We start from the raw sequence: 59615 nt of genomic DNA, 5'->3' as shown, positions 1-59615 counted from the left end.
ATACATTTTATGTCATTCTTTGAAATATTTAGAAACACTTACATACTAGACATCTTGATGTTAATATCGAAGTATCTCCTAAATAAAAACGTGATATTTATTGCCTAATAACTGATGAAAGGATATGTCAGAGTTTGTAAATGCTAATGTAAATATACATACACTCATATACAAAATTTTATCACAATAAATGAAAATTAAATAAGAAATACAAGGGTCCATGATGACTTTGGCTGTGGTTTTTGACACAAGGACATATATGCAAAGTATACCGTCGTAAGTATCAGAACTGTGACATAATTTCCAATACTTGAAACCATCCATCAAGGTGGTAGTATAGGATAATATGTCGATCACTAGAAACAAAATATCACGGACCTAGCACTAATATATACAGCACTGTTTATAAGCTTCAGTGACCAATCAGCCTCTACCTTCAAGATAAACAGTGACAGTTTCAATTCAGTTCCAGCCATCAGAACCACTGTCCGATGTTCATGGGATACCAAAGTCTTCTCACACAGGAAGCAAGAGAAACAATCAGTGAGAATCTCATTGATTAACCTATGTACTGGTACAACATAATGCACTGAATAAATAAAGAGTGTCTGAGTCGGCCATGTTGGTGTACTGACCAGTTGAAGTATCAGGTATCAACAGTGGGTATCTACTGCAAGGATATACAGCAGGTATCTTAAGTTTGATGTGTTTCGGGATGACTGAGGTTGTCTCTCTTGAACATGGTATACAGTATATGGCTGACTTTAATGTCAACATTGATCCTTTAGTGATCCTGTTTCCTTGAAGGCTGGGGTAATCTGATATCCTCATTTGCTGTCCACCTTCACCCATCGCTGGATAGAACGCTTCATTGATTCCACCCACCTGAATACCACCAAACATTAAAGGATGAACCCAGATAAAATGGTGAAATGTATTATCCAAACATTTGTAAAAATGAAAATAGGAAGTGTTTTGATTAATTATATATGCTTAAGATGAAGACTTTTTTCAATTTTGCCAAAGTTCTATTTTACATAATAAGTTCAAATCAACAATACTAGGTTTTTCAACACCTGAATTGCTTCTTCATGTTAAGTGTGCAACCCATGGAGTGAGTCTTAATCCAAACAGTGAATAGATAAACACACCAGGTTACATTTGCCCAGCTATTGCAGAGGGCCTAGAAAATAACTGGAGTTTTGTAAGGCAAACTAGTGGTCGACAGTATGAGCAACAGTTTAGTATGTCTACAGAACAGAACATAACAAATACCCACCGTGCCTTGTCTGTTTCATTCTCAGCACAGAAATAAAATGTCCTCATTCCTTGTTCTGGTGGTTTGAGCACAAAGCTGTATCGCCTTCCAGGAAGGCCATTCACGTCTACTGTGTAACCATGGAGATGAGCCACGCCTGAAAAAATATATAGAAATATCTTTTTGATTCATGCAATTACTAAATATATCCAGAAATGTCATCAAACTCATGTTAATCTCACTGATTACCTTGTCAAAGGTTATCTCCCTTGGTACACAATATGCTCTTGCACATGGCCAAACTGGCTTCCAGACTTTTTAGATTACACTTGGTTTATTTGGACCTGCATCAATTTAACTTGAGAAGATGCATTCCAACTCTCCAACATTTATAGTACAGATGAAGACAATATGCATCTTAGAGACAACTCACCCTGTGCCTATGGGACTGGCTTTATAGTAGCAGATGAAGACTGCTGGTCATTGGCACTGATCTAAGAAGCAGATGAAGACACACTCAGGTTTATTTGGACCTGCATCAATTTAACTTGAGAAGATGCATACAGTCTAACTCACCCTGTGCAAAATGGGACAGTCTACTCACCCTGTGCACAACTTATAGTAGCAGATGAAGACAGTCTACTCACCTTATAGTAGCAGATGAAGACAGTCTACTCACTCACCCTGTCTACTCACCCTGTGCACTATGGGACGACATAAGCTTATAGTAGCAGATGAAGACAGTCTACTCACCCTGTGCACTATGGGACGACATTAGCTTATAGTAGTAGATGCAGGCATCCTTCAGCACACAGTAACGCTTCTTCCACACCTTCCTCTGTCGCCCCATCTTGGTCAGGTAGCCAGTAGACTCTGGGCGACGGATCTCCAGGGCCGGCAGACCAACGTTGTGGCTACTCACATCAAGCCACGAGTCCTTCTGTACACAAAGATAAGTGGATTAGAGAGTTAACAATGTTTTCAAAATAGTCAAGTGGTCAAATGATCAAGGCTTTAATCCCTACTTCGACAGAACTACAAGTTAGAACAAGGCTGCTCCTGACAGCACTGTTGAGAACATCTTACAGGGTTTGAAACTTGCTGTCACAATGTAAAGCTAGGCCTCTTGCACTTCTTAGTTTACCTTATTAGCCATACTAACTGCCATGATCCACTAAGTGCCCCATGACCAACTACCAGACCAATCTGGAAGTGGTCATCATAAGCGTTCCGAAGACCAAACATTAACATAACAATCCAGATGTTCAAGCTGGTGACTAAATAATTCTCATGACCCATTTTGCTTAAACCAAAACTTTTTAAAATAATAATAATCCATAATCTTTCCCTTATTATACTATGGTTAATATGGTTATAAGGACCTCTTACCCTCTTCTTTGACCTAGCAGACGCTTCAGTCATCTTGCCCACCCACCTGAAATAAAGAGAACATTGATATTGAGTTTTCTCCTTTAACAATAGAACAATTTGAATCTTCCTCTCGTTTTAACTTTCTTCGAGACACATAAAGTGTTCCTTATACAATTGTCTTATGCATCAGTATATCATCACATACTGTGTCATCTCATCCCTGCTGTCGGTCATGAAGTAGTACGACCGCGCACCATACTTGTCCGCTTTGAAGCAGAAGTCCTTGTTGGTGTCAATGTAGCGAGAGATGCTGTAGCCTGCCATGGGGACAGCTCCAAGGGGAATCTGCTCCTAGAACGACAAGCAGATCGGCTGAGTTGGTACACATCAAGAAGCAGATGACTCTGTACAGAAACTATGCATCCAACGGTACAGTTTGTTTGCTTGTCAAGTTGTGTGTTGTTGAATGTTGAGATAATCAAGCTATGTGACTGTGGTCTGTAAATAATTGGGACCGGACCAGACAATCCCGTTTTACATTATGAGTGAGTGTATTTTTACAAAACACCCAGCAGTATTCCAGCTATATGGCAGTGGTCTGTTAAATAATCAAGTCTTAACCAGACAATCCAGTGATCAACAGGATGATTATCAATCTACGAATTTGGGATAACAATGACATGTGCCAACCAAGTCAGCGAGCCTGACCACCCGATCCCGTTAGTCGCCTCTCATGACAAGCATGGGTTGCTGAAGACCAATTCTAACCCAGATGTTTGGGTGATATTATGAGGTGAGGTGAAATTGGGTTTAACATCGTGCTCGAGAATATTTCACTCATATGACGACGTGCATGCGTGTGTATGTGTATGTGCGGCTGCTTGTACTAGCCCAGATTTATGCTGGTGTTATAGTGCTAGCCCACTGAGATATCATGCCTGGAAACGTTTGTTTTGTTGTTTGAGATAGACTTATGTTTTGATCCATATAATGTGAATCACAGTGAACAATTCTCATCATTTGGTTGTAGTCACTTTCCAAAGCCACAGGTGTCATCATCCAAACCATACTACACAATCCTTTGTATCTAACCCTGGACCATAACTATTCAAGACATTAGTTAACGAATGACGCATTTTCCCGTTACTGGCAGTGATATGATCCCTATTAAATGTAGCCATTACTACTTTCAACATCTACATCACAGGTACAAGTGGCTAGATTGTATCAAAGCCAAGGAGCCCGACATCGCTGCTATATTTTAACGTCTTTTGGTATGACGCGGTCGGGGATCGAACCCGCGACCTTCTGCTCTCCTGGTGGACGCTCTAACCACTACACCACGGAGGCGGTCTGATATTACAAGAACCAATCCACAAAACTGGAATGATGACACAGTAACCGAGACAGTTAGCCTGACCACCCAATCCACTTAGTTACCTATTATGACCAGCACACGAAGGTAAGGGGTCAGTACTAAAACTCAGGACAATTTATAACTGTTATTAATGTGGCTGTATGATCCATGAGACATAACTATTGTTTTTTTTGTCATATGATATAATCCAGAAACTTGTAAATCTATTAGGCCCTATTTGTCAGGTTGGATGGAAGGTTACTTATTTTCAGCCCCAGGCAAAGTTCAGGTCAGTAAGTTGACCAAACATGTGAATTAAACATTTTAATCACAAATATTTTAATATTCATGAAGAAGGCAAGGGCAAATAGCAGGAGTATGGACGGAAGGCAAAAACGAAACAAATGAGCTGAGTTACCTCCCCTTGTAATAATCAACCATCTTTAGAAGTTTCTATGATATGTTTAGGGTATTTAGGGTTAGGTATTATAACAGTAACTGAGCTTTGTATTTTAACAGATATGTGGTTGGCAGAATTAATTAACCAAACCTCCCCCTTTTTTTTCCCTTCTGATTTCAATTTTTCTGAGTTGGCAGCTTCATAAACCAACTAAAGAACTGCCTACAAAGTGTTGCCTAGCCAGGTGATTATGGCTTAACAGCACCAGTGACCTGACTTTTTAAAAGTGTGGTCTCTTTATTGATGTACAATAAATACTAGTCATACACTGATTTCCTCCTCAAATGTTTCTTTTTCATTGCACAGACAACATTAACAATATAGCTACCATATTTTATGTTACATTTAAGAATTCCATGTAAATCTGTATTTGAAACTAACCTGCTCATTTTTATAATAGTAAAGACAGTTGTCTTGACGTAGGACAAAAAAACGCTTCTTCCACGTCTTCATGAGAGCGGAATTGCCCAGCTTGTACATACAGCCGACATGACACTGGCCTGTAGGTCTCTGACAGGCTGGAAGTCACTGTAGGCCACCTCCAGCTTGATGATGGCCGGGTCTGGGACAGAAACAGATACTTCATTTTGGACTGGTCAAACCAACAATCTTCAAAAAATCAGTGAGGCTTTGTGTTTTTGTCAGAACGAGAGGATGAGTGAGTATGGCTTTCACATCTGGCATTGTTCAAGCAATATAACACCAGAAATGGGCTTAACACATTGTACCCATTTTGAGAGTCAAAAACAGGTTTTTGGCACAGTGAGTGAGCACTCTAGCCACTAGGCTAACACTCTGCCTCGTCAGGATGAAACAGTGTTCAACTGTTCATTCAGTTGTTAGACATTCATTGGGACAGTATTTGAGAACTTGAGGACAGTATTTGTGGAATGAAAGCCCAAAGTGATTGCTGAAGCCCACAACAGGGATTCATCTGACGCAACCTTCAATAAAGGGCTTGTCAGATCTTGCCACAGATGACATTGAATCAGAGTGAACAATTTGATCTAAAAGTGACAATGGGATCTATACAACGCATGACCAACTTGGTACATCAATAATGATAATGCTGGTTTCTACCTACTTTGTTGCATGAGTTTGACGATCTCATCATGCGAGGCCTCAAGGACGTTGACGCCATTGACCGAGATAAGAATCTGACCCTCTTTAACCCCTGACCTTTCTGCTGGGCTTCCTGTATGAAACATGTCAGTGTGTTATTACAAATGAAGAACCACTCTTCTACACCCAGTAACCACCAGGATCAATACTCATTTGGAGTATCTGCAACTCGTTCACAAACGAAAATAAATAATTAATAGAATAGATATATCATTAACACAGCAACCAAGTGTGTCTGAGTTGGGTTTGTTTACTTGACTTAAGTGAGTGAGTGAGTGAGTTTAGTTTTACGCCGCACTCAGCAATATGCTAGCTATATGTCGGCAGTCTGTAAATAATCGAGTCTGGACCAGACAATCCAGTGATCAACAGCATGAGCATCGATCTTACTTGACTTAAGAAAATCTCGATCAAACATCAGACTGATGTTGGCTCACTGATAAAAAAGATGGCATTCTAGCTCTTCTGATAAATTAATATTACTAAATTAATACCAGTGTTAAATTATAAATCTAAACCTTACTTCTTTTGGCCTGACTCAGTTTATTTGATTGTTTTCAAATATTTGCTAAAAAACCACATTATAAATATGAGTTGGTCAGTCCTTTATGAATAAACGAACGAACGAGCAAACAAACAAATAGTGTTTATATTGCAGAATGTTTATCATTTTTTCAATGACAAACTTAAAATGTATTGTACATTATAAATGATGTATCATTTACCCATATTACACAAATATACAGATACAGCCTCAAAATTCATGCAAAAATCATTAAGTCAATATTTTATACATACAAACATAACACAAGGTGACATTTAGAAGTATATTGTTTACAAAATAGTTCACTTTAAACTTTGGATCAATTTTGTAGTTGCATACCTATATTCTTATAATCCACTGAAGGCAAATGAAAAAGAAATTCATGTTTTTCTATCTTGACAGTGTCTTTGCTCTCAATTCCATTGACCCAAAACTAATGAAACAGTGTTGACTTGGGGAAAAGTAAAATATTTACTTCCTTATACACTAGTGTTGGGAATTGGTTAAAATCTCATAATTGATGATTAGTTCATTACCACCGATCAATCATAGAAAATAATTGGTTAGCGTCATTTATGAAATTTGTTAATGCACAAATTAATAAGGAAAAACCATTAAGTTATTTTTGGGTGTTTTGGCTAAATATCACATCTTTAAAGGATGACTAGTATGTTAGGAACATAAATTTCTTGGTGTCTTTAAGACCACCACTATTATACACAGCTCTTGACTCTCTTAAACCACTCAAAAACCTCCCAGAACATTGTTGACAAACTGACTGACTGAGTTTGGTTTTACGCTGCTTTTAGCAATATTCCAGCAACATCACGGCGGGGGACACCAGAAATGGGCTTCACACATTGTGCCCATGTGGGGATTCGAACCCGGGTATTCGGCGTGACGAGCCAACGCTTTAACCATTAGGTTACCCCACCGCCCCTTGTTGACAAACTGGTGCAGAGTCATTATGATAAAACGTCCCTCACAAGTGTACACTTGACACTTAAAGTATCATATACTTTAGGCAGGTGAGATTGCTGGGTAGCAGGTAATGACACTGGTGGTTGCATTACCTCCTTTATAAAGAATTTGGGGTTGGCACATTGCATTACGTTACAGTGAACAACTAGGTCACATTCATTAGACAAAAGATTCAGAGCTAGGTATAAAGTGACTGGATCTTTATATACTTTCCTTATACTGCGCTACTTCTGATGGTGGTACATGTCTAGGTGCAGACAGACTGGGGCTCACAGCTTGCTGATGCATAAACATCTCCATTCAGTCACTCACTCTTTACAAAATACTGGACCACACACAGTGGAAATGTTCCTGCTGTCTGAGTGATACAGGTCATAATATGACTAACATATTATCCTGTACACCTCTGACCAGTCTGCCCGTGAGCATGCTATGCACATATTTGGAACCTCTTGTGCTTCCCTGAATCTGCCTGTGAGTACGCTGTGCACATATTATACACCCCCTGTGCACCTCTGATATCTGCCTGTGAGTATGCTGTGCACATATTATACACCCCCTGTGCACCTCTGATATCTGCCTGTGAGTATGCTGTGCACATATTATACACCCCCTGTGCACCTCTGATATCTGCCTGTGAGTATGCTGTGCACATATTATACACCCCCTGTGCACCTCTGATATCTGCCTGTGAGTATGCTGTGCACATATTATACACCCCCTGTGCACCTCTGATATCTGCATGTGAGTATGCTGTGCACATACTATACACCCCCTGTGCACCTCTGATATCTGCCTGTGAGTATGCTGTGCACATATTTGCACCTCCAGTGCACCTCTGATATCTGCATGTGAGTATGCTGTGCACATATTATACACCCCCTGTGCACCTCTGATATCTGCATGTGAGCAAGCTGTGCACATATTATACACCCCCTGTGCACCTCTGATATCTGCCTGTGAGCATGCTGTGCACATATTATACACCCCTGTGCACCTCTGATATCTGCATGTGAGCAAGCTGTGCACATATTATGCACCTCCTGTGCACCTCTGATATCTGCCTGTGAGTATGCTGTGCACATATTATACACCCCCTGTGCACCTCTGATATCTGCCTGTGAGTATGCTGTGCACATATTATACACCCCCTGTGCACCTCTGATATCTGCATGTGAGTATGCTGTGCACATATTATACACCCCCTGTGCACCTCTGATATCTGCCTGTGAGCATGCTGTGCACATATTATACCCTCCTGTGCACCTCTGATATCTGCCTGTGAGTATGCTGTGCACATATTATGCACCCCTGTGCACCTCTGATATCTGCCTGTGATATGCTGTGCACATATTATACACCCCTGTGCACCTCTGATATCTGCCTGTGAGCACATGTGTGCATATTATACACCCCTGTGCACCTCTGATATCTGCCTGTGAGTATGCTGTGCACATTTTATACACCCCCTGTGCACCTCTGATATCTGCCTGTGAGCATGCTGTGCACATATTATACACCCCCTGTGCACCTCTGATATCTGCCTGTGAGTATGCTGTGCACATATTTGCACCTCCAGTGCACCTCTGATATCTGCCTGTGAGTATGCTGTGCACATATAATACACCCCCTGTGCACCTCTGATATCTGCATGTGAGCAAGCTGTGCACATATTATACACCCCCTGTGCACCTCTGATATCTGCCTGTGAGTATGCTGTGCACATATAATACACCCCCTGTGCACCTCTGATATCTGCATGTGAGCAAGCTGTGCACATTTTATACACCCCCTGTGCACCTCTGATCTCTGCCTGTGAGTATGAGACATGTGCTGTAGACAATACACAACACTGGTAAACAGGTTTGCAAGTAATGACAGAAGGTAACATGAGATGGGAAAGACAAGGAAACCAACCTGGGTCGATGGACGTGATGTAGGCTGGCTGACAGTCCAGGATGTGAAGACCAAAATCTTGTCCGCTCTCAGAATCCTGTTTTTCAATAATGACCACTTTCTCTTGATCTGGAATGACAACCATGTACTTGTTTCAGTGTGAAAACTTAAAGGTCACATGCAACCAAAAAATCAAACATAATTAAAACACAATTATCACTTATTCATGACATATAATATACATTGCTGGTTACGAAAAAATATATAAACAAAATTATAAGCGTACAATCGCAAATCAAAAGTGCAAAATTGTGTACTTCGGTTTACTTCCCAAGAAACGAAGCAGCCGGGATACCGAACCCAGTCAGAGAGGGTGAGTGTGCACTCAAGTGTAACGGCTGTTTCATTTGCAGATGCCTTAATTGTGTGTATATATATATAGAGATGTTGGGTTTTGTAAATACATGCTCATTTTTGGTGTATAACATTTTGCAATCAACAGACATCATAACATGTCATGTGTTCAAGTATCACACCTGCCTGTCTGTGTAATTACATAATGTGACAGAGACCGAACTCGGGCCATAAATCAATGCATTTTGTTTATGGTGTATAGCCTGATTGGTGTTAAGTTCAAATTGCATGTGGTCAGTGATAGCAGTTGTGTATTGAATGTTGTCATTAGCAGACAGGCAGGCAGACACACAGGTGTCAATAAAACAAGACATTGGGTTTTGTCTGTGACAACGACATATCTATATCACAGTTAGAAATTGTGTCAACGCTAAATAATGACATTGCTTTTAAGTATCGAACTGAGAAAGTGTCTCGGTAAGAAGAACGTGTGGTGAAATAGACAAATGAAATTATATAAACAGTTAATTTACTGTCATAACATATAAAAAGCTCGCGCCTGTGAGATATCAACAAAACATTAGAAAAATAGCTCACACCAAAGCCTTCACCGAGTATTCACCCGACAACCCGCTTCCAAGCTGCGCGAACCTATTTACTTGCGCACGTGCTATGAGCGCAGCCCAGCTGTTGAAACCCATTTTCCCCAGAAAAGTCTGGGGAAAATTAGTGAAACGTTTAAACTCCGATTTCGCGCGTTTTTTTTCATCGCGTTATTTTTCAACTTTATAAGTTGAATTTGAATTTTTGACGATTTGTTTCGGTATGTCCATACCGAAAGGTATCAGAATCTGCAAAGTTGTGTTTTACGTTGCATGTGACCTTTAACTAAATGTGTACCGTATTGAATAATTATGAAGATGAATGAAACGTAACTGTTTGAGGTGACATCATTGCTATGGGAAACCTTGTTATCAAGCAAAAAAAAAAGTCTAAAAGGTAATTACTCCTACTTCAGAGAATGAGCAAGCTGGATTAACAGGGCACTAAAATGGGTAAGTGCCCTTTAAACAGTATCCCTGTTATAACACTGTGTCACCTCTAGGTGGTGTGGAAATGCTAAAGTGATGCATGCCTTAGACCTTTATTACACTGGTGAAACACAGGAGAATGGTATGGTTCTGACAAACCCAGAAACACGCTCATGGCTATCCTGGATTCAAACCCAGGATCTGAACAGCAGCACAGTGTGTCAGCATAATGTTGAAGGTAGGCCAACAGTGTTGATAGGTCATTAACTCAGACATATACCTCTCTGGAGAAACCCACAGACACCATGCTGATCATCATCACTTATAGTATGACCAGAAATTATTGAGAATGTTAGGAATATGTTTAATTTGATTTCTAGTATAAACAACCTTGACCAGCTATCAAGTGCTTGGTTTCATTCAAGAGAGACAACTCCGTTAATCCTTTTTCATTAGTTCGTGAAGAGTTATCCCCCTTTGTTTACTTGCTAGCAGACGACATTTTCAGTGATCCTCAGTATGGATGATTTAGAGAAGAGGAAGTTGATATTAGAGTATTATAACAAGGACATCAGAATAGCTAAAGTGATTTCAAGTAGAACAGGCATCCCTTTGTCCACTGTTTATCGTGTTTTGAAAAATATTGCAAATGGATATAGCATCCCAGATAGCAAATGTGTGTTGGGCCAATGTTGGTATATGGTTGGTTGGTTGGCCAACAGTTTGACAACATTGGCGCAACGTTATCTTAATGACTTAAAAGTAATGGTGGCTTTTGACACGTAGGTCCAACAGTGGGCCAACATTTGAAAAACTCTGCCTATGTTCCCTGATCTTACATCTATTTCACAAAGTTGGGCCACCGTTGGCCCAACATTGTGAATAAAAGAGTGAGCACACGGCCATTTTGAGCAATGTTTTCTTATAAAGATTTTGATGAAAGTTGAAATAATTACACAGACAAAAAAAAGAATCCATTTCCCTGTTTTTTAACTATGATGCAGTGAATATTACAGCGTTGTTTTCTCCAAATTGAATACCAAACTTGTCATCATTGATAGCTTTACCTGATATTCAAAGAGCAGACGACACTACATTTCTGGAGGCCTTCAACTGGTAAATATGCATTGTTATTTATGTGATGCTGAATTGCGAATATATGGTTAAATAATTAATTAAAATCATCATTTAGGCTAAAGAAACTGACACATACCGTATTGAAAGGCAATTGATTGAGTAGATAAAAGATTTAATTGACTCTTTTCTTTAGGTAGCCTGTTTTAACCACTTTGATAAATCTCATTTCATTTTAAATTATTTAAATTTATTGTGTTTACTTTATTAACATTATGTGTTTGTCAGTTACACTCCTGTTTCCATATACAACTCTCTCTATTATTCATCTTTACAAGCAATAATTGCTAAACATCATCATATCAGATATATGTGTCACAGTTATAGTAATTAAATAAAACATTGTTTGAACAGCATTCTAGAAGTTGGTGAGTCAAAAATGAAACATACAACTCTATGGATGACAACTTCTTGTTTATTGTATAGAGCGATGTTTCGATGTAGATTCTTACATCGTTATCAAGCTAAAAGTGACTACAACCAAATGATGAGAAGTATATATACATGTACATAGTATGTTTTGTCAAATAAACATAATTGGGAGCAGCCAGTTGGGGACTAAGAACAACAAATGGATCTAGTGATGAAACTAATTAACAAGGGAGGGGAAGGGGGGTGGGGTGTTAGGTTGTAACAACCTGATAGGGCGATTAGATAGAGTCTATAGTTTGATTAGTTCTTCATATCCCAATGGTATGTAGTATCCTTGGTCTCTATTGATCAAAGGTTTGTGGCAGCTGATTTTGATGGCTTCCAAAAGTTTTCTTTTTGTGAAGTCCTGATTCTTGGTGGATAAGATTTCGAATTTGTCAAACCAGCCCCCTAAAACTAAGTGTGGCGTCATCTCAACCCTGATCAAGCACGCTAAGAACATTGCTCCAGCAGCCATGACCTAGAACATGAGCGGAACCACCTAACCCACCAACTCATAGTCTGTTTGATTTCATTTGAGACCAATGAATTGCTCACTAACACAAAATCTAATAATTGCAACAAAACGAAATTTTGCAGTCACATGAAAACGACAGACCAATGAAGAACTAATCAAACTATAGACTCTATCAAAGCACCCTATCAGCTTGTTGTTACAACTGAATCCCCCCTTGTTTATTGGCTTCATCGGGGGCGGTGGGGTAGCCTAGTGGATAAAGCGTTGGCTCGTCCCGCCGAAGACCCGGGTTCGATTCCCCGCATGGGTGTCCCCCGCCGTGATATTGCTGGAATATTGCTAAAAGCGGTGTAAAACTAAACTCAGTCGGTATTGGCTTCATCACCATTCCATTTGTTGTTCTTAGTCCCCATCTGGCCTCTCCCAATAATGTACCAGTTGTTATTCAATTACATGTTGTTAATGTCAATCTGCTGATTGTCAAAACATACTACGCATACAGTGGAAACCTGATAAGTAAAATTTCAAGGGACTCGCCAAAATTGTTTACTTATCAGGTATTTTACTTATCCAAATTTATAAAAACCTGCAAATGACAACCATATGCATGTATATGCATACATATGTAACAATGAACAACTTATCAGGGCGGGCCTCCAGTTGTCAGTGTATTGTCAACTGCTTGACGCCAGCGAGCTGTAAGTAGGATGTTTGTTTGACTGGAGACTGACACGACTGCCCCTCATGTCGGATTATGTGGTGATCGCTAATTTAGTTATCCAGTCTCTTTGTTATGTAATTTACTTCCAGGGACCGTGAGAAGACGTTTAGTTAAGCGGTATTGTTTACTTATCCGAGTTTAGTTAACCAGACTCTAATAGTGATAATTAATGAAGAAATTTGCCGGGACCAAAGAAAAGTGTTTACTTATCAGGTCTGTTTAGTTAAGCGGTTTTTACTTAGGCGGTTTCCACCGTATATACTTCTCATCATCTCATCTACATCCGAACTTCACTCTGTGCAATAAACAAGAAGTTTTCAATCATTAAGTTGTATATGTATGTTTCAAATAAAACATAAGGTCAAATACTATGTCCTTTTACGTTAGATATCTGACAGTTTCATGAAAATTTTGGGTTGTTTTTTTCAGGAGCAGTTTGAAAAAAACTGTCAGCGACGACAGCCAAAAGACCTCAAAAAAGAATATTTTCAAGAAAAATACAATAATGTTCAAATAACAATGAAAGAAAGAATTAAATAGTTCACTTGATTAACTTGTTGTGTTGTTTAGATATGTTTCTGATTGCAGAGGTCAGGAAAGAGGTAAATGTTGAAATACAGTTGTGCCAACATAAGGCCAATTAAGTCACATCGTTGGGCCAAGTATGGGCCATGGTTTAGTACAAAGGTCAAGAAAGAGCTAAATGTTGTAACACGGTGGTGCCAACATAAGGCCAACAAAATCACTACGTTGGGCCAACTATGGGCCATGGTTTTGTGTGAATTTTCATTCGTTGGCCCAAAAATGAGCCAACATGATGGGCCACTGTGGAGCCGATGAGCATATCCAAGTGGGCCCATCGTCAGTTTGACAACAATGGGCCAACCAAACCGATGATTATGGGCCAACTATGGGCCAACATATCAATGCTATCTGGGATTGAGCACCAGGGAGGCGCAGGTAGGCCCAGAAAATTGACTGTCGGTGACAGGAGGCGGCTTGGTATTTTTGTTTCTAAAAACAAACGAAGGAGTTTAGAAAACTTAAGGCTGGATATGATTGATAGAGGAACTGTGGCTGTCTGTAAGGAGACAATTAGAACTGAGCTGCATGCAATGGGTTGGCAGAAAAGTCGAGGAATTCCATCACCGATCATGAAACCTGAACAAAAGGAGCGAAGGTTGAACTGGTCCTTATAGCATAGAAATTTTAACTGGGACAATGTGATTTTCGCAGATGAAAGTTCTGTGTGGCTGTTTCCTAATACACTGAAATTCTGGACCAAACAAACTGAAAAACCTTTGTATCAGCGCCCAAAGTACAGTTCGAAATTTAACGTGTGGGGTGGCATATCTGTGTTAGGGGCAAACGTCCCTCTGTGAATTTGAAGGGAATATGAACAGTGAGCGGTACACAGAAATTTTCGAGGAACTTTACTTCCATCTGCTCATGTGTTCTATGGAATTTTTTTTATTTACCAGCAGGACAACGACCCAAAACATCGTTCAAAGCATTCACAAGCCTGGTTTCGGACCCAAAATATGACATTATTAGATTGGCCAAGCTATAGCCCTGACCTAAATCCAACAGAAAATGTTTGGGGACATATGATGGAAAGTGTCAATAAGAAAAATCTGACAAAAATATTGCTGAAATGAAAGAAGAGGTAGTCTGATATTGGGACAGCATGGACCACGACTTTCTAACTTCTTTGATCAGTAGTATGCCCCGCCGCATTGCTGCCCATGGTGACTTGACAAAATACTAACTGTTCACCTGTCATTCTCAATAATTTCTGGTTGTACTGTACATCTGAGACTGAACTCATGAGCAGAAGATCCTGGCACAGCTAAGGGTCACAACTCTACTGTGTGCTTCTGAATAGGTCTGAATGGGTTTTATGCGAAACTACAACTCATGTGAACCTGTCACAAGAGTTTCTGATGCTGGACCAGTGAAATGTGTTTTCTGTTGCTATAAAATAAATCATTCAATCATCTTCAAAAAAATCATAATCCAGAAGGCATATTGAGAACAATGCAGATTGTGTTGAAATTTGATCTCAGACACTGCACATACATACAACTTCCTGCACTAACATTACAAGTGAAACTAGGACAAATCATGGAGTTACACAACAGTTATTACATATCAAACGAGCAATCTAATCGGCTTAACCTTCAGTAGGAGAAAAGATTTCTGGTGTACTTCAGTAGTCTAAATTAAAAACTAAATTTCCTTGTAATACAACATGTTTATCTCATCTGGTTGAAGGACAAAGCTGAAATGATATTTCCATTCTTGTCTATGTCACTCATGCATAGCTGCTGTGCCATGTTAACACGATATTTGACACAATTTCTAAAATATCCTATTCTCCTGAGAGGAAATTTAAACACACAGAGTCTAATCAAACACAATATAAAATAACAGGGACTGGAAACTCGACTTACCTACTTCATATCACTGAAGTGAATCGTACACAAATATAAAGTGAAACTAAAAATCTAATCCAAGAATATTATATCCATGTTGTTTTTGTACTACCGGATCTCTTTACTGTTATCAACTTTTTAATCTTGACCAAAAAGTAGTTCTCAAAGTCAGCTTTAGACACAAGGTCCCAGCTGGCAACAGACACCAATGTATTGGTTACTAAATGAAATATTGACTGCCAGGTAAGTCCAAAAATGGAGACTTTGTTTACCACTTGGTCGACACTCACAAACTTGGGGTACAGTGCTGACAGACCCAGAATCATCACAACAATCGGGAAATTCAAACCCATCAGCAACAGATATTATATTGAAAGGCAAAAGAAATAATAGTGGAAATGACATTTAAGTATCAATAGAGTATTTGAACCTATTTTTTTCAAATATACACTGGAAGTCAAGTTTGAGGAAAACATGAATCGTGGTCCTATAGCCTGTATTGCGCAGTGTTCACGAATAGCGTCTGACCCTCTGACAAATCCGGCAGATTCGCCAATTGTCCGATAGAAGTCTACAACCCACCGGCACCAGTGTCAGACTGTATGTTTCACAATGACTTTGACTGAAGTGGTTATATGTGACATGTGACACTTGTTTGCTGTTTATAAATAATTTCAATGCCAATCATAAGAAATGTTAAATCTGAAATGTGTGTTTAATTTTATTCTATGGGTCCTTTGAATTTTCAATGGGTCAGACATCTGAAACTTACAGGACCCAATGTCCTGTTACTTTGAAACACCATTCGTGAACACTGATTGCGCAATAAAGTATTGTTTGAGATTGAGCAGCTATGGCTAGGTTAACGAGAGATCAACGACAACAAGCCATTGGACGTCTAGACGCTGGTCAACGTGCTTTAGTCATTGCTAATGACTTCAATTGCAGCATACGAGTGATAGAACGTCTTAGACAGCGATACAACGCCACTAGCAGCACTGATGACCGTCCATGAAGTGGTCGACCCCGTGTAACAATGCGTTGCGGCCAGGACCGTCATATCGTCCATCAACACCTCTCGTTAACCCAGCCATAGTAGCTGCAGTTTTCAGAAAACAAGTGAACAATTTCCATTTAAGCCGGCAATTTATGCCTGAATGCATGCGTTATGCACATGCATCTCGATTTCAATGTTGTGTTTGTGAGAACTCTTCCCTTTCCACAAACAAAAATACTTCAAAACTCAATCTCAAACAATACTTTATTGGGCAAAACAGGCTATACGACCACGATTCATGTTTTCCTCAAACTTGACTTAAGGTGTATATTTAAAAAAAAATAGGTTCAAATATACTCCATTGATACTTAAATATCATTTCCAATATTACAACGTTTCTTTTGCCTTTCAGTACATTTCACAGTGATGCAGGTGGGAGAGAAATCTAATAATTAATTCATGATCAGCAGATACTATGAGGACACTGGGAATGAAAATCTGATTATTACTTCATGGCCTACTGTAGTGTTTTATACAGGAAAATGAAGAAAATACAGAACGTGTCATGCTGAAGAACAAAAGCATTCTTCTCTTAATGTGATAGTCCTTCACATCACTATACTATGATTCAGAACAAATGGATGCAATTATCATTTTCAGAAGAATTTACCACAAATTGAAATTTTGATTTCAAAGGTTGTAACAGATTGTTGACACGGTTTTCCTAATATCGAAATACCATTAACAAAGCAGCCCAGTACTACCCACCATAGAAGCGATGAGACAAGCGGTGATACTCCTGCTGGCTGTCATCGCGCTGGATCAGACACTTCCTCCGCGATGTATACTGACGCTTGAACTCCGACTCTGATAATGTGGTTGTGGAGGAGTCTGACCTCTTGTGTGACCTCACCAGTGGTGGAGACCCGTGGCCCTCAGTGAAGACATCATCTGAACAAACAAAAATGAAATTTTCAGCCATTGCTAGTACACCTTCAGAAAACACTACCAGCCTTCAGCAACATTGCTAGCTAGTACACCATCCATACAATCAACCTTTCAGTAATCAACCCTTTCCAGCCTTCAGCATTGCTAGCTAGTACATCCATACAATGTAATCAGAAGAACACTACCAGCCTTCAGCAACATTGCTAGCTAGTAACACCCATAATGAAAGGTTCTGTGAGCCATCCATACAATGTAATCAACCTTTCAGCCACATTGCTAGTACACCTTCAGAAAACACTACCAGCCTTCAGCAACATTGCTAGCTAGTACGCCATCCATACAATGCAATCAACCTTTCAGCCACATTGCTACTACGCCTTCAGAAGAACACTACCAGCCTTCAGCAACATTGCTAGCTAGTACGCCATCCATACAATGTAATCAACCTTTCAGCCACATTGCTAGTACACCTTCAGAAAACACTACCAGCCTTCAGCAACATTGCTAGCTAGTACACCATCCATACAACGTAATCAACCTTTCAGTCACATTGCTAGTACACCTTCAGAAGAACACTACCAGCCTTCAGCAACATTGCTAGCTAGTATGCCATCCATACAATGTAATCATCCCTACTTTCGCCTTCGCTGGCTGTACCTTTCAGCCACATTGCTAGTACACCTTCAGAAGAACACTACCAGCCTTCAGCAACATTGCTAGCTAGTAATGCCATCCATACAATGTAATCAACCTTTCAGCCACATTGCTAGTACACCTTCAGAAGAACACTACCAGTCTTCAGCAACATTGCTAGCTAGTACACCATCCATACAATGTAATCAACCTTTTCAGTCACATTGCTAGTACACCTTCAGAAGAACACTACCAGTCTTCAGCAACATTGCTAGCTAGTTCTAGCACCATCCATACAATGTAATCAACCTTTCAGTCACATTGCTAGTACACCTTCAGAAGAACACTACCAGCCTTCAGCAACATTACTAGCTAGTACATGCCATCCATACAATGTAATCAACCTTTTCAGCCACATTGCTAGTACACCTTCAGAAGAACACTACCAGCCTTCAGCAACATTGCTAGCTAGTACACCATCCATACAACGTAATCAACCTTTCAGTCACATTGCTAGTACACCTTCAGAAGAACACTACCAGCCTTCAGCAACATTGCTAGCTAGTACGCCATCCATACAATGTAATCAACCTTTCAGCCACATTGCTAGTACACCTTCAGAAGAACACTACCAGCCTTCAGCAACATTGCTAGCTAGTACGCCATCCATACAATGTAATCAACCTTTCAGCCACATTGCTAGTACACCTTCAGAAGAACACTACCAGCCTTCAGCAACATTGCTAGCTAGTACGCCATCCATACAATGTAATCAACCTTTCAGTCACATTGCTAGTACACCTTCAGATGAACACTACCAGCCTTCAGCAACATTGCTAGCTAGTACACCATCCATACAATGTAATCAACCTTTCAGCCACATTGCTAGTACACCTTCAGAAGAACACTACCAGCCTTCAGCAACATTGCTAGCTAGTATGCCATCCATACAATGTAATCAACCTTTCAGCCACATTGCTAGTACACCTTCAGAAGAACACTACCAGCCTTCAGCAACATTGCTAGCTAGTACACCATCCATACAATGTAATCAACCTTTCAGCCACATTGCTAGTACACCTTCAGAAGAACACTACCAGCCTTCAGCAACATTGCTAGCTAGTACACCATCCATACAATGTAATCAACCTTTCAGCCACATTGCTAGTACACCTTCAGAAGAACACTACCAGCCTTCAGCAACATTGCTAGCTAGTACGCCATCCATACAATGCAATCAACCTTTCAGCCACATTGCTAGTACACCTTCAGAAGAACACTACCAGCCTTCAGCAACATTGCTAGCTAGTACGCCATCCATACAATGCAATCAACCTTTCAGCCACATTGCTAGTACACCTTCAGAAGTACACTACCAGCCTTCAGCAACATTGCTAGCTATAGTACTGTCGGAAATAGAAAAAAACTGTATTTTCTCATTTATTTCAGCTAAGATAAGATAATCCTTTAGGGCAATTATACTGGGGTACACGGCACGTCATAACAATTTACAAATGGTCATGCCACCTATATACTATGATGCGTTTCTATGGTTTTCGGGTATCATACTCTCTTACATAGCTCAACATAAACTTTATGAAAGAAAGACACGTAAGATGTTAATCAGTAGATGAGACATAGTCAACACACATGAAAAAGCACAAAATATCTTTGAGATGACCCCTTGTGCCTGAAGGCAGCACGTGCATTTCATGCCAGGTGAGTCGACGGTCCGTCGTCATACCTGGCTGAGCGACCTAATTGCCATCTATAGTCTGATCTATTGTTTTCAGCAGCTATTCGTATTTTTTCTAAGTTTTGCCGAATTTTACGAGTAAACATGCTTTTCTGGATATCGTATTACGCATCCCACTGAACGCCCAGTTAGGCCGAAGTGGGTTATTTCGACATATGATATTTGCAATTGTGTCAATTTTAGGGATACAGAGTAACAGCCTAAAAGCAGTTTTTTTCTATTTCCGACAGTACTATAGTACGCCATCCATACAATGTAATCAACCTTTCAGCAACATTGCCAGTACACCTTCAGAAGAACACTACCAGCCTTCAGCAACATTGCTAGCTATCCATACAATGTAATCCATTTTCAGCACATTGCTAATACAAGAAGAACCTACCAGCCTTCAGCCACATTGCTAGCTAGTACCTCCATACAATGTAATCAACCTTTCACAAACATTGCTAGTACACCTTCAGAAGAACACTACCAGCCTTCAGCAACATTGCTAGCTAGTACGCCATCCATACAATGTAATCAACCTTTCAGCCACATTGCTAGTACACCTTCAGAAGAACACTACCAGCCTTCAGCAACATTGCTAGCTATAGTACTGTCGGAAATAGAAAAAAACTGTATTTTCTCATTTATTTCAGCTAAGATAAGATAATCCTTTAGGGCAATTATACTGGGGTACACGGCACGTCATAACAATTTACAAATGGTCATGCCACCTATATACTATGATGCGTTTCTATGGTTTTCGGGTATCATACTCTCTTACATAGCTCAACATAAACTTTATGAAAGAAAGACACGTAAGATGTTAATCAGTAGATGAGACATAGTCAACACACATGAAAAAGCACAAAATATCTTTGAGATGACCCCTTGTGCCTGAAGGCAGCACGTGCATTTCATGCCAGGTGAGTCGACGGTCCGTCGTCATACCTGGCTGAGCGACCTAATTGCCATCTATAGTCTGATCTATTGTTTTCAGCAGCTATTCGTATTTTTTCTAAGTTTTGCCGAATTTTACGAGTAAACATGCTTTTCTGGATATCGTATTACGCATCCCACTGAACGCCCAGTTAGGCCGAAGTGGGTTATTTCGACATATGATATTTGCAATTGTGTCAATTTTAGGGATACAGAGTAACAGCCTAAAAGCAGTTTTTTTCTATTTCCGACAGTACTATAGTACGCCATCCATACAATGTAATCAACCTTTCAGCAACATTGCTAGTACACCTTCAGAAGAACACTACCAGCCTTCAGCAACATTGCTGGCTAGAGTACACCATCCATACAATGTAATCAACCTTTCAGCAACATTGCTTGTACATCATCAGAACTACATATTTCAGCCTTCAGCAACATTGATTATATATTGATGGGCCATTGGTTAAAGTGTTTGCTTGTCATGCTGAGAACATGGGTTTGATTCCCCACATGGGTACAATGTGTGAAGACCATTTCTGGCGTCCCTGGCCACGATATTGCTGGTATATTGCTAAAAGCAGCTTTAAAAACTCACTCACTCAGATATTGTTTCTGCTGTATCATGAAGTGAAAGCTTGTACGTCATCTGAATAACACAATCAGCCTTCATCAACATTGACTGTACATTGATCATGCAGCAATGCGCCAGCCTTGTGGTTTAAGTGTTCCATGAAGACATGGGTTTGATTCTCCACATCTGTACAATGTGTGAAAACCATTGCTCGAGTCCCCCACTATGATATTGCACGAATATTGCTAAAAGCAGTGTAAAAATCTTACTCACTCACATATCATATGATAGGCCTTAGGTCATGATAGTGCATGCATTAATCGTGTGAAACCTTCCACTGACCTGAAGTACTGGCTGACCTTCCATCCACCACCCCCTTCACCAGCTTCTTCCGCGGTGCAGGTAATGTCGCAAACTTCATGTCACCCATCTCTTCATCTTCATCAATTCGTATCCACTTAGAGTTGCGGAAACTTTCAGCATAGATCCCTGGCAACAGACATAGAGTTTCTCATTATACTGCTTCTGCCAGGAAACCATGTCATGAGATCACACTCTCTCAGCAAAGTACAGATTCTAGTACTTTTGTTGGGTTGAGGCCCATCTGGGATTCAAACCCACACTCTCACAGTTAGGCACCTAATGCTGGTACCAACAAAAGTACTAGGATCTGCACTTTACTGAGGAAGTGTAATCATTACATGCATTACATTTGACCACTTTCTAAAAGATGTATTCAATAATACGATCTACTGTAGTGCAAAGTTTATGTGAACAACCAACTTGACCAGCAAGACTATATCTAATTCATATCTCCAGTTGCCAGGTGGGAGCCGTCTCTGACAATTTCCTCACTGACTACGAACTTGGCAACAACAAACAGGATACTAAAACCTGAATGAAACATGTGGAACCCTCAACTGAACCTTCACCATGTTTATACAACACAGGCAGCATGGAAAACACGGATGTTTGCATGCTTACAAGTAAATAGACATTCAGCACAAGCTACAAGGAACTACACCCTCTACTGAACCTTCACCATGTTTATACAACACAGGCAGCATGGAAGACACGGATGTTTGCATGCTTACAAATAAATAGACATTCAGCACAAGCTACAAGGAACTACAGATTATATGTCCAGAGTGGACAAATAGTGTTAATCCCAAGTCTTTGGAAAGGTACTAACAGAAGTCAGTCACGAGGAACAGATTGATGATTTGCAATCTTTTGTGTTGATTATTCTGTATATTAATCCATAACATTTTAAGGGAGAAAATTTCATAAAATTTCATAAAATGTCAACCCTAAAGTGAAATTTCACTGACGGCAGCCTACTGTTTAGATGAAGTTGATCAGATCGAGTTGTGATGTCACGAACAAAGGCTGATGTATCACATTCTACCTAAACAAAGAGGCACAGACCAATAGCCAGGCACAGAAAATCAGTAGAATGCACATATGCAAATAATGGAAGGATCATTCTACCCTCATGGGTAACATCTATTGATAAGCTATAGACTGACTGACTGACTGACTGAGTTTAGTTTTACGCCGCTTTTAGCAATATTCCAGCAATATCACAGCGGGGGACACCAGAAATGGGCTTAACACATTGTGCCCAAGCTATAGACTGGTTATTAACATTGCATTAACCATTTATTGTCACTCTCGCTAAGTACACTTACAGCTAGTGCTTGTTCTACATACAATCATGGATACAACATATGACTCCTACAATTTCTATATTTACAGAGTGTGGAAAAATAATTACAGATCTAACAACATACTGAATGAAACTGTCATTAGACTGGTTGCGCGCTGCCCTGTGTTCAGGGCACAGGCACAGATCTGGCAGAGTAGCAACGCTGGTCACTGGGAGTCCTCAGGTCATGACTAGATGGGTGATTGCGCTTGGCTCTTGAGAATCTCTTGGCCTTCGGTCCGATCCAACATTGAACTACATGTAGCACGATATGTGACTCCTTAGGCAAGTAACTTCATTTGAATTATGACTCTTTTCATCCAGCAATGAATGGGTACCTGGTAGGATTAGACAGGTTGCATACTCCACAAGGAGCTGAGAATGAACAATCAGGAGCAAACTGATCCACTGACTTTCAAGCATACATTGCGTACATAGTTATGAGCTTTACAAGCAGATAATCCTCCTCCTCGTCATCATAAAGAAGTTTATGTACAATCAGTATCTAGTGTTTAGTTTTGTCCAGAAGACACCGTAACTACTGATGATGCATTCATTCTTTGGATGAGAATAAGTCTCAACCCAGTCAACACTTCACCATGTGTACACATAATCGATATTGAAGAAAAACATGTTTTTCAGTTTTGTAGTTGTAACTGAGTACTTGATATTTGAAAGCTCCATTTCTAACCAGTTTACACTTCTGGATGCACAGGGGCTCAAAATGTTTAAAAAACACAGGCAACTGAAAAACGTATATTTTAGACACGTCAGACACAAGTCATTACTGGTAATTATTCTTAAGCCACTTATTTACAAACAGCAAAACTTTCATCAGCATTCTCCTACTCCAACACCCATGTAAAAGGAATGTCCGTGCAGAACCTTACATGAATTGACCAGGGCTGGCCAAAGAACACTTGATAATCAGAAATATTAATGGGAAGAATTATCAACGATTATCAATATGAAAATTTGATAAAGTGCGCTGACGAGATAAAAGCCACCATTCTATGAACTGGCACAAACAACCAAATTGAGAACTCATGACAACTGGGAACTTACCACTCTAGCAAGCCGACCATACAGACACAAACGGACACAACTCAGTCAACAAATAACGAAACGATCGAAGAAATATCCTGAAACATTCTGTCAAGAACCATGTTACAAAGGAATAATCCAATACATTGCAACTTCGCTAAGCACTTGGTCTGTGGAGGAAACAGCAGACAAACAAGAACATGACGCAATCTGATTTGTAGCTTTGTTATCGCTTAGGAAAGGATTGTGTTGCTAAATATTACTGTTCAGGAAAACTCTCTAAATACATGTTTCCATACCCTTTGTACTTTCAACCAGGAAACAGTGACATATATTATATCAACAGGTGTATAAATATCATGCACAACATGACTGAGTTCCCATTCCTAACACAATGTGATAGATCTATCACTGACGTGTCAAATCTTGTACTTTTGAAGTATACTTTTCAGAACTCATAAATGACAATTACAATAAGAACAAGCAGATCAAACTATCGATACTGATGACATCAATAACAATAACAATTATCATGCACCAATTCCAGACCCTGAATCATGCAGTGTGCACTTGATTTTCATTTTCAGCTTCCCAAGGAGTATACAACTCATGCTGCCTGCGAGATGCTGGAATGTTAACAGTTACTGTCTCATCCTACTGGGTACCCATTCATTGCAGGGTCAAGACAGGTCATTTGATTATCATTCTCAGCTCCCCGAGGAGTACACAACTCATGCTGCCTGAGAGATGCTGGAATGTTAACAGTTACTGTCTCATCCTACTGGGTACCCATTCATTGCAGGGTCAAGACAGGTCACTTGCCTGTGGAAATTATGTATGTGCTACAGCTGGTTCAGAGCGGGGCAAGAACCCTTGTTACCTTGAGGCTGGAGAATATGGCCTCCCATCCCTCTATACTCTGTGACCATGTTGCTTTATTTCACATCATCTGTGATCTGTGCACACGACCATGTTGCTTTATTTCACATCATCTGTGATCTTCTGCACACAACCATGTTGCTTTATTTCACATCATCTGTGATCTGTGCACACAACCATGTTGCTTTATTTCACATCATCTGTGATCTGTGCACACATCCATGTGATCTGTGCACACAACCATGTTGCTTTATTTCACATCATCTGTGATCTGTGCACACGAACCATGTTGCTTTATTTCACATCATCTGTGATCTGTGCACACGACCATGTTGCTTTATTTCACATCATCTGTGATCTGTGCACACAACCATGTTGCTTTATTTCACATCATCTGTGATCTGTGCACACAACCATGTTGCTTTATTTCACATCATCTGTGATTTGTGCACACAACCATGTTGCTTTATTTCACATCATCTGTGATCTGTGCACACAACCATGTTGCTTTATTTCACATCATCTGTGATCTGTGCACACGACCATGTTGCTTTACTTCACATCATCTGTGATCTGTGCACACAACCATGTTGCTATATTTCACATTATCAATGCTATCTCACTTAGATTACTAAATCTAAATATTCTAGCATCCAAAATGAACAACACTGTCCAAAGGAAAGGAAAAAATGATGTTTGAAGTTTGAAGGACATGATGGATTGGATATTTACAATTTTACAATAAGTGGTTAGGAAGCCTGGGTATTCAGTATATGCGGTCAATTGTGGTCAAAAAGAATGTTTATGTATTAAAGAAAGTTAAGTACATGAGTTTAAGTACATCAGTTCTCAGTTATATATAGGGGTACAACTTGTAGTCATTCATAATGAGAACTGAACATGTATAACTATTTCAATATTGTAAATGTCATGAATGGACACTGGATGTATGGTAACATTATATTATCCATACAACACTAATTATCATACGCAATTTAGAACAACAGTTTACTTCTGAAAAACAAATCAAATCAAAAACTCAACAAATGTCAGGAAAAGATGGAAATTGCTGCTTTGAGTACAAAAACTTATCTGGCATGTCTTTAGTTGACTTACTCTATGTATAGCCCTGCTAAGTGTGTAATACTATCCTTATCATACAATGATCTTCACCAGGGAATATGGTTGTCACGACAACTGTAATGCAACTACTTTCCCATAAGCTCCAGGACACACCCATGCTGTTCTTAGCACAAAGGGACAATCAGGATGCTATGGTATATGATCATGATAATGAGATCCTATTCTCAAGGGTTCTTAGTAAGGGTGTGTCTTTCATGGATACAATTAGATGTGTATTTAAATCGTCATGACCTGTTTAGTATAAAAGACTACCAAAAATCTAAAGAAGGAACCAGGAAGTTGTTGGCTTCTCTTCATTCAACTGGTCTTTGTAAGTGTGCGTAAGTAAGTGTATGGGACAGTGCATGCATGCATGCTTGTGTGAGTGCTTGCCTGAGTGAGTGAGTGGGTGAGTGAGCGAGTGAGAGGAATCATGCATGGGCTTTTCTTCATTCAGGTGGGCTTTGTAAGTGAGTAAATAAGTATATGCGACAAAGCATGCATGCATTATTATGTGAGTGGGTGAGTGAGTGAGTGAGTGAGTGAGTGAGTGAGTGCCCAAGTAAGTATGTGCATGCAAGAGTGAGTGAGTGAATGAGTAAGCGAGCATGCATGGGCTTTTCTTCATTCAGGTGGGCTTTGTAAGTGTATGTGAGAGTGCATGCATGAGTGCATGCGTGAGTGAGTGAGTGACCGAGTGATTGACTGTCAGCCTGAGTGTGTATGTGCATGCCAGAGTGAGTGAGTGTAAGCGAGTGTGCATGTGTGCATGGGCTGTTCTTCCTTCAGCTGTGCTTCATTTGTAAATGTGAGCATACATGTGTATGTGTTCATATATTTTAGTAATAGTTATAGCAAGTGGTATGGCTGTATAGAGCTGACGTATATTTCCTAACAACAGACCCAAGAATGAAGACTGAAAAGGCTTTAGTAGTCAGTCATACACCATTACATTGAATGCAATACGCTAACTGTACACCAAGGTGTATCTATGTAGATAGTGAATGTCTAACACCCTGCTACCATTGTACAGTGACAGTTTGTTCACAGATACAAATGTCGGATTCAGTTGTAATATTTTACCACTATTTTGCCTTTAGCGCCAAATGGAATCCATTTCTGAAGATAATCAAGATAGGATATTTCTGGTATTGGTGCTATATAAGTTTACAAGTGCCACATCAGGCATTCAAAATCATAGTTAGGTGTCCCAACAACAAAATACATTTCATAACTTCAAATAACAAAAATATTTACAACATTACAAGATATTTTAAAATATGATAGGATAATTCTTAGCATGAGACACAAGCTTGTCATTGTATAAAGCGTTGAGGTGATTGTAACTTTCATACCTATTGACTGTCTTAGTGCTAAGATTGTTGACGAACTCAGTTTAGAAAAATATGCTGTGAACATGATGACTGTGAACCAAGAAAAACATTTTTAAGTTTACTGACAATTGCATTTTTTCCCCTTACTATTAATCACATTAGTTTAATAAAATTCTACTGTTTGGGGGGCATTTGAACTGATGATTGAAAAGTGTCAGGTTTTTATCTTGCATACCATAGAATTGCAAAATTAGTAACTTAATGGTCATATGCAACCCAAAAATCAAACATAATCAAAACACAATTATCACTTCTTCATGACATATAATATACATTGCTGATTAAGGTATATCATGGCCTATGCCAACAGCTTTTACAAATTAGCTTCATTTATTGTCAATGTAAGAGTTGTTTTTGTCATGCTATGGCTGAAATACTGCCCACTAATCTTAACTCTCCCACTCACATATATCATGTCAGATAAAGGTAATGTTCACACAACAACAGCCCCACTGACAACACGATTTCCTTTTCGAAACTGAAAAACCAGCAATGAGGAAGCTCATTTCATCATTATGAACGTTGATAACCAAATATTTCATGAACAAATTTGTCGCTTTGTCCTCCAATGCAAATCGTAACACACTATCTCCATGGTAACATGACTGTAAAGGAAAAGGAAAACAATTCCTCAGTAGTCAAATTAGAATTTAAAAGGCGACTGTTTGGCCACAATGGGAACTGAGTATAGCCACATCATGCTGGAAGCACCTGGAATGACAGTTGCAGTTGCCATGGTTACACAAATCTTTGTGCCAAACTGATGTTATTTTTATGTTTTACAGATTATTCTGAGGTTGGGGGGGTAGCTCAGGCAACTGCTGTTTTTAGTGCGAAGAGACTAGTATTTTTACAGTTTATGAATTTACTTATGATGAGCTTTGATGTTATCGTAACAGGATTGTAGTAGGAAACCAAATGTATATAAAAAGTACACTGTAGAGCTTTCTATAGTTGACATTCCTTAGTTCCCCACTTACAGTCACGAAGTAAACAACATTACTGTTCACTAACTGGGACACAGTGTCTTACAATATCTTGTTAAGATTAAACCCTTGGCAAATCAAACAGTACTTATGTTATACAAATATTGCTCAAATACTTTACATATTTCAAAACCTTTTCCCAACCACGCCCTATCTGTCTTCCTTGCCTATGAATATATACTGTTCATAGAAAGACATCTAGATGTGCTAAAGATAAAACATTCCTAAACAACATGACATGGTCATGCATGAGGACATTTTATTACCTTAAGTTATTGCAGCTTATATTCACATTTGCTCTCAGGTTATAATGGGCTAAAACACAGTCATAGACATTGCTGCTTTGCAATTTTCATCTAAAAGAATATGCATGGTTGAAGAGGCACATACAGAGGTTCATGGATTGTATTTAATAATGATTACTCAGGAAATGTGAGGTAAATTTATCTAATCAACATTTAAGACATTTTTACATATTTTTAATCAATGTACCCAAATATTTCATACTACCCCCATCCACCCCTCCCAAAAAAAGAAAAAAGAAAGAAAGAAGAAATAGAACAGAAAACAAAACATTCCTCATCTTTTATTCTACGTGTTACGCTACTCTTTCAAGATCTGTACCATTTGAGAGGGGACAACAGAAGGAACTCATTGGTATGATTTATCAATTGTGACTTGAACCAGCAGACATTCAGAATATGCTATAGTACTGATGAGACCTTATGGCGATGGATAGTCTGTCATACAGACCCTGAAGCAAATATATCCAAGAAATCTGACGCAAGTCAAGAAAATGTGGCACGTAAATGAAGAAAGTCTCAGGGCTCCTTTCATTATATTTTATTTATTTCACTATGAGCTTTTTTCTGTAAAATATGTTCATTTCAGAGACTAGTTGTTAGTCTAGGCGATGGATATATATAATTTTTGGGATCGCTGCAAACTATCTGTTTCATATGAATCAACATTTTAGGATACATATTTCAACAACAGAGCATCTCCCCCCAGTGTCTTCTGATATATTTCATATCAAATATATCAACACAAGTTTATCACAGTTTGAAACCTCAAGGATTGCTCCAAAGATTTAAATCAAAGGTCCATGGATCCTCGCATCGATAAGGGACACAATCCTGCACAGCCATATTCACAATGTATTAAATGTACTGACTGTATTAATTCAAAGAAAACACATATCAATAAACTCAGTGAGCGAGTGAGTGTCTATGCATGGTTTTCTCCTATCCTTTCAGCAAGAACTTAAAGTTATGGTATGGTGACAGCTTGTAGTAACTTTGAATAAACATAAATAGGATTTACTTTCAAGAATTATGCTTTCAGGTTTAACTTTCAAGTAATTACTGGTTTGAAGTTGTTGTTTTTTCATGCAATACAAAACATTAAATACTGAACCATATATATGACCTGCTTTGTGATTTTACTTTTGATCTACATCAAATTATTTGAGTCTAATGGTGATTTTTGTCTAGCGAAAAAGTGAAAGAGAGAACTGAATGATTTTAATGGTGAGCTAACATTGCCCATACTACATGCAAAACATGATTCGAATACATCAGAGCTTGTCAGTTTAAGGGTTGCATGAAGGGATGCAGGTCTAATTTGCTTTATCATATTTGATGACATAGGCACATCCAGAGGTGTGTGAGTGTGTGTGTGTGTGTGTGTGTGTGAGCAGGGGTCCTTTTCTCAATAGTGTTATAGGGATTAATTCAGGACAGCCATTGCCCAAATATTTAAAACCTAAAAACTATATACTCAAGACATGTGCGACTTTATTGTAATTATTTATATGATGCTAATCTGTATTCTATGCAAACAATAGCACTTCCTTGACTAGATGTGAGCATACTAAATTATATATACAGTTTTTGACAACAATGGACAGGCGATGACTCAACAATGGACAGACAGAAAAACAATAGCACTTCCTTGACCAGTTGATGTGATGGCAGACACGGCCAAGGGGGACGACCAATAAAGGTTATAAATGTCATATACAGTAATTAATTGCCTGACAAGTCAATGTACAATACGGAAGTGATAATGATTGCATAGAATGCAGATTAGCATCATATAAATAATTACAATAAAGTTGCACATGTCTTGAGTATATAGTTTTTAGGTTTTAAATATTTGGACGATGGCTGTCCTGAATTAGTCCCTATAACAATAGTGTGCACCCCGCCCTTTCTCAAAAAGCTGTATCCGGCCCTGGATGACACTAAAAAGAACTGGAAAACTGAGCTGGGCTGTTGCAATTCACTGACAATAACAATGGTCATTGTACAGTTCATATTCACCAAATAACTGTTCATAACTGATACAACCAATCTGTTTGTGTTGGATAGAAACTCTTAAACTGTAACTGCCATCACAATGACATGGAAACAAGGGAGACAACTCTCAAGAAAACATGGTGAAGGGATAACTGTAATGAACTACCAAAGGCATATCAAATAGTGGAAAGTGAATGAGCCATCACAAGATTATCATTAAAATCATATCTTAGTGGTAGCTACCTCTACAAAATTATCAGAGGCCTTCTCATTATCTATGATGATAGGCCACACATTTTGCCTAACCAGTGAACTAAATAACAGGAAGTTCACACTGGCCAATCAGAAAGCAGCTTCCTCGAGGTGTATAAGAGCAGGGACCTGATCCACAAAGGGTTCAAAGCATTACCACCTGTTGTAACTCTATAGTTTATCATCGGCTAACGAATGTCGTAGCGCTACGAAAGCTTTGCTGGATCGGGACCCAGTTTCAAAATGGTGACTATGTCAGTTCAAAACTCCACTTTGAAAAACATTTTGACTAATTTTATTACTTACAATCTCAAAACTGAATGAAAGAACATCAGTAATGCAGGGCTCCAGATAAGGGCCATATCGGCGTATGTACGGATACAAAATTTGCACGATACGGTAGGAAAAAATTTATAAAATGTAGCAGATACGCACCACGGCAAAGGTGTACAGTCTTAGAATCATTTACAGACGTATTTATCTGAAAAACTAATTGTTTTATTGTATATTGACCTGTTTACACAAGTCTAGCAATGTTGTGCATATATGAAACGAAACACAAGATTACTGATACTCCATTAAATTCCATTCAGTACCCTAAATGTAGGCTTAAGGTTTTCGAGTACTCCTATATTGAAAAAATAAGGAGTACGGACTCCTGGTGTTCAAAAATTATCTGGAGCCCTGGTAATGTCTAATATATGGCTGAGATTAAATGACAGTAGTAATTACTCAACAGGCCATGGACAGTCTCTGAAATGCTGGATGACATACCTTCCCATGTAAGATAACTAGATAAATCACAAAGTACAATAAAGTCAAAGGCTTGGCCTATTTCACAATAAAACATTGTTCTGTTATGACATAATTTCAGGGAATAGCATTGAACTTTACGCCAAGGGGATGAACATTTTTTTGAGAGGGTGGTGAGTTGGTGTGATCCATGTAAGTGGCATCCTCGATGATCTCCAGGGTATACCTTACGATCACTCTCCACTATACCCTGGATGCATCCACGGCTTGGCCCGGTAATTATATTACCTCCCTTTGCTGGCTCCGCATTCTCACAGTAGCCAATCAGCTAAGCTGCCGCGAAGGTTTGTTCGCAGTACCACTCAGATTTTTGGAGAAATAATACAGACAAATTGAGAGATCTGAAACTTTCAAAAAAATATATAAAAGAACTCCTTCCATATCTTTCAGAGTACCCTCTGCATCAATTGTGTTGCCAAGTTTAAAGAAGCGGAAGTGAGTTGTGATTGGTACATTCAACTTCCCAGCATAGACACCTGATGGGATAAAAAGCCAACCAAGGGAGGTAATAAATATGTAGCGCTTTGAGCATGCTCTGGATGGACTATGGCGCATAAGAAATATCCATTTATTGTTATTATTATTATTATTATTAATAAAATCATCGGGCCAAGATGGGGATGCATCCAGGGTATAGTGGAGAGTGATCGTAACGATTACCCTGGAGATTATCGAGAATGTGTAAGTAGCTGAGGCAGATATACATGATGGCTGCATAGCAATTGGAATTGGAGAAAAGGTACAGGTAGTAGTCATTAATTGTTTTTATGTTTGTAAGAATATTCAGGAAACACAAGACTTCAACCTCACCCCCAGCCTGTTCTAAAATAGACGTGTCAAATATTGCAAAGATTGTATTCAGAGAGAAGCCATTTAAATACGGAGTAATTACTTAAAATACTTAAGATACTGTAACTAAAGTTGATTAAAAATCAACAAGGCATGATCCTCGACCCATCATGGTTCAGACTCGCTGAGAGTCTTAGTGTATGATAAATAATCATAATTTATGTCTTGAACACAGCCGGAGTAATCCTTCAAGCATGTATGACTCAGGTTGTCAAATGTCATGCAGTACTTGTGCAAGGTACATTTCAATTATCCAGGAAACACAAAAGACACACGAGAGACAGATGCTCTTCCTGGTATAAGTCAACAGGCCTTAGCAGGCTACTTCCTTGCACATTCAGGCTTTCAAACTTCTATGCTTATTTCTTATGTAAACATCCTAACAGACTGATGTTTTCCTGCTGAATAATGAATGGTCACTGTTAACACCAGCAGGTGAGAGAAACTCTGGGTAAACAGGCTGTGGTTGGTCATGCATTACTGTACTAACATGATGTGATGACTGTGTGTGCACCGTGATAGGAATCTGATATGGATAATACACAGATGATTCAAATTCAGTCGAAGTACTTCAATATGATGGGTTTAACAGGCGAAGTACTTCAATAAGATGGGTTTAACAGTAAACTCTTAACACTGACTGACTGACTGAGTTTAGTTTTACGCCGCTTTTAGCAATATTCCAGCAATATCACGGCGGGGGACACCAGAAATGGGCTTAACACATTGTGCCCATGTGGGGAATCGAACCCGGGCCTTCGGCGTGTCGAGCCAACGCTTTAACCACTAGGCTACCCCACAGCCCCAAACTCTTAACAAGCTAAAGGAGAACACTGTAGATATTTCGTAACTTTGTGGAAATTTATAATAGGGCTGGGACGGATCCAAATTTTCTACCCGGGTACCCCACCTCCTATTACCCTACCCGGATACCCGTTATGTTAATTCCTGACATCAAATTTGCAAGAAATGGCAATATATTCTTCAGCTCAGAGGCTAAAGTTTCAAGTTTTTCAATATCTTATCCATGTACTATATTCAAAAGAAGTGACTGTACATTATGTCTAAATCTTCAAATACAATCTTTTAATCATGAAAGAAAAACATATTACATTGTTTAATCTATTAGTCACATGATCATAACGGGTCCAGGTACTGAGATGGGTACCCGGGTCCAACTCATTACCCACCCATCCCGGGTATCCGGGTTACCTGTCCCAGCCCTAATTATGAATACACAATCCCTACAAAGTTTTCCTTAAGCAAAAGAGAAATTTATATCTTTCACTAGTAATTTCACATTTTGTATAGGTTAGTGCCCTGAAAGACCCATGGACAAGGGGGCCAATCAACTTATACCAAGTGACCCACAAACCCGATGTGTTCCACATGACAATGTAAACAGTAAAAAGTTAATTGACAAAGTTGTACTGGCGGGGTAACTATCAAGTATAACAACCTGTAGAAACAATGGACATAACGCCCCTTAGTGGTATTATACAGCATATCATCTTCCTGTTGGTCGGAAGTCCAAGATGAACATGGCTCAGGACATTTACACTAGGGGTGAAATGGTACACTCTTATCACGGTATGGTACGTATTGCGGTACAAGGCCTTCGGTATGGTCCGTTTCGGTTTGGTATATGAGATATGATCATAATGCAGAAAAGAACAGAAATTCAAAGGAATACATAGATTTTGACAAAATGTTTTGATTTCTAGACATTTAGGAAAGGTCAACAAGGAGACAAAGTCATCAATATCCCCCGCAATGGCAAAATGCTCTTCATGATTATGTCTGCGAGTTATGATTATGTCAAATATTTAGGTGTGTATACAGAAAAGTGGGAGGAGAGTATTGAAAGGTTTTTAAAGTACTGCTCCAGAAAGGAGCACTATCACCAATTTCAGTCTAAGTCAAACTTGTTGCCATGGAAATGCCAAACATATTTTATTCCGAAATCCAAAACTACCAAAAGGCACCAGTACACCGCCAGATCTATCTATGTGCCAAGTTTGGTGAAGAAATAGTGAACGGTTTTAGAGTTCTGCTCCGGAAAAGAGCACAACCACCAATTTCAGGCTAAGTCTAACTTGTTGCCATAGAAACGCCAAAAATATTTTATTCAGAATTCCAAAACTACCTAAAGGCACCAGTACACCGCCAGATCTATCTATGTGCCAAGTTTGGTGAAGAAATAGTGAAAGGTTTTAGAGTTCAGCTCCGGAAAAGAGCACTACCACTAATTTCAGTCTAAGTCGAACTTGTTGCCATGGAAACGCCAAAAATATTTTATTCAGAATTCCAAAACTACCAAAAGGCACCAGTATACCACCAGATCTATCTATGTGCCAAGTTTGGTGAAGAAATATTGAACGGTTTTAGAGTTCTGCTCCGGAAAAGAGCACTACCACTAATTTCAGTCTTAATCGAACTTGTTGCCATTGAAACGCCAAAAATATTTTATTCAGAACTCCAAAACTACCAAAAGGCACCAGGACACATCCAGATCTATGTAAGTGCCAAGTTTGGTGAAGAAATATTGAACGGCTTTAGAGTTCTGCACCGGAAAAGACAAATGTGCACGGATGGACGCACGCACGGACGGAGTCCATTTTAATACCCCCCTGCAAAACGCATTGCAGGGGATAATAAAATGATGGTACAAAAACTGAAAATACCGAATTTTGAGGTTGCATTAAGTATACCAAACCGAAGGCACAGTACCGCAGTTCTACGGTTCTACTAACACTGTAGTATACCGTTTCACCTTTGGGGGAACCCCTCAGTGGTTTATTTGGACAGAGAAAAACTGCACTTGTTCAGTAAAACAATGGGAAAATTGGGAAATTTGTAGTACAAATAGTACAATGCTTTGCCAAAATTTGTACCAGCCCAGGGCTAGCAGGCTTAAGTTCTAACTCTACCCAAAACCTGATGGTATGACTCTTGACACACCAAAGATCTTCATCCGAACGAAACTAGGATTCCAGCCCACAATCAAGGAATGCAACTCATAACCAATTGTAACACTACACAGCAAATTGTGGCAGCTGTATAAGACAATAGTGCTTTACTCACCTTTTGGTAACAAACCAAATAATCCTGAATCCAGGTAAAGTGAAGCAAAACTGATGTCTGTCAGTGAGAATTGTTGAAAATAACTTCTCCAATATCAGTGCACTAGCATTTGTTTGTAATAGAGCTGATTGTTGTTTGTTGTAATAGTTCTTTAATTCAGATGGGCACTTAATCTTTTTTTAAATAATAATTCTTATGGATTACTTATGACCTCTTGCATTTCATATTGAACTTTGGACCCACCTACGAGTAAAACAATCTGACCACTCACCTGTATCTTCATCTGATGAATCATCTGAGTGATAATCTCCCTCAGACTTTTTACTAGACTGGCGTCTTCGTAAAACAACATCCTCGCTACTGCCTGTAGCCACCTTGTCAGTCCGAGCTACATCCTTTGAACCACCAGTGCTTGTCTCTGCATCAGTCCTTGCAACTGTGTCACTAACACTAGAATCATCAAATACATTCACCTCGATATCTTCACAAGTATTCCGATTCTCTTCCTGGACAACCTCATTTAGGTGGTCACAACCATTTTCTCTCACATCTGTTTTGTCTTTAAATATTTTGGTCACAGTTTGGGAATCGCTGCCATTGGGTTCTGCCTTTCCCTGACAATCTACTTCTGAAGATAAAACATTTTCATCGGTCACCTTTTTCCTATTGTCAACACTCACACTTGTATTGTCCCTATCGACATGAATGTTTGCTTCATCACTATTTGACTTTTCTGCATCATTTGCACTTGTGATGTCTGATGGCTTCACTTCATCACTTTCAAAATATGCACTGTCAGCAGTTTCTACTGATGCATTTTTCACCATATCTTCATTCTTCACCATTTCACTCAACTTTGCAATGTGATCTTGTACACGTGAGCTTTCATCACTTGTATCTGTGTCAGTGCGGAGAAAACTAAACATATCAGACACTACTTGTGTATTCGTTCGACCTTGTTCCTGTGACACCAACTTTGGTCTCATTGATACTTCCTCTTCTTCTGAAACGTCATGTATCCCATTCACAATGTTACCATGACAACCAGCATCAGAAAAATCCATTTTCTGTTTGTCGACACTGACATCTTCTATCCCTGATGTGGAAGTTACCTCCCCCTGCTCACCAGATCGGACTGTGGGTGTCGCCACATCACTTTTACAGGCATCAGTGGTGTCACTCTTCCCTCCTTTAATACTGACAGTTTCTGTTTCATGGTTATTCATGGTTCCATTTCCTACTGTAGGATTTGGGGAAACAGTGTTACCTTTCACTGCAAAAGTATTTTCTTGCTTCAGATGACAGATACATTTCCTTACAATCTGAGGCTGGTTTTGTGCTTGAGATTGAAGCAACTTGGTGTCACTAACCGACTTTTTGATGAACTGTGGTGTTGAGACAATGCCTTCATTTTGACCTCTGAGTTCTGAACACCTATTTGGATCACAATTTTCACAATGCTCAACATCCTTGAGAAAGCCAAACAGTTCACTGATACACTTTGTTGATCGGTCAACCATCATGTGTTTTTATTGTTCAGCAATGACTTATTGTATTAGATTTCATCTCTTGTCTCCCTTTAGGCTGATCATGTACTTGGGACACAGAACATTGCTGAAATGACAGGGACAACATGGATGACAGATACTCATATATAAATAGCAGTATCAAAAATAGAAGTTCTTTCAAAATCAATTCTGTGCAATTTTCAGTGATTTCCTTACTGACCTTTCCAGAAAATATTTTTCAAACATAGCATAATATTCTGGATTAATATCTATAGTTTAAAACTGGATAAAAGATACATGATATATGCACAATTACATACACAACATACAACACGAGTCACACAAAACCATTGACATCCACTGTTAACAACATTGTTTAACATGTTTAACCTACAAAATATTTTCAAAACATTGCTTGACAGACATTAATGTCAGAGATCCCTACAAATGAAGCAACACCTTATGATTAAATATAAAACTAGTCAACTTAGAAATTAAACATGTAAAATCATAACAATTATAATAATCACAACATGAAACACTATATACAACTTTGTATACATCATGATAAATCTTCTGGTGTCCCCCGCCGTGATATTGCTGGAATATTGCTAAAAGCGGCGTAAAACTAAACTCAGTCAGTCAGTCAGTCAGTCATGATAAATCTTGGGCTTGGAAACACACTGCACCTGTCAACTATAAAAGTGATTATCCACGAGTTCCACCCCCTTAACAAAGGTAAGCTGCACAGTGTACACATCAACCCCATTCTCGCAGTTGCAAACAACCACACCCAGTCAAAAATTACAATAGTTGCCTACCTAGTACAGAGTGGCATGATTGCTTGCATCAGTGCCACACACCTCTGAGGTTAATCATATATTTTATAAATTTTGGATGTGTACACACTTTCATCTGCTGTGTGTCACATGCTTCAATAAAATCTGATAATAAGGATATACCTACACTGTCTTTATTGATTTATGAGCAATTAACATCAATAGAGTCATAATTTCACAAAATTCTTTGTTTTGTTTGTTTGTAGTTTAACACTCAGCAATATTCCAGCTGTATGTCCACAGTCTGTAAATAATTAGTCTGGACCAGTTAATTCAGTGATCAACAGCATGAGCAATTATCTACGCAATCTGGGACAAGATGACATGTGTCAGCAAACTCATGGTCAGCTAGCCTGACCACCCAATCCCCTTAGTTACCTCTTACAACATACATGCAGGGATTGTTATAGACAATTTTAACCCGGATCTTCAAGAGTAAAAATGCCTTGTTATAAATCAAAACAAGGCTATGATCTGTCTGTTGTATTATGTCCAGAATCGCTGAAAGCTCACATGATGTTGGACAATAACAAGTCCAAATCCTTCACACAGAATTTCTGCAAACGACTCCACTATATAGATACATGCATATAAATATCATAGCTCTACGTAAACATTCATACATGAATGCGTGCGACACGTGTTGTCAGTTAACTTCAATAGGCAAAGGACCACATGAATACCGTTAACGTTTTTTCTACGGTGCTAATTTACAAGCATACATGCCAAAACAACAGCTCTTTTCTGCAGTCTAATAGCTACACTGCTTGTTAAAGAAGGCATGCAGTTGTCACATACGATACTGACAAAATTCATTCGTTGGAATATTTATGTTAGAAAAACGTGAACTATCGTAACTTAGCTTAAGGTAAATGACTAAATAAATGAAGTTACCTGCTCCCTGACCCATTTAGATATCTACACCAGCACACATACAGATATAAATTAACATTGTAAGTCCGTTTGACCTCCTTTCAACGTGACCACTTCCTGGTTTCGGGAGCAGTCATTGTTACGGAATGAACATTGCGTTCTCAATGGTTCATAGGCATGTGGGCTGTTGTTTCGATATTGACCAATCACTGTTTAATCGATACTATTCACTCACACTTTACTAGTGGTCAGTATTTGATATATATTCATATATGCCGGATAGACAAATGGGTACATGGCAAAGGGACAGATCTTTAAATTTCATTGACTGCATATGTTAAAGCTCTCTAGCTGTTGAGACTGAGGACGTTTAAAACAAATTTAAGTGTCTTTTAATAGAAAAAAGCCCGATAGGTTTCGTATGCTCTTGAACACAACATTTGTCATTGTCTTTTTCTAATGAAATGTATTTCATATAATCAAGGACATTTCACCGTAAACTTGCCTTAGTGATGCTCCCGATATCCTTGACGTGGTATGACAGACAGGTAACTCAATGTAGGACAACACTGTGACATGGTTCGAGGCACAGGTAGTGTATGGTGTATATTTCCATAACATTGACATCGGTCCCACCCTGTCATTATATATACCCGACTGCTGTCTTGTGTACAGGCTAACATAACACGTACGACCGTCAGTGTAATGACGTGGTGTATATTTCCATAACATTGACATCGGTCCCACCCTGTCATTATATATACCCGACTGCTGTCTTGTGTACAGGCTAACATAACACGTACGACCGTCAGTGTAATGTTCGTAAAAACGGTGCGTTACCGTGGCGTTGTCACATCCGCGTAGATCCCATAAGAAAACAATATGAGGTATTTCCCTGTTTACTATATAAGGCATTCATACTGGATTTTCAGTTGAGATATTATATATATTTTAAAACTTCACCAACCGTTACATAATTAGGCTCTCATTTTTCCCGGGGTGGTTTTCTTGAGTGTCCCGTACATATAGAAATTGTTACTTCACGTCAAAATAAATCAGTTTTCAACGTCATTGGTATGATGAACCAGGTTAGAAGTATTGAAAACATCCCTTGATGTGACACAACTATATGTATATAAGGGCGTCATAAAATCAATATAAACATATTGGGAGTGTGGTATGTGTGTGGTGTGTGTGGTGCGGGTACATCCAGTATAAGATTCATACATTATACCTATGCATGGAATCGAACGCGGATCTTCATGGTGATCAGTCAACGCTTTAAACGGAGCTATACCACACCATGACATAGGAGGGATAGGGGATGTCACATATATGTGCACACTCGCAATATTCTGCTACTCTTGCCTCTGTTGCCATGTTGGAATTAAAAAACAAAACAACAACAATAAATTATTGTTTGTAATACAGGCATTGACATTGCATTTAACATTTCAAAATAAAATTCAATTTCTGCATGCATACTATTTTTAATTGCCATAAAACAAAGTTATATACCTCCTTCCGTGTGATAATGTTTCTGTGTGATAGCTGTCAGGTAAGTTTATACATACACACGGAACCAAAGCCAGGCCGGTATTTTCCTCATGTTTATATACCCGTGCCTGTGCTATCTGCACGTGTCACGTCCGGGGAACTCTCTACAATTTCATGTTTCAACTTTCCTGATTTGTTGTGTTTACATTTAAAACACAGACCACATTTAGCAAACTCAGAGGACAATGTCCGATAATGGTGTGAAATATAAGGTCACTTGTACTTATTCATTTTCACATGTGCACACACATTTTGCACACACGACATTTACAAATTAAATGTGTGACGGGAATAAAGGCGACGTTCACTCTTATCTCTCTGACTATAGCCAGCAAATTATTTCACGGACCTAACAATTTAGAAAGGGTATTGATACTTCGTGAAGAAATATCAAGTACGTGTGTAATTAATCTGTTGCTTATCGAGCTCACTTTTAGTCACGACACACTGGCCTAGCAATTAGATAAAGTTAACATAAATGAAATACTGAAGTAGTTCCATTGAACAATGCGCCTACCTTGATCTATACTCCGATCATCACCAAAACTCGATACGGGAGCTAAAATTAAGGAATCTAATTGTTTGAAATACAATTGTTTGCTTACATCACAATCAATGCTTCTTCTTAATTAGCATATTCTGCAATTCAACCTTCCATTTTTTTGGTCAAAAATATAAACATCCGGTAGAAAAAAAATGAAGCCAATGATTACTCCCTGTGGCGGGACATTCAGCGTGTGGAAACAGGAAGTAAGATGAGAAGTTATAAGCACTGAAAAGTTCAATATAACTGTTACGTCAGTAGGAGGTAAAGTAGCCAATTACTTTACAGAGTAGCCCACAGTGAAATGCGACATGTTAAATGCTCGAGACCCCAACCGATTTGTCAGATACCAATTGCCAAGATTGAGTTCTCGCACTAAAGTACTGTCGGAAATGCTAGAAAAATGCTTTTTAGCCTTAATATCTTTATAAAGGTGATAAATGTACTATGTTGTCAATATATCAACTCGCCTATTGTCTACCTAATTTTTATTTCAATCGATTTAACATTCCCATGCATTTAAAGGGCAGTTTACAGGAGAGAATTTGGTACCAAAACAGCAACTTAATATCTTTCAGAGTTCAACAGAAATCTGAAATAGTCTTTACATTTATGCTAATAATACAGGTGGTGTAAAAATATGAATTAACGTCTTTCCTAAACAAATAAATATTCAATGTTTGTGTTACTTTACTTAATTATCGTTTCTTTATTGAAGAAATATTATTATAAATGTTAAGTCTTGATAAATAAGTTTCCCGTCATGCATGCACATCTTTATCACAGCGTCCACTATGGCCAACGATTTGCAGTCGATTGTTGCAAAGGTTTATAGTTTTTTCTGCTTAAAAAAGACAGAGGTAAACCTTTCATTAGTTTAGAAAGGGTTTATTACAGAACTTGTAGAGCTGTTGGCATGTCTTACCAACAAGTTTACAATATTGTAAACAAATCAGACAAGACAGGGACCGTCTCAAATGCAAAACCGGGACGTAAAACCATCCTTGGCAACTTTGACAAGGGAGTGCTTAGACGGCCGGTCTACAAACTTTATGAGAAGAAAAATATACAGTCTAAAGTAGCTACACCAGTGACTTCGTTAAATCTTTGGCCAATGTTCACAACTAGATTAAACTGACCGAATTACATCCATATGTTTTCAATGAAATATACTGTTGACATGCAAAACATTTCTTAAAACGTTGCACATTTCTACAATCAATCGATAAGATAACACAAGTGATTGGACTCTTTCCAATGTACAGTAATTCGTATGTTTATTTCAAAACAAACACACATACACAAATGATCCCTTACATAACCGATACATACGTACACATATACTATAGAAAACATGCACACATATTCAACATTTTGCAGAAAACATCTATTGAGATGACCCCTCGCCCAAGCGTGTGCTCAGGTGTCAATTTCACCTGTCGATACCGTGGATGCTGATGACGTAACACAGGCAATTAATGTTTGTATCAAATAACGTCCCACTACCCCTTATTTTTCTAAGTTTTTGGTATTTTCATCAGTAAAAACACATTTTAGGGCATGTCTCAAAATTTATTCTCTCGGTCTACATTAGGTAGATGTTTCTTGAAGTGATATTTGTTAAGTTCAGATATCTCGGACAATATATGCACAATCTAGTATATTGAGAAAACTCAAGAGGCTATAATGTGATAATGTACACATTTAAGTTGTTTTCATGATAACATGGTTAAACTTGTTAAATCGATACAAGGATAGAATAAAAATTGATTTATAATCTTGTTGTATCTTAGTAATTTAATTATTTTACCCATAAACTGATTTTTTTAATGTTTATATGATGTTTTAATGTGAAGTTGAAATGATGTACAATTTTTCCATTGGACCAGAGACCAGTCACATTACTGCGAATCTGATGTTCATTTATATATAAGTGTATGAACGACACAATTTTACATTCACATTCACAACTGATTCTTGAAACAGGGACCACTTTCATATTCCTGGGAAAACACCTGGGAATTCCCAAGCATGAATATGGAGGATTACAATTATTAGGAATGGTCCACTACCACAACAGGTAAATCATATATACTGACACTACAGCTTATCTCCACTGTCCAACAAATGAGGTATGGCCATGTGTGCCGGTGGTGACTTCCTTCTTGTCCAGCAGCTGGCAAACCGTTAATCACCACCAACGGTTTCTCTGATCTCTTGTTTGGCTTAGCAGTGAATAGATGATGGAATCCTGATCCGGCCTACAGCTTTAATTCCCACAACTGTTATAGTATTTTTGTACAGAAGGAATGAAATATCCACAATTTTATTTATGTCGCTGAAATCCTGTACTGATTCTATATTTTAAATCTGACACAGTATGTGGCTATAGGGTCACATGGAAATATAATGAGTGATTACTGACATTGGCACTGAAGATACTTAAGCTTGAGGTTAGTTTTGAACTTTGCATGTTGTTATCAGTTGTGCCTCCCAAAATGTGGAACTGTATTTTATTGTTGTAGGTTTGTGACAGGATCAGACTAACATTGACCCCATATCAACATCATTCCTACAGGTTACATTTTCCTGAAATTTTAGTAAAAAAAAAAACAAGATGAGTATTGAGTGGGAAGAGTAGACACAACACTAGACACAACTTAAGACCTCTTGCTGGGCTGCCCCTCTGTACAAGTAAAGAGCGGAGCATATTTATAATCACAGTGTTCCTTGTCATCTTTTACATTTAGGACAAGCAGATCATACAAGAAAACTGGCATGACCAAATGAGTCAGCCGAGGAATTTCAGGGATATGCCTGTGTAGAGATCTTTGTTTGAGTTGGGGGTGGGGGTTGGGGGTTGGGTGGTGTCCATGGTGACATGTAATACTCGTTACCTCACGTATGGTAAAATATTTGTCTCCATTCTCAGTGTGTATGCATATAGGATGCAACAGTTTGTCAACAAAACCCTAAACACATGCTGAAGTGTGTATGGGTAATTCATCCTGCATTATTGAAAACATTTGTTCAAATATTGCATTTATTTCAGAGATGAAACCGCTGAGACAAGACTGGTTAGTGTCTGTGGTATTGACGGTGTTGGTAGTGGCAGTGCTGGTGGAATCTAAACGGAAAGAAATTATTGTGATCGGTGGAGGCATTGCCGGACTTGCAGCTGCTCGAACTATTAAAAACAACAGGACAGCAGACTACCATGTGAGAGTGTTTGAGGCCAGGAGGAACCGCTATGGTGGGCGTGTATGGACAGACAAGAAAGACATACCCCATGCCACTGGTTTGTGTATTTCTTATTTGTATGTCTGTAAGTCATGATCAGTATCATGCTTCATGCTTATGGTTATTGTTACCATGGTTATGTAACTTTGAAAGCTCAACTTACCATCATTATATGACATGTGCCTATTAATGCAGATGCATCCCTGACAGTTCATCTGGCTACGGCCCAGATAGCATTCAGACGTTGGCCCAACGTTGGCAATGGTTTTGCCAACATTGCCAACGTTGGGCCAACGTCCGAATGCTATCTGGGGGGTGGTGGGCCTCGTGGTTAAAGCATTCGCTCATCACTCCAAATACCCGTGTTCTATTCCCCACATGGGTACACTGTGTGAAGCCTATTTCTGGTGTCCCCTGCCATGATATTACTGGAATATTTCTAAAAGCGGCATAAAACTAACTCATTCAGACTTCTTGATTACTTGAATGCTTTAAAGATTCACCCTCAAGAGATACAGGGTGATTTTATGATCTTTCATATGATTTAGTCAGGCTTTTGGGCACGTACAATATGATGGGTTATCTCCCATTTCCCATATCCTCCCTCTTTCCCCTTGCCTCACTCCCTTTTCGTGCTTCTCTTGGCAAAATAACACACTTCAGAAAAAGACAGGAAATTGTCAATGGAAGTGATCACTTATTAGGTTTAAGGTATACCAAATGCCTGATGCAAGGATCTTTGAATTCACAAATATTCAAGAGCCAACTGAAAGAATATTCGTGTAAACACTCTTTAGCTGATATTTTGTTTCAGTCTGTAGCACAGAAGTGTATACTTGAAAACACTGTCAAAGCAACAGGCCTTGAAACCTAGTCTGTCAGGATTTTGTGTTCATAAAATGTCATACTGAACTGTATTTTTGCAACCACACATTAACTGAAATAAGCTAATACATGTAATTAAAAAATATTTGATAATAGATTCAATGATCTTTCCTTTTCTGGAAGCTGAAACAAGGTTATAATTAATTTGAATAAAAATGAAAAATAGTTGATAATAGCTTCCTTGATCTTTTCTTTATTTGAAGCCAAGGTTAGTTGATCATTGAATATTTTGAACAACAGTAATATGGTGGGTGTCCCTGTGCAGGTGTGGAGGCAGATTTAGGAGGTGCCGTCCTCAACTCGGCAGCCAGCAACAACCCGTTGCTCAATCTCACAAAAGATTGGAACTACAAACCACTAAATTGGGACCAATGCAGTTGTTTGTGACCAAACTCAACAAGAGATTTTCAGGAACTGAACTGGTTGAAGCCTTTATTGAGGCCAGAAAGGTATGTTTCTTGCTAAATTATTATTAATAATAGTATGAAATTATACATTTTTGAGACATGGATGGGATGAAAATATTCAGTCCTATTTACTGATGTTCCGATGATCGATTATAATCGAAAATTGATTGGTTACCCTTTCCAGACGCGAGAATCGATTGCAAAATTTCATAATCGATTATCGGTAATAATTTTTACTTAAACAGTAATGAATACCCAACTCAGACCTCAAGACAACTGGCTGTTACCTATAATTATAACTTCTGTCCGTATTATTCACAGAAATCACAATCATATTGTGTCTACTCAAGCCTCGAAATGAAGTGTAGTTGACAGAAAATGGATACATACATATATTTTGTTTTGCTAAATGTCATATTTATTGGAGCTTGCGATCACAACAAACTGTCATGTGTATTTCATCTCATTCCATGCGCATACAACTTCCGCTTACCATGTTCATGAGGGTACGCTTTTCGCTCCAACCGTGATAGCACCAATTTTAACATTATTCTCAACGATCACAAACTGATTACCGCCTCGTCATCCATTTTCTGTCAACTACACTTCATTTCAAGGCGCATTTTAGTCATGTAATGTTTTTATGACATCTGACAAGATCTGTTGTTTGTTGAATGGTCGGTGATGCTGTTGATGGTAAATAATAAACCATAAAAGAACAAAAAATTCTTTTCTTTTGTGTACCTCTACATGTTCAACCATCTGTCTCTGAACTGTACTTGGGTCAATCTCAAAATTTGTGCATATTTATGTTATAAGTCAAAATCAAAAAATAAATTATGGTAACTAATTTATCTCAGTTTATTCTAAACTTTACAGTAACAAAATTGGGGAAACCCTATTTTTATATTTGTTTTGAACCCCCCAAACCACCCAGTTTTACTCAATTTTCATGTGTCACAACTCCAGTGGCCGATGCGCAATTCGATTTTTTTTGTCTTTTTCGTGTTTTCCAAAGGAAATTTTTTAACATATCATAATTAATGATGTTACAGCTACATGCTTGGCATGGTTTGGCCTTTTTTGTACTATCTTCTAATTCTACTTCATGTTTGCAAGCAATGGCAGTGAGGAAACATGAGTCAAACACTGACACAAAAAAAATCATTTTTCTGAATTTTATCGCAAAAAAGGTGTGTACGAAATGATATCCGAGATTTTTGCATGTCCTAACCGTTACGGTGGCGACCGCTGAAACCAATTAATTTTGTGAAGCCAAACAATGCCAAGAACCTTAGACAGTAGGGGAAATCATTTGAATCCATGTGCTCAGTCAACTTTGGGGACCAGTTATTGTTTTAAAACTGATATTATTAGTGTCTGTCACTACCGTTACGGTCACTGCCGTTATCATGGGTTTTGTTACGGTAAGGACAGATTTTGTGACGGCAGTGACATTTTTCTAGTTTAATGTTGTTTGTATCTAAGTTTCAAATGTTTTGGAATCTTATTTAACATAAAAAAATTGTATCAAATTAATAAAATCAATAAGCATATAAGTATGATTTTTTTGTTACGGTAAGGACAGGGAAGTGTAACGGTGACAAAGAAGAAAATGGCTGTGATAAGATTGTTACGGTAGTGACATTACATACTGTCACAATGTCACTGCTGTAACATGCAGTCTTTACCTGTTTTTTACATGACAGGGACATCCATAAGTACAACTTTTGCCTAGATCATATTCTTCAAACATTCTTAAATATCTGATTGAGTAATTTCATCAAATTATCTGTTAAAGTAACCATATAAAACTGGCTATTATTAAAAATGTCACTACTGTTATTGTGTCACTACCGTAACAATTAATTCCAATGTCCATGCCATAACAATATCAGTTTCCTTATTTAATTAAAATTGATTTATCTGTTTATGTCTGGAATTTGTAGTGCAACTGTTTGGTAGTAGCGCTTCAAGTAAGCATAATATAATTCATATTCTCATTTTGAATATTTCGCTACAAATTACTTTACATTTGCAAATCAGAAATGAAAGAACTTTTGTGGCTTGTTGGCCCCTTTTAAGCAATAAATATAAAATTTCAAAACTCATTAGCCATGTTATATTGTAAAACTAGATAGGTTAATATATATGTACATTAAATAAATATCATCTTTGGATTTTTTCTTTCAAAATGATGTTACAAATTTCCTAACGGTAGTGACACAATTTCATGAAATTTCTAATAAAAGGGGTAAAATATGAAAAATGAAACATTGTTAAGCTTGCATAATTTATGTTTTGTATACTCAGAATACTATGAACGTAATCAACAACATTTCAAAGTAAAACAAGAAAACAAAATTTACAATTTTTGCCTACATGAAATATGCACGAATTTTTAGAATGACTCACTTGCTTACCTTCAGGAGTCTGAGACAATAACAAACACATGGCCTTGTGTAATATATTTATTATTTAGAGGGTATTCTTGTAATTTAATTTAACCGATTATTAATCAATGATTGATCGGTTGGGCCAATCCGAACGTAACTGATGATCGATTATGAAATCACAACCAATTCCCACCACTAGTCCTATTTAAGTTTACTCTTATTATGTAAATACATACAATGTATTCTATATATATATAGTGTTCTATGTGCTAGGATTAACTTGACATACTGTATTGTGATATTGAATGTATGTTCTTAATAAGCTTAATAATGTTGCTGGACTATTGCTTAACGCGGCATGAAACTAAACTCACTCAGTCTCACTCATGTTCATCATCAGAGCAAGTGACACAACCGAAACTGTGGTCAAATAGTGGGTTGCATGTGCGAATAAGGATGGCAAAATTATTCCATCTGTAATATGGCTCTGGACCACACAAGCTAGTGATGGATGTATAATGACACGGAATTTCTTGATGCATGTTAACCGTCATGAATTGTCAGAACCTTGCCATGATAAGGATTTCGCTGATTAGGAATCTGTACAAGTAAGCACTGCTCAACCAATCATCAAACTTTTCTTCCAAACCTATTTCTTCCTTTCCAGCGGTATCTGCTAGCAATAGAGAGTGTGAAGGGAGAAGACCGATCTGTGCGGAGTGTTGTCTCTCAGGCTATCGATGACTTGAGGAGTCTTGGAGATGTTGATAAGGAGGTTGTCATTAGCATCATGGAACTCCTGCCTACTTACAACTTCCAAGACTTCTCAGCTGCCCTGTATCAAGCAGATCTCATTGACTTTGGCTTTGACACATTTCTCCTGGATGGCATGGGGGAGTTGACAGACAGGTGAGTCTTGCTTTTACATGTTTCCGTGTGTGTGTGTGTGTGTGTGTGTGTGTGTGTGTGTGTGTGTGTGTGTGTGTGTGTGTGTGTAGATGTGGGTAGAGGTGCCTTGCTTTGACACATTTCTCCTGGTTGACAGACATGTGAATCTTGCTATGATGTTTATTTGGTGGGGTGCGGTATTTGGGAAGTTTGACAGACAGGTGAATCTTGCTATGATGTTTATTTGGTGGGGTGCGGTATTTGGGAAGTTTGACAGACAGGTGAGTCTTTCAATGACAGGAAACGTTTCTCCTGGGTAATAGTGTGAGAGAAGGTTTGAGATAAGCAGTTGTGTTTGGTCCCTGTTGATTGATGAATGAATTTATGCACACTGATACGATCTCAAATAATAGTTGATCTCCATATCTCAAATCCAAACTCAAAATATTACTTTGAACTTCAATGCCATTCCCCTCACATTGGGCCGACACTGAGAGTATGATGTAGTAAGTTGTTGGAGTACCTGTATGTTGCAGACTAGTGAGTGGTGGAGATGGAGAGTCACACCTGTCTATAGAGCTGCGTAATGTTGTGAGACAGCTCAAGGTCGATGACCGCAACAAGGAGGTGATCGTCAGGCTGCGCGATGGCAGCCAAGTCCGTGCTGATGCTGTGGTAGTTGCTGTGCCAGCTGCCGTCATTAGAGACGAGAGTCTGATGTTTGAGCCCATGCTGCCTGGGCCGTACAGGAAGGCATTGAAGGAAATGGGTTGGTGGAAAATTATTTTAAAGACACACCAAAGAATTACTTCTTTGTCTGATTTCGGATGGTGTGGTAGCCGAGTGGTTAAAGCGTTCACTTGTCAAGCTGAAGACCTGGGTTCGATACACATGGATATAATGTGTGTGAAACCCATTATGGTGATATTATGGTGATATTGTTAGAATATTGATTAAAGCCCCTTAAACCTGAACTCCCGTTGTCTGACTAAGTAATCATATGGAATTTGTGTTTTATTTATTATTATTAAAAAGAGAACTCAAACTCTGTTTAATTTATGGGTTTTGTATGCTTGTGACTGTACTTCACCTCTTTGAATCCTTGAGAGAAATTTGTAACAGCAGTTAGTCATTTATGTCTTCTCATAAAGATACATGTTCATCCCTCAATTTTCATGATTAATTCATTGTCTTTAAGTTGCCCATGACAATTCAATGATTGAGTTTGCCTCCAGCAACCTTTGTGTGTAATTCAAGGCAACTATAGGGATTGGTCATACAAGGCAACTATATGGATTGGTCATACAAGGCAACTCTTGGTCATCAGACAGTCAGGATCAGTGAATATTTGCTCATACTATCAGTCACTAGTTGTCATCAATTTTTGAATATTTACAGGTCACCATCAGATAGCTGGCTAAGCTACTGACTGCATTATTAATCAAACAAACATTTATCGATTGCTTGTGTCATATTTAAGATGAACTAGAAGATTTTCTCTGGCATGGAATGATTTATAATTTCAGGGACATCGTATGGCAACAAGCTGATTGTTGAGTTTGACGAGGTGTTCTGGCCGACCGATGTGGGAGTGTTTCTATTGGCCGACCGTGATGCAGAGCAGGGAATGATGCAGAAATGGTTGAACATGCACAAACTTGTAGGTCGACCTGTCCTCGTCAGTATGATTGGCGGTCCTGCATCACTAAAGTTTGAAAATATGACAGATGAAGAAGTGAAAAGTCTGGGTAAGTAATGGGAAATGCATCCACAGGTCAGTCTGCCAGGATACATTCCATGTTGGTACAATTGTATTGTCAGCTTTGCTGGACATACATGACATCTTAAACTGTCTGACCCGTGAAGATCCGACTACACAGTTCGTCCCTGATGCTAAATGTGCTTGTCTTGCAGTGTGTGAAAGCCTCACTACACTGTTCGTCCCTGATGCTAAATGTGCTTGTCTTGCAGTGTGTGAAAGCCTCACTACACTGTTCGTCCCTGATGCTAAATGTGCTTGTCTTGCAGTGTGTGAAAGCCTCACTACACTGTTCGTCCCTGATGCTAAATGTGCTTGTCTTGCAGTGTGTGAAAGCCTCACTACACTGTTCGTCCCTGATGCTAAATGTGCTTGTCTTGCAGTGTGTGAAAGCCTCACTACACTGGTCGTCCCTGATGCTAAATGTGCTTGTCTTGCAGTGTGTGAAAGCCTCACTACACAGGTCGTCCCTGATGCTAAATATGCTTGTCTTGCAGTGTGTGAAAGCCTCACTACACTGTTCGTCCCTGATGCTAAATGTGCTTGTATTCCTGTGTGTGAACATCTGACTACACTGTTCGTCACTGATGCTAAATGTGCTTGTATTGCTGTGTGTGAACATCTGACTACACTGTTCATCCCTGATGCTAAATGTGCTTGTAATGCTGTATGTGAACATCTGACTACACTGTTTGTCCCTGATCCTAAATGTGCTTGTATTGCTGTATGTGAACATCTGACTACACAGTTCATCACTGATGCTAGATGTGCTTGTATTGCTGTGTGTGAACATCTGACTACACTGTTCGTCCCTGATGCTAGATGTGCTTGTATTGCTGTGCGTGAACGTCTCACTACACTGTTCGTGTCTGATGCTAGATGTGCTTGTATTGCTGTGTGTGAACGCCTCACTACACTGTTCGTGTCTGATGCTAGATGTGCTTGTATTGCAGTGTGTGAACATCTCACTACACTGTTCGTGTCTGATACTAGATGTGCTTGTATTGCTGTGTGTGAACGCCTCACTACACTGTTCCTGTCTGATGCTAGATGTGCTTGTATTGCAGTGCGTGAACGTCTCACTACACTGTTCGTGTCTGATGCTAGATGTGCTTGTATTGCAGTGCGTGAACGCCTCACTACACTGTTCGTGTCTGATGCTAAATGTGCTTCTATTGCAGTGTGTGAATGTCTCACTACACTGTTCGTGTCTGATGTTAAATGTGCTTGTAATGCAGTGTGTGAATGTCTCACTACACTGTTCGTGTCTGATGCTAAATGTGCTTGTAATGCAGTGTGTGAATGTCTCACTACACTGTTCGTGTCTGATGTTAAATGTGCTTGTAATGCAGTGTGTGAATGTCTCACTACACTATTTGTGTCTGATGCTAAGTGTGCTTGTATTGCTGTGTGTGAATGTCTCACTACACTGTTCGTGTCTGATGCTAAATGTGCTTGTATTGCAGTGTGTGAATGTCTCACTACACTGTTCGTGTCTGATGCTAAATGTGCTTGTATTGCAGTGCGTGAACGTCTCACTACACTGTTCGTCCCTGATGCTAGATGTGCTTGTATTGCTGTGCATGAATGTCTCACTACACTGTTAGTCCCTGATGCTAAATGTGCTTGTATTGCAGTGTGTGAACGTCTCACTACTCTGTTCGTGTCTGATGCTAAATGTGCTTGTATTGCTGTGCATGAATGTCTCACTACACTGTTAGTCCCTGATGCTAAATGTGCTTGTATTGCAGTGTGTGAACGTCTCACTACTCTGTTCGTGTCTGATGCTAGATGTGCTTGTATTGCAGTGCGTGAACGTCTCACTACACTGTTCGTGTCTGATGCTAAATGTGCTTGTATTGCAGTGTGTGAATGTCTCACTATACTGTTCGTGTCTGATGCTAACTGTGCTTGTATTGCTGTGTGTGAATGCCTCACTACACTGTTAGTCCCTGATGCTAAATGTGCTTGTATTGCAGTGTGTGAATGTCTCACTACACTGTTCGTGTCTAATACTAGATGTGCTTGTATTGCTGTGCGTGAATGTCTCACTACACTGTTCGCTTGCTATGTGCTTGTATTGTAGTAGCGTGTGAACGCCTCACTACACTGTTCGTGTCTGATGCTAAATGTGCTTGTATTGCTGTATGAATGTCTCACTACACTGTTCGTGCGTGAATTGCTAGATGTGCTTGTATTGTCACTACACTGTTCGTGTCTGATGCTAAATGTGCTTGTATTGCAGTGTGTGAATGTCTCACTACACTGTTCGTGTCTGATGTTAAATGTGCTGTAATGCAGTGTGAATGTCTCACTACACTGTTCGTGTCTGATGCTAAATGTGCTTGTAATGCAGTGTGTGATGCTACTGTGCTTGTATTGCTTGTGCGTGTGTGAATGTCTCACTACACTGTTCGCCTCACTACACTGTTCGTGTCTGATGCTAAATGTGCTGATGCTAAACACTGTTCGTCTTGCTATTGCATTGTGTGTGTGAATGTCTCACTACACTGTTCGTGTCTGATGCTAGATGTGCTTGTATTGCAGTCTGAACGCCTCACTACACTGTTCGTGTGCTGATGTAAATGTGCTTCTATTGCAGTGTGTGAATGTCTCACTACACTGTTCGTGTCTGATGTTAAATGTGCTTGTAATGCAGGTGTGTGAATGTCTCACTACACTGTTCGATGCTAAATGTGCTTGTAATGCAGTGTATGAATGTCTCACTACACTGTTCGTGTCTGATGTTAAATGTGCTTGTAATGCAGTGTGTGAATGTCTCACTACACTGTTCGTGTCTGATGCTAAATGTGCTTGTAATGCAGTGTATGAATGTCTCACTACTCTGTTCGTGTCTGATGTTAAATGTGCTTGTAATGCAGTGTGTGAATGTCTCACTACACTGTTCGTGTCTGATGCTAAATGTGCTTGTATTGCTGTGTGTGAATGTCTCACTACACTGTTCGTCTCTGATGCTAAATGTGCTTGTATTGCTGTGTGTGAATGTCTCACTACACTGTTCGTGTCTGATGCTAGATGTGCTTGTATTGCTGTGTGAACGCCTCACTTAACTGTTTGTCCCTGATGCTAGATGTGCTTGTATTGCTGTGTGTGAACGTCTCACTACACTGTTCGTCCCTGATGCTAGATGTGCTTGTATTGCAGTGTGTGAACATCTCACTACACTGTTCGTCCCTGATGCTAGATGTGCTTGTATTGCAGTGTGTGAACATCTGACTACACTGTTCGTCCCTGATGCTAGATGTGCTTGTATTGCTGTGTGTGAACATCTCACTACACTGTTCGTCCCTGATGCTAGATGTGCTTGTATTGCTGTGTGAACGCCTCACTTAACTGTTCGTCCCTTTTGCTAGATGTGCTTGTATTGCTGTGTGAACGCCTCACTACACTGTTCGTCCCTGATGCTAAATGTGGTTGTATTGCTGTGCGTGAACGCCTCACTACCTGTTCGTGTCTGATGCTAAATGTGCTTGTTCTACAGTGAGTGAACGCCTCACTACACTGTTTGTCCCTGATGCTAAATGTGCTTGTATTGCAGTGCGTGAATGCCTCACTACACTTCTCGTGTCTGAGGTTATATGTGCTTGTACTACAGTGAGTGAACGCCTCACTACACTGTTTGTCCCTGATGCTAAATGTGCTTGTATTGCAGTGCGTGAACGCCTCACTACACTGTTCGTGTCTGAGGTTATATGTGCTTGTACTACAGTGAGTGAACGCCTCACTACACTGTTCGTCCCTGATGCTAAATGTGCTTGTATTGCAATGCGTGAACGCCTCACTACACTGTTCATCCCTGATGCTAAATGTGCTTGTATTGCTGTGCGTGAACGTCTCACTACACTGTTTGTCTCTAATGCTAAATGTGCTTGTATTGCAGTTCATGAACGTCTCACTACACTGTTTGTCTCTAATGCTAAATGTGCTTGTATTGCAGTGCGTGAACGTCTCACTACACTGTTTTTCTCTAATGCTAAATGTGCTTGTATTGCAGTGCATGAACGTCTCACTACACTGTTTGTCTCTAATGCTAAATGTGCTTGTATTGCAGTGCGTGAACGTCTCACTACACTGTTTGTCTCTAATGCTAAATGTGCTTGTATTGCAGTGCATGAACGTCTCACTACACTGTTTGTCTCTAATGCCAAATGTGCTTGTATTGCAGTGCGTGAACGTCTCACTACACTGTTTGTCTCTAATGCTAAATGTGCTTGTATTGCAGTGCGTGAACGTCTCACTACACTGTTTGTCTCTAATGCTAAATGTGCTTGTATTGCAGTGCGTGAACGTCTCACTACACTGTTTGGCCCTGATGCTGAGTCAAGGGAGATAGTAAAACTTCTGCGTTCAAGTTGGAAAAGCACAGTGTATTCTGGGCTAGGCAACTCATACCCTAAAGTTGGTAAGTATTGTTATGTGGTCTGCTTGTAATAGAGGTATTGTTCTGATAGTATCCCTTGTGGTGGTTGTATCATATCAGTTGAGTAAATATCTGCATCACGTTTTGGCTTTCCTAGCGTATCAAGTTGTCATGCTATGAAGAAAATGTATCTGGTGGACGAAGTTCTTGAAAGGCATTCAGAAGTTGGATGAACATGAATACATGACATGTTTCTATGAATAACAACTTGGTTTTATTCTTCACACGACGTTTCACCTAATGAAGGAGCAAGAATTAGCGCTGAAACGTCGTGTAAAGAGTGAAAAGAAGTTGTTATCCATGAAAACATGTCATGTATTCATATCTGTGGGGAGCGTTGGGGTAGCCTAATGGTTAAAGCGTTGGCTCGTCACGCCGAAGACCCGGGTTTGAATCCCCACATGGCTACAATGTGTGAAGCCCATTTCTGGTGTCCCCCGCCGTGATGTTGCTGGAATATTGCTAAAAGCGGCGTAAAACCAAACTTAGTCAGTCAGTCAGTCATATCTATGGCCACTGAATTCTGATTTAAACTGTGCTTGGACTGAATAGTTGTTAATTTGGCTTTCTCCAGGCAATGATATCAGCATGTGGAACACATTGTCAGAGCCGCTGTGCCCATATATCTACTTTGCCGGGGAGCACACTATATTCAAAGGAATCGGTACACTCCATGGTGCTTACAACTCAGGCATTAGGGCTGCTGAACAAATAATGTCTGAACTGTGTGAGCAGCGAGCTAGAGAAGAAGAGAGGAGAAGGCAGGAAGAAGAAAGGAAGAGGAAAGAGAAGGAAGAAAAGAAAAAGAAGAAAGAGAAAAAGAAAGATAAAACTAAAAAGAGTGAGAAGAAAGATGAGTTGTAACTAGTTGGAATTTTGATAACATCTGTTATTTTGAAACACATTTGTACAGTTAAAGAATGAAAGAGTGGTGTACGTGCCATGTAGCCCAGACAAATGATTATGATTGTATATTCAGCTCATGAAGAACTAATCAACAGAGATGATATGTAAAACATAGCAGTTTATATGATGATGTATCTGTCAGTATTACCAGAATTACATTGCTTGTAGAGGGGCTTCAGTTGTATCTGCCTAACTTCACAGTAAGTCATGTGACTGATAAGATCAGGCAAGTCTTGGTTGTTTCTTGGTCTACAGTTTATTTGTGACTGAAGAATATTTGGTTACCATGCTTACCCTGAAACAGAAAAAGATGTTTCTAATTATAATTGATTTTGTTAAACAGTTATATCGTGATAATGGGGAAAGTTTAGTGTGTCTTGCAGATTAACTGATATCCTTGCTACTTATCCTATAATTGAATGGACAGTTGTTTGATCAATGTATACAAGTTTGTCCTTTCAGACTTATGTGAGTATGTATGGGTTAAATTACCTATATAAATGATGAGGTAGTTTCCAACCTATATTTCTGGTCCCAACCGACAAAGACTGTTACCCACATGTCTGGGTGTTATCTTAACATTCTGGGGCAGTGGGGTAGCCTAATGGTTGTAGCTTTGGTTTGTCACGTCGAAGAACCAGGTTTGATTCCCATTTCTGGTGTCCCCTGCCGTGATATTGCTAAATGCCGCATTAGACCATACTCACTCACTCACACACCTAAGCATTCCAAATCTTGGGGTCATCACGTGACGACTTGTCAGTAGGTCACCATGACTCTTTGTTTTTTTGGGGGGGTGTCACAGACACATTGAAGGGGGTCATCATCAGCCTGTCATAGTTTTACATTATTTTGATTACTGCCTACCCATGCTGTTCACTGCAAATGATAATGTCAACTATTACGTCAGACCTATTCCAAGAATACATTGTGATATGGCCACTGTGTATCTTTATTGACTATGTATTCAGCGGCATCCCGATTCTTGTTAACACGATATCTCATGAACTGTTGTACCCAATGCCTTCAAGTTTGGTGACAGCCTACATTGGGGGATTACACAGAAACCAGTCCATTTGGGTGACCTTGACCTTATCGTCAAGGTCACAACAACACTTTGAACACTTTTTAAACTGTTGTTAACGCGGCATCTCATGCACTGTTGTATCCAATGTCTTAAAATTTGGTGACAGCCTACATTGGTGTATTACGCAGACATCAGGTGATTTGGGTGAACTTGACCTTATCTTCAAGGTCACCACGACACTTTGATCACTTTTCAAACTTATGTAAACGTGATATCTCATGAAACATTGCACCCAATGTCTTCAATTATGTCGACAGCCTACATTGGGTGATTATGCAGACACCAGTCATTTCAGGCATCTTGTATGTGACAAAAAATTAAAAAGTAGTAAATATGTCATAAATATTCCATTCATTAGCAGCGGGGGACATTAACATATCAGTGGCAAACACTTGTTAGAATGTAAATTAACTTCAAGTTAAGCCATGTAACTTGAAATATTTTTATTGTCATGTAATCTATATAATGATATTTAAAAACAATAATGTTTGTACTTTTGATAATGTCAGAAGGTTGTGGTGTGAGGCATGTTTAGCCATTGATATCATTGTTTACTTTTGCCAAAAGTTTGCCATGTGTTTTATTTGTATGTATGGTGGTGACTGATCTATATTTGCGGTGTCTGGGAGTATCTGGATGAACTTGAAATGAGTTTCTACCCACAATAAGGGCACATTTGAAAACCTTTGAATGCTTTTGAATTCAAGTGTTTGCTCATCGTGCTGAAGACATGGCTTGATCCACAACATGGGTACAATGTGTGAAGCTCATATCTGGCGTCTCCTTCCCTTCCCCGCTCTCGTTGTGATATTGCTGGAATATTTCTAACAGTGGCGTAATCCACACTCACTGACTTTATAATTTCATGTAAACAGTGTATCATGTAATCCAGAAGGAGAATGCAGGATCAGATTTATACATGTTATGTCCATTAGAAGGCATGTTGACTTATCCAGAGTTATTGAATAATCAGGTAGTTTTCACATATCATGAGTATTTGCCAAGTGCTGCTTTATCCCCTGCCTGGCAGAGTAAACCGATGTTTATGTCAATGTATTGTACCAGTATTGAGTACAAGTGGTAGGAAATGTAATCTGAGGGAGTGGTAGGGTAGCCTAGCGGTTAAAGCGTTTGTTTGTTGAACTGAAGACCTGGGTTCCATTCCTCACAATGTGTGAAGCCCATTTCTGGTGTCCCTGGCCATGATATAGCTAGAATATTGTTAGCAGAGACATGAATTAATTCTAGACATGTAGTGTTTTATGTGATCCAGAAGTAGTATGTAGGAACAGAGATGCCCAGTAGAATAGCAGGTTGTAATGTTGACTTATCCAGAGCTTCTACATGTCATGGTGAGTATTTATCCTTTGCTTGGCAGAGTTAACCAACTGCGTATGTCAGTGTAAATATTGAGTACAAGTGGAAGGAAATCTGTTTTGTGTATGCAATGATGAATATATACCAAGCACAATAGGATGGAAAAATGAACATGTTTGAAACCTGATGGTCAGTCATTGATTGTGATAAAAATCAGTGTTGAATTTTAAGAAAATTTGAAATACATCAAATTACACAGATTAGTTGAAAGAGTCAAAAGAACACTTGAAGATTGCAAGTTACAATGAATTATGTCTTCAATCTAGCACCATTTCTTGCAAATAGGGGCGATGGGGTAGCCTAGTGGTTAAAGCGTTCACTCGTCACGCCGAAGACCCGGGTTCGATTCCCCACATGGGTACAATGGGTGAAGCCCATTTCTGGTGTCCCCTGCCGTGATATTTTGCTCGAATATGCTCCAAAGTCAGTCACTTACTCACTCTTGCAAATAGTATTGAAATCAGTGTGAATTGGCTTTAATATAACCTGGTAGATTAAATATTCATTTATACAATGTACTTTCCTTAAGGTAACATTTCAAGATTTACAAGTAGGATGGAAATAGGTCTAGAATTTGACACTTCTTACAAGTAGTATTCCAAACTTAAGGGGGCTAATTGTTACGTGCAGTAAACAGGTTTATGAAAAAGAAAGGAAAAAAAGGTCAAAAGGAAACATACTGATAATAATTTATTGGAAAGTAGTGTTGCTAAGGTATTCAACACTTAGTAAAGGGCTTGGCTCTTCTCTTATGAAGATCTGGCTTTGTTAAGTTCTAACAGTGTCATACTTATGCTGTTTTCAGTGCCTTGTATGGTGATAAACATACATTTGTTACACATGTGTATTTTTGAAAGATCATTTTTTAATTAAACATCACTGAAAAATAATCAGTTCATTTTTGTCTTGTCGTATTTCAGAGGGGTGAATGACAAGTTCTTAGCCTCATACAGAAAGATTTTACAAAGACATTTGATTGAAAAAGCATGTCACCTTCCAGAAAGACAGAGGTCATAACCTTCCAACTCTAAGGACTGTCTTTTCTCTCTCTGGTGGCGATGTCTAGCAGTTTCGCTAATTGACTGAGAGAACATC

At 39.0% G+C, this 59615-nt stretch overlaps 2 protein-coding genes across 2 annotated transcripts; one reads left to right on the top strand and one right to left on the bottom strand.

Annotated features, from left to right (window-relative positions):
- Positions 1-785: 785 nt before the first annotated feature.
- LOC124281200 lies at positions 786-38079 on the bottom strand. The gene is given in 13 exon segments (XM_046717220.1): positions 786-885; positions 1280-1415; positions 2012-2198; positions 2648-2693; positions 2835-2980; positions 4828-4934; positions 4937-5008; positions 5531-5641; positions 9011-9118; positions 17319-17501; positions 21725-21871; positions 36085-37427; positions 38011-38079. Coding segments are annotated over 12 exon segments (2553 nt in total). The 5' UTR covers positions 37337-37427; positions 38011-38079; the 3' UTR covers positions 786-827.
- A 1459-nt stretch (positions 38080-39538) lies between these two features.
- LOC124281237 (polyamine oxidase 3-like) lies at positions 39539-56065 on the top strand. Its single transcript, XM_046717265.1, is given in 9 exon segments — positions 39539-39625; positions 44187-44432; positions 45525-45599; positions 45602-45708; positions 48730-48971; positions 49487-49719; positions 50477-50698; positions 55010-55132; positions 55725-56065. Coding segments are annotated over 9 exon segments (1554 nt in total). The 5' UTR covers positions 39539-39609; the 3' UTR covers positions 56015-56065.
- The last annotated feature ends 3550 nt before the right edge of the window (positions 56066-59615 follow it).

Source organism: Haliotis rubra, unplaced genomic scaffold (genome assembly GCF_003918875.1).
Source record: "Haliotis rubra isolate DU_JTF1 unplaced genomic scaffold, ASM391887v1 Scf280, whole genome shotgun sequence".
In the NCBI taxonomy this organism is placed as follows: Eukaryota; Metazoa; Mollusca; class Gastropoda; order Lepetellida; family Haliotidae; genus Haliotis; species Haliotis rubra.
This window is presented reverse-complemented; position numbering and strand designations above follow the sequence as displayed.